The sequence below is a fragment of the Molothrus aeneus genome, chromosome 1 (genome assembly GCF_037042795.1).
Source record: "Molothrus aeneus isolate 106 chromosome 1, BPBGC_Maene_1.0, whole genome shotgun sequence".
NCBI lineage: Eukaryota > Metazoa > Chordata > Aves > Passeriformes > Icteridae > Molothrus > Molothrus aeneus.
Window position 1 is genome coordinate 16,781,237 of NC_089646.1, and position 71,171 is coordinate 16,852,407.

General features: G+C 40.1%; 4 protein-coding genes across 6 annotated transcripts in view; 2 read left to right on the forward strand and 2 right to left on the reverse strand.

Annotated features, from left to right (window-relative positions):
• The first annotated feature begins 3,076 nt into the window (after nt 1-3,076).
• Nucleotides 3,077-9,121, forward strand: LOC136563159 (patched domain-containing protein 3-like). Its single transcript, XM_066560425.1, has 4 exons — nt 3,077-3,808; nt 4,064-4,185; nt 5,160-5,305; nt 7,264-9,121. The coding sequence occupies exons 1-4, from the start codon at nt 3,077-3,079 to the stop codon at nt 8,841-8,843; spliced, it is 2,580 nt and encodes an 859-aa protein (XP_066416522.1). The 3' UTR covers nt 8,844-9,121.
• Nucleotides 9,122-12,246: 3,125 nt separating this feature from the next.
• Nucleotides 12,247-30,624, reverse strand: YME1L1 (YME1 like 1 ATPase). The gene is made up of 19 exons (XM_066551979.1): nt 30,461-30,624; nt 28,750-28,881; nt 27,757-27,922; nt 26,764-26,862; nt 25,180-25,289; nt 24,015-24,165; nt 23,816-23,923; nt 22,925-23,007; nt 21,970-22,060; nt 21,044-21,196; nt 19,610-19,742; nt 19,074-19,136; nt 18,490-18,602; nt 17,994-18,149; nt 17,066-17,217; nt 16,069-16,195; nt 15,897-15,970; nt 15,175-15,261; nt 12,247-14,044 (listed from the first exon to the last, which is right to left on the reverse strand). Exons 1-19 carry the CDS (start codon nt 30,488-30,490, stop codon nt 13,901-13,903), a joined length of 2,172 nt encoding a protein of 723 aa, XP_066408076.1. The 5' UTR covers nt 30,491-30,624; the 3' UTR covers nt 12,247-13,900.
• A 6,058-nt stretch (nt 30,625-36,682) lies between these two features.
• Nucleotides 36,683-48,393, forward strand: MASTL (microtubule associated serine/threonine kinase like). Of its 2 annotated transcripts, XM_066560624.1 has the most exons (10): nt 36,683-36,767; nt 38,061-38,167; nt 38,496-38,631; nt 39,212-39,375; nt 40,546-41,778; nt 42,564-42,702; nt 44,172-44,186; nt 45,976-46,089; nt 46,180-46,281; nt 47,745-48,393. In XM_066560624.1, exons 1-10 carry the CDS (start codon nt 36,698-36,700, stop codon nt 47,900-47,902), a joined length of 2,238 nt encoding a protein of 745 aa, XP_066416721.1. In that variant the 5' UTR covers nt 36,683-36,697; the 3' UTR covers nt 47,903-48,393. The 2 variants fall into 2 exon arrangements, with proteins under 2 accessions (XP_066416721.1, XP_066416636.1); XM_066560539.1 differs by lacking the exon at nt 44,172-44,186.
• Nucleotides 48,394-51,841: 3,448 nt separating this feature from the next.
• ACBD5 (acyl-CoA binding domain containing 5) overlaps nt 51,842-71,171 on the reverse strand; it is a 30,251-nt gene continuing 10,921 nt past the window's right edge. For both annotated transcript variants that reach the window (XM_066551996.1, XM_066551988.1), the window contains 8 exons: nt 64,576-64,713; nt 63,643-63,843; nt 62,811-62,917; nt 60,549-60,825; nt 59,064-59,263; nt 57,488-57,538; nt 57,107-57,216; nt 51,842-53,831 (listed from right to left, as the gene is read on the reverse strand). In XM_066551996.1, the coding sequence (XP_066408093.1) occupies nt 53,819-53,831; nt 57,107-57,216; nt 57,488-57,538; nt 59,064-59,263; nt 60,549-60,825; nt 62,811-62,917; nt 63,643-63,843; nt 64,576-64,713 (1,097 nt within the window). In that variant the 3' untranslated portion in view covers nt 51,842-53,818. The remainder of the gene's footprint in view (nt 53,832-57,106; nt 57,217-57,487; nt 57,539-59,063; nt 59,264-60,548; nt 60,826-62,810; nt 62,918-63,642; nt 63,844-64,575; nt 64,714-71,171) is intronic.

Consider the following 71,171-nt stretch of genomic DNA (forward strand, 5'->3'; position numbering starts at 1 on the left):
TTGTGGGTTGAGTTTGTTTATGTGTGAACCAAATTTAGTTTGTGCTGGCAATGATTGGATAACCAATCATTGCAAGGATAACCAGTCCTTTGATGATTAGCTTGATCTTCAGCGCAGATGCATGGCATCATTATCAGTACCATTCCTGGGAAGAGAAAACAATACGAGTCCTGGAGGGGTTAGTCCAGACAGTGGCTCAAGTTGTTGAACAGCTTGGGCTAGTGACAAAAGTCCTTTTTCCCACTCAGGATATCTCTGTTCTGTCTCTTTAAATGCAGCTGAGTTAAATAGTAAAGATCACTTTGGTCTGTCAGGGACAGTTTAGCCTTGACATTCCTCAGGTAGAATCTCAACTTTCAATTCATTAAGTGCTTGCCATACTACTGTTGCTGTTTCCTCCACCTTTTTTGTGGACGGCTCCTGCGATTAGAGTTGCCCTCCGTAGAGTGCGATCCTCTCTGAATTTGCCTTACCAGGTTTGCGAAATTTAGCACAGCAGCGGTTAAAGGCATGGAATATCAAAACCCAGAATGTTTTCCATATTAATTTTAATTGCAGAGTGAGAAGCTGACATCCGCTTCTCAATACCTCCTCCTCTTGCGTTTCCCCATCGCGCTCCGCAAGCATTGCCTCCGCCTGTGCTCACCGTCCCTTTCCCGACCCTGCTGAGGTGCGAGCAGCCCCTGTGCCTGCAGCCTCTTGGAGCGCTCCAAGCAACGCGTCCGCCGGCAGCCCCTCTTCCTTTTCCTGCCGGCGCTCAGCGGCGAGCAGCCTGCTGCCTACTCTCCCTTTCACTATCGCACTCACAGCAAGCAACACTTGCTACCGAAGCCTATTTCCTCTCTCATTTAACTGATCCTGCAGTCCTTTCACCAAACCCTGCTGAGATCCAATCATTTCTCCCCTGCCTGTTTGTTGGCATACCTCTCCTTTTGAGCAAAAAATAGCAGATAAAACTGCTTTACTTTTCCCCTTTCATACCTTTTACCACATTTATCCATTTAAGCCCTGCCTCAGAGCTATCTGAATTTGCACATACTGCACCTGGGGGAGTTGGACATACCTTATATTCTTCCCATCAAGTCCTGTCTGGAATTCATGGGTATGGCATCCTGCACATGACGTCAAAAAAGGGATGGCACACCCTTAAGGTGAAGGGAGCAGCCAAGATTTGTAAATGCTCATGGTTGAAAGAAACTACAAAAATTACAAAAATTAGAAGGTCCACAAAAAATCACAAAGTTTTATTATACACTTGGCAGGGAAATTAGAGTGTTGGTCTTTGAGCTACTACACAAGCGGAAGGAAGGAAGGAAGGAAGGAAGGAAGGAAGGAAGGAAGGAAGGAAGGAAGGAAGGAAGGAAGGAAGGAAGGAAGGAAGGAAGGAAGGAAGGAAGGAAGGAAGGAAGGAAGGAAGGAAGGAAGGAAGGAAGGAAGGAAGGAAGGAAGGAAGGAAGGAAGGAAGGAAGGAAGGAAGGAAGGAAGGAAGGAAGGAAGGAAGGAAGGAAGGAAGGAAGGAAGGAAGGAAGGAAGGAAGGAAGGCCAAACAGTAATTCACTGGAATGTCATTTTGAAACTTCCAGCTAATGCAACATAACAACAAAGAGAGATTGTGCCTTCATCCAAAAAATACCAGAAACCTTGACTTGCTGGAAGTCCTATGACCAGTTCCTGCCCTGCTCCAAGAAGTATATTTTATCTTATTAGAATTTAATATAAAGTGCATGAATAGGCCAGGGAACAAGGACAAGCATTCAGATTCTGGGAGAAGACTGGCATGCACTCCCTGCTTGAACACCACTCTGAACTGAGACTTGGTGGAGTCATCTTTCCATGCTGTAAGGCAGATTCCCAAGCCTCAGTTTACCTAAAGGCACTGGTCTGTGCCCAGTGGGTACCCTGACTGGGTAGCTACTGCCACCAGGCCAGTTCCTAGGTTTCAACAAGTTAGGAGCTAAAGAAAATAGCTTCTAAGTGTCTGTCTGAGAAATACCTGTCTCAGAAAACCTGTGCATGGAAAAAGGAATCACCAGGATCCAACCTGCCCTAAGTGCTGAGTGCAGCAGATATATAACCTTGCTCAGAGCCTGGCTGGCTCTTTTATACTCACAGATGCCAAGCTTGTCTTCCCTAGATGGGAGAGAAGAAATACCTACAACTTTTCTGCAAGTACTGGCAGGAGAGAAGAGAGTTGCTTCTCTCAAGGGCAAGGAGAAGTGCCTGCCTGTGACATATTGTCTGGACACCTCTCTAGTAATGTCATATCTTAGCTTAAGGTTCTCAGCCTGAGACCACTCAAATCACTGTCACCAGTGTCAAGAACACCAGGCTGCAAGACAGTTTTTGGACTTGGAAAGATTCTTCCTATTATTGCTACTGCATAAAGCTGTGGCATATCACACTAGTGATATTCTTGTGACTTGCCAACTGGAATAGCTAACCCTTGTTTCAAAGTCTTTTATTTCTTCTGCTGTCACTTTGCTGTTTTCTAAACCAGTACACTGAGAGCTACACATCACCATTGTCCGTGTTTTGCTCTCACATGGAAGAATAATGCATAGCAGTGAAGTAGCGACTGCAGCAGCTTCGGGGAAAACACTAAAAAAGCCGATGACGTCTGGAGGCTGAAGGGAAGGCGCGGGGCCGTGCCGGGAAGCGGCGGGATCCGTGCCGGGAAGCGGTCCCAAAGGCGGGATCCGGGCAGCGGTTCAGCACAGCGGGCGCTGCAAACGGGCTGGAACCCGCGGAGCCAGCGCCAGGGGGGACACGGAGGGCAGGGGGGGACACGGAGGGCAGGGGTGACACGACCCGGGGCGGGGCGCGGCGGGGGGAGCCTGGTCTGCCCGCCCGACTCCCACTGTCAGTCCCAGGGAGGCGGCGGAAACCCCGCTGAGTCACGGCAGGGGCGGTTCCGCCCGCTGAAAAATGCGGTCCGAGGTTCTGCCGGGCAGAGGGCGGCTCTGAGCTCCTCTCCCTCTTTCTCTCCCCTCTCTCTCCGCTGCTCCGCCGCCTGCACAGACCGCACCGTCGGGCCCGCGGCGAGGAGCTGCGGCCGGCAGCCCGTGCCCGCCTGGCCATGGCGGGGCCGCGGGACCCCGCGGAGCGCTGCTCCTGCCGCAACACCAACTGCGTGGAGCGGCCGCTGCGCCGGCTCTTCGAAGGGCTGGCGGGCGGCGTGGCCGCCTGCCCCTGGCCCTTCGTGCTGGTGCCGCTGCTGCTGTCGGGCGGGCTGGGCGCCGGCTTCGTCTTCCTACCGCAGCGGCAGGCGAACGACATCGAGGGGCAGTTCACGCCCACGTGGGGCCCCGCCAAGGCCGAGCGCGACTTCGTGCGGCGGCACTTCCCCACCAACGACTCGGAGCGCTTCTCCGCCGCGCGGCTGCCCACCGAGGGCGCCTACGCCGCCCTCATCGCCGTGGCGACGAACGGGACCTCGGTCCTGGACGCGGCGCCGTGGGCAGAGGTGCTGCGGCTGAACGCGACCGTGCACGACGCCGAGTACGAGCGGCTCTGCGCCCGCACCGCCGGCCGCTGTGCCAGCCCCAACGAGCTGCTGTCGCGGCGGGGCGATGCGGGTCCGCCCGAGCCGGGGAGCCTCCGCTTCCCCGTCAACGACAGCGTCTTCCTGGGGACCGCGCTGGGCGGCGTGGACACGGACGGCGGGCGGGTGCTCAGGGCGCGGGCCCTGAAGCTGCTGTATTACCTGCGGGAGGACGGCCCCGAGGCGCAGGACAGCCGGCAGTGGCTGGAGAGCTTCGTGCAGAACATCTCATCCAAAGTGGCGGAGTTGCGCCTCGGCTCCATTCAGGTAACGCAGGGGCCGGCTACGGCCGTGCGGAGCCGCCGAGCCCGAAACGTCCGGGCAGCCCCGGCGCGGAATGGAAAGGGAGAGGGAAAGGGAAAGGGAAAGGGAAAGGGAAAGGGAAAGGGAAAGGGAGAAGGCAGGTGGGCTGTGAGCGCCAGGCCAATGCTCCTCTGTCAAGCTGGTGTGTGCCTTGCTCGTGCTTGTGCAGAAAGCCCCAGAAGAGGAAAAGTGCTTCAATGTTTCTTGTTTTAACGGCAGGTGACTTACTTTACCTCACTGTCAAGACAACAGGAGTTTGAAGGAAATGCCAAGAGTGTGATTCCGCTCTTCTCTGTGACATATTTCTTGACAATAAGTTTTGCAGTCATCTCTTGCCTAAGGTAAAATATCTCTAAGCCATGGCTCAGTGAACAGTGATCTCTGCTGTTCTTTACCTCCCTCAGTTGGTTTCTGCTCTTGTCAAGTGAAGGCATTCTTGAAGCTTCAGAATTTCTGTGACATTTTATAGGCAAAATGTATTTCTTTGCCTTTTATTGTCTACATGTGTGTATCTCCCAGCTGCTTAGATGGTAGATGAAAACTTGAACAAGTGTTCAGTACTTAGTTAAGGTTCAGGTGGACGAGCAGTAGCTTCATAGATTCCTGCAAGTCTGGGTACAGCCTTAGTTGTTTTGCTTGCTAGTAGAGTCAGAGCCTTACCTGCTCTCCACAGAGAACTTAACCTGCCCTTTCTTTGTGCTGATGGAAAGTGAACTCTTGTACACTCAACAGCTGTAGAGCAGTGTCTGTGTCCTGTAGTTCCAAAAATTAGTCTTTTAGGGTGAGTGGACTGGTTTAGTGCTTGCATCAAGCACCATACCTATTGGAGCATTTCTTGTGGAATGCTTGACCCAGCCCTCCAAGGCGTCTTGGTAAAAGGCTGGTAGCCAACCTGACTGCTGAGAAAGTTTCTCTACACGGCACGTACTGCCTGAAAGGTGCTTCCACTGATATGCTACAGCAAGAACTCATGTAAAATCAAAGACCTTCTAGAAATTCACAATTTTTTTGGGTCACCTGAAGTCATGCCTCACTAGTAGAGCATATGTACCCTTATTTTGCCATCTCGTGTTATTGATGTAAAGATCAGTACACATCCTTACTCTTCTGAATATAGTTGGGCAGTGGTAATAATGTGTATAACACCTCATAGAAAAAATATTTTCTATAATGCTGACAAATGGGAACTCTCCTCACAGCTTTCATCAGGAGTTATTCTGAGAGAGGGTATCACTGGTATGTGAGTACTTTTCATGCCAAACACCTTGGTGAAATATTTGACACATAACTAAGATATTCCTTGAAATCATTTCAGACTGAGCTGTATAAGAAATAATATCTGGCTTGCAAGCTGTGGAGTGCTTTCTTCTGGCTTAGCTGTATTAAGCAGCTTTGGATTGATGCTCTTCTGTGGAGTGCCATTTGTGGTCACTGTAGCAAATGCACCATTCCTCATTCTGGGTAAGTAGAAAAAGTGAGTTGTATTCAGATACAAAGACCAGAGTGAAGTTAAAGCAACCTAATGGTGTCAGTCTTTTATGATGTGAATGTCAGAGAATACAACAGTTTCTCCTGAAGTGAGTGTAGGAGGTACCCAGAGGTGCAGCCCCCCCAGAGCATCTACAGAGGTGGGCAAGCCCCTCAGCTCAGCTGCGTGTGCCACAGTGGGACTGGAGATGGGTTCTGGTGCAAGGGCAGCTTTCCCCAGAAGACAAGGCCTGATCTAGATCCACTGCTACAGCAGGTAAACTGTAAATGGGAGAGTGGTAAGGTTAGCACTTCTGGAGTTGTTCTAGTGTCCCTGGAAGTGTAGCCAGGATGATTAATCCTCTGCAGTATAACATCTATGAACCAGTCTCAGTTGGCTGCACAACTGTAGGGATGCACCATTTGTGCAAGCAGCTCCCCCCAAAAACCCAAGGAAGTTGGTATCATTGCATCCTTGTTACACAGACTGCTTAACAGCCAGTGCTGAACTTTCCAAGTACTGAAAGTGTTGCTGCAATTAGATGTTTCCAACCACATAATGTTGCTGCAAACAAATTACTGCTTTTAAAATCTTTACTGGTCTCCTGTATCATACATTCATCTGATGTTTTTCCCTCAGCTATGTCTCATGCTGAGGGAAACACATGGGGTTCCCAGGTTGACGGAGGCTGTGCATCATCCTAAGATGTCCAATGCAAATGCTCCTTTGGGCAGGCATTGTTTCTTTGTTTCCTGTTTAATTCTAATGCATTTTTTCATCTACTTTTGCTTGCTCATCAATTGCAGTGGCTCTGATTATCAAAAAGCCCCTTTTGTATACCTGGGAAAGGGGTTAAGTCAGTCTCTTCAGATCTTCAGATATAACACACAGACTTTTGTCTTCCTTGCGTTAAAGCAAACAAATTCTCAGTACATCAGAGGATTTGCTTTGAGGGCTGCTTGCTTTCTGAAGCAGTCTGGCTCCCTGCCACCCAGTAGTACCTTTTGATGTGCTCCTTAATTCATCATTGCATGTTTACTGGCAATTGCCTGTTCAGGTAGCAGGTAATGATTTCATCTCTTCCTCTGTGCTTGGCTAAATCTCACTCTGCTATTTGCACTGTGTGATTAATTTTCAGTGAATAGAAGAGCCCTTGACAACATGGCAAAATATTGAAAGGTGTGAGATAATAATCTTGAGAGTTAGCAGAGGTGAGAGAAGCCCATTGGCTCTTCATTTTTGAACTTCAGCTCACTTACTCTGGCATCTTAGCAAAAACTCAAACCCAGGATCCAGTCTTCCTGGCAGGTTATCCCAGGGACCTGTCAGGTAATATGTGTGAGCACATCAGTATAGAGGTGAACAAAAATGAGTAATAAATTGTGAAAAAGTGCTGGAAAATAAACTGGAGAGAAGTGGAGGGCAAAGAGCATAAAAAAAGTAAGCCACTGGAAAACTGGAATCATTCTTCTCCCAGGTGGTAGCAACTGCTCTTCCTGCCTTCTGAAGGCAGAACAAGACATTATTGCTCTAAGTTGCTGCAGTGCTGAAGAAGAGATTCCAGAGATAATGGGGGATGCTTCCAGTGGTAAGAATAGTTGAGGATCAGAATATATGATGCTTTGAAATCTGACATCTGCATCATGGACATCAGCTACAAGACACTTGTCAGAGATGCAGTAGGTGTGCTCAGTCCTTCAGCAGAGTCGCTGAGGGATCAACAGCCCATCAGGTCACCAGGAGGTGCTGAAAGGTAATACATTCAGCTACACACAAAGGATCTGTTTTCCAGATTCTCTTGTAACTTGCATCAGTGCTTGAGCAGTGTTAGTCGCCCAACTTTCTTCTCCAGACTTTATGCAGAATGAAATGTGATTAATGTTGTAGTTTTGCTGGGTGTTGGTGGAAGCTGCCATTTGCAGCGCAGCATTAACAGTCTCTCCTCTTGCAGGGGTTGGCGTTGATGACATGTTCATCATGATTGCTTCCTGGGAGCAAAGTTCAAGGAAAAACGAGAAATCCAGTGTTAAATCTCTGTTGGCTGAGACTTATGCAGAGGCAGCACTTTCTGTGACCATCACCACTCTGACGGATGTTTTGGCCTTCTTCATTGGCACCTGGACTGCTTTTCCATCCGTGAGGTCTTTCTGCCTCTATACAGGGACAGCTTTTGTCTTCTGCTATGTATATACCATGACCTTCTTTGGGGCAGTTCTGGTATTAAATCACAAAAGGGAGCAAGGGAACCGACACTGGCTGACTTGTATGCGTGTGGATGTAGGTAAAGATCAGGCTGAGAACTCCTGCTTGTACAATGCTTGCTGTATCGGCAGCTGTTCTGGGCAGCCATCTCAGCCAGAAGGTGAGCATCCAATGAGCTTATTCTTTAAAAAGTATTACGGCCCTTTTGTTACAAATAAATGGATCAAGGTGCTCATGGTGTTGCTCTACGGAGCATATTTGGGTGGCAGCATTTATGGGTGTACTCAGGTCAGGGAAGGCATCGATCTCCGAAATCTGGCAAATGATGCCTCCTACGTTATTCCATACTATGATGATGATGACAAATACTTCTCCACATATGGGCCCAGGGTCATGGTTGTCATTACTGAGAGTGTAGATTATTGGAATGAGTCGGTGCGTCTTGGCATTGAGAGCTGTGCACAGAATTTAGAGAACATTTCCTATGTAGATAAGAACCTCTCAGAGTCATGGCTGAGAGTATACACAGAACTTGACAAAAGGGGTGTGATAAATATAAACAGTAAGACTGACTTCTTAAATAACTTAATTGTACTATTTGGAGTTCATCACAGTTCTGAGTGGGACATAAACAAGACTCAGGATGAAATAGAGGCTTCACGCTTCTTCATCCAGACAGTGAATGTGACATCAGCCGTGGATGAGAAGAATCTCCTCAATGAGTTAAGAGAGGCAGCCAAGCAGTGCAGCATTCCACTGAAGGTGTATCACCCAGCCTTCATCTACTACGACCAGTACCTGGTAATAGTGCAGAACACTGTTCAGAATGTTGTGGTTGCTGCCGGGGCCATGCTCGTTGTCTCCCTCCTGCTCATTCCCAACCCGTTGTGCTGCTTGTGGGTGACCTTTGCTATAGCCTCTGTTATAGTTGGTGTTGCTGGTTTCATGACGTTCTGGAACGTCAACCTCGATTCCATATCCATGATCAACCTGGTCATTTGCATTGGGTTTTCAGTAGATTTTTCTGCTCACATTTCCTATGCCTTTGTTACCAGTGGAGAGTCATCGGCCAATAAAAGGGCAATTGAAGCTCTGTCCGTGCTGGGTTACCCAGTTCTACAAGGTGCGGTTTCTACAATACTGGGCGTAGTTGTTCTGGCTGCAGCGAGCACCTACATCTTTAGGACGTTCTTCAAGATCATGTTCCTTGTTATTTTGTTTGGGGCTCTTCATGGTCTTGTTTTTATTCCAGTGTTTTTAACATTTTTTGGAAACTTTGTGAGATCACCCAATACCATATCTAAAAAACTTGAGCTTGAGAAATTATAAAGTTTGTTTGTGACTAAGTTTAATGTGTTATAAGTTATATTTATTATATGTAGATTCAATTGTAATGACTGTCAGGGAATGTAAGACATGAAGAAAATGAAAGACAAAAAAAAATAAACACAACAGGGAAGCAAAGGCTTCAGAAAAGCCAGGCAAGAAAAATAATAAATTAAAACTTAGAGATTGCATTTGCATTTTTAATTTTTGTGTCAACATGTTAATGTTGTAAAGTATTTTTTTGTGTCTACTGAATGTATTAAAGTTATTATAAACACTGACCACTGTGTCAGCTTAATGGACTACATTACACGTTTGTCAAGACATGTGCACAGTGGGGAAGAGTAACTTCCACTGGTCTGCTTTTTCCACCTGTTTGCCTTGGTGCTGTAATTCATCCCAACACTGAGCTGGAAGACAGTTTTTTGCCCAAGAGGCTCAAATTTGGATGTTTTACAGCAAAATTACAAGAGGTCAGAACTGTCTCAGGCCACAGTAACTCATAAGCCTTCAGGAGATAAAACGTTCTTATGTTCCTCATGCAGCACGAAAAACCTTGGGGAGGACTTACCCCAAGCTGACTACCATTTTCTATTCAAAGCCTTTTCTTGGTGTCCTGTTTTCTAGCTAAGGTTGAACATCTGGTACCCTTAAGAACTTTGTGTGTAGCTTCTGTTGGCTGCAGTTAGCAAAGGATGTGCTGTAGGTTATTGAACTTGCATGGACCTCCTGAGTATGACAGGGCAAGGATTCTCTAGAGAGAATCACAGCCTGATTCGAGACAAAGTGAAAAGGCAACTCAGGTTTAAGCAGATCAGTCCTAAAACTCATTCATAAATTCCATTCTGTTCATCCTGAGGAGCTTTCACTGAATAAGAGCTAAGAATAGATGAGAAGTGGCCTTCTAACTTGTAGGGGACAAGACGGAAGAGAAAAGTCAATTTATATCTTGTTGCCAATATCACGAATGACCCATTGGAAATAAAGTGAATGATGGTAACTGATGTAATTCTGGAAAAATTGGTGTAGAACTCATTAAACCATTCAGTCCAAATCTGCTTCCGTGGAGGATTTCTTCTGACTGAGCAAGTGTGACAGGGTCTGCCCCTGATTCCTGGCCCATTTCATGAGACCCAGTACACAGGGCAGGAGCCTTCTGTTTCCTTCAGAACAGTTTTTGAAAGAGTAGTGAACGACTGAAACTCATATTAATCTTAGGAGAAATCTGCTCCTGAACTCAGAGTCAAAACTCCATGCTGAATCTCAGAATTACAGCTAGCAGCATTAAGTTTCCAGGACAGGGCACTAAACACAAAGCTAGATTCAGGAAAAAAAAACAAATGCACTACAGCGCACAACCTCATGCATTAGAATGCCCACTTCTCCAATTAAATGCTTCATGGTCCATACTAGTGCTATAATGGCAAATGTTGCAGCCATTTATGCACTGATGATGCTGTGGAAGGAGCAGATGATGCTCTCATGTTGACCAACACCATAGGAAGGCCTCTTAACATGTGTGATGGGTTTGGAAAAAGGGAAATCTACTTCTCAGGGAAGTAGAGAGAGCAGCCTATTTAAAGTGTGTTCTCTCACCTCTCATCATGTTGTTTGGCCATGTTTTAGAAGCAAAAATAGCTTTCCTTGCTTCTAGCCAAAGTTTCCAAGCAGATAATTAGAGCAGAAAGTTAGGAATGGCTTGATTGCTCTATCTTCACAGCCAGTTTAAAGGATTAAGATTTAGAACCTCTTCAGACATTTCAGCTGACCAGAAACAGCGAGAAGAAGGCCACAACTTTCAGTGGAACTTTGCATTTTGTGTTAAGCTTGCTGGTAGAATTCTGTCATGCCAGCCTCAGGAATACAGAAAATTCAGAATTATGTCCAAGTTTTAATTTCTTATTTTTATGGGCCACCCTGCTTGTGACCACTTTGGAGGTATTTAAAAAGCAGTGTATCTAAGCACTTAGCTCCGCCCCATTTTCAACAGCAGGAGGCTGTTCCCACTTAAAGGAACACCTCTCTGACTGCTTTCTGGAAGCGGCTTTTATGGTTGTGATGTGTTGACCCTGGCTGGACAGCAGGAGCCCACCAAAGCCACTCTCACTCCCCTCCTTAGCTGGACAGGGAAGAGAAAACACAGCAAAAGGCCTGTGGGTTGAGATGAAGGCAGGGAGAGATCACTCACCACCTCCCATCATGGGCAAAACAGTTTTGAGTCAGTAAAATGAGTTTAGTTGCCAACCAAATCAGAAATAAAGCCAAATTTTAACACCACCTCTTCCCCTACCCCTCTTCTTTCCTGTTTTCATTTTCACTTCCATTTTTCTCTACCTCCTCCCCCTCAAGCGGTAAGAGCAGGGTGGGGGCGGGACAGGAACTGGGGTTGCGGTCAGTCCATCACAGGTCGCCTCTGCCGCTCCTCCCTCCTCAGGGTGAGGAGGACTCTCACTCTAAGCCTGCTACCTCTCCTTCACTGACCTTGGTGTCTGCAGAGCTGTTTCTCCCACCTATTCACTCCTCTCTCTCTGGCTGCAATTGCTCTTGGGCAGAGCTTCTTCCCCTTCTTTAAGTGTGTTGTCCCAGAGGCTTTACCACCAGGGCTGATGGGCTCAGCCTTGGAGAGAAGCAGGTCCTCCTAGAGCGATCTGGCAGTGCTCTACTGGACACAGGGAAGCTTCTGGCATGTTCTCCCAGATGCCAGCCATGTAGCCTCCTCACTACAAAAGCCCTGCCACACAAACCCAACCCAGTGCTCTCCAATCTCTGCCCAATAACATGAAAGGAGAAATTCGAGCTCCTAGGTGCTCCAAAGAGCACCAGCCATCAAATCCAATGCCTCAACAGACAAGTTTCTTGGAATATGTTACACACACAAAACCAACTAGGAATGACAGTAAACTCTTCAGTAATACTTGTGCTATTAAGTTGGCCAGAAAGCAAAGATACCCTTTACACTTTATGGCTAATCTTGTAATAATCTTTCATGAACCCAATGATACATCACTTTTTTTTTTCTTTTTGATACTATCCTATGAACACAGCAAGAAGCTTTTGAATAAGAAAAGTTGGACTTCAAAAACTTACCCCCATAAATAAGATCATTCAATACAGATTTTAGTAGCTTCAAAGAAGAAAAAGTTTTTTTGCTTCTCTTAAATGCAAATTCACATTATTTAGCTGGAAAAGATCCCTTCCAAGTCCCACTACTGAAGCAGCAATTGAAAAAAGGTGTGAATTTCTAGGGAGAACATTCCCTAGAAATCTCACTTAGAGAGAGTGCAATTTTGCCATAATTCTTAAATTTATTTACAATTTTAAATGTTGTATACACTTCAATTTACATACCAGGGAACTTGGTATTACATTTTATAGCAATTTACAGTAAATAAGAAGAAAACCAATGTGCATAATTAAAATTAACCTTTATTACTCCAAAACCAGATGTCAAATATGCAGTATACTTCTGTTTCTATTGGCATATTTCCAAAATACATGTACAACTGTAACTAGTCAGCCTAGACATTTCCTATACCGTTTTATAATATTTGGAAGTTCTCCCACGCTGAGCAGGATGCCACTATAGTAAGTTGACAAAAAGAGGCAAAAAAGAAAGTTGATCTTCTTTTGAAAGGGGGGAAAAAAAAAAAGCATGTGCTCTTACTAAAAAAACAAGGTTATAATCAAGCATTACACTCAGAAAATTCTAAAATACTATGTTACTTCTAGTTTTAGGTGTAGCTACCAGTTTCCATTCACATTTCTTGGCACCAGCCCAACTATTTTAATGTCCAAATATGGTAACCCTCAACATTAATATGCTAATACATGCCCTCTCTGCAACAGAAACTTGTAATCCCACAAACTACAACTGATTGTGCAGAAGGATTATGATCAAGATGTGTTATTCCTAAAATCCAGTTCCATGAGATCAGAGGAATACTGGTATATAATTGCTAGCCATCACTTCCACTTGATTGGAAACCAGTCTTGTTTTCAAAACCTTTTTTGTATTTTCTTAGAATTTCCCAAGGTTTCTGTAAGGGTTGAAAGAAAAGGTTTTATTTCCCTACTTCTACCATAGAACAGAACTAGAAATGTTATTTGAAACAACACATGCTTCAAACATTTTCTGAATTACTTTTCCGTGAGTGACGTTGTCCTCTTCGAAGAGATTATCTGTTGGATTATCAAACACCATACATAGTATTAATAGAAACTAGTTCTGTAGAATTTCCAGCAGTGTAAAAGCACTGTCATCAAAGCACTGTCATCTGTCGACTGCAGTAATAAAAATTTTAAGAAACTTGTCAGCAGCACATCAGAGGTCACAGGTATTTCTCTTATCCCTGCTATAGTTTCACCCAAAACATGGTCCAAAGAGGCTTAGACACATTTAGCCTGTTGTTTTTGCAATTTCTCTCCCAGCCATACATATGTGTATTTTAACCCCAAGAGTACTGGAAACATGACCACTAACATTTTTGTCTAGCATGGTGCTCCCAACCATCTAGCTTGTTCATTCTTTGAGATGTTTTGTTACATTTCTAAATAAGAAGTCTTTAATAGTGGTCTCTAACCTCAAACAGAGTATAAGCAATAGCTACACAACATTCTATTGCTTTACATCTCAGTCTGTCACTCACCATAACATCCCAGCGCACACATTGTGAGGTATCACTTCAAACACACATGTAGCAGCACGGCCCAGGAAGCTGTGCCAACACACACCAGTGGATCTGCATGTTTTTCTGCTCAGCTTCAACACATTTGATTGAATCAAAATGCTGAATTCAACCCTGAGATTTATCCTTCTGAATAACTTCTTGTGCGAAGAGTATAAGGAGCAGAGGATGAGGAACTTGCTTTATTTTGTGTCTTATTCTGATGAGACACAACAAATAGATGGGTAACAGAAGCTCACAAGAGACAGACTAATATTAAAGTGACACTAATGCCATACACACATCAGGAAGAGAAAAAAAGGCTATGCTGCGTAAGACTACTGCAATTGCTAGATGTACATTCTTCAAATTATCAGTTACATATCCCAGAAGTTATCATCTTACTTCTAGTTTTTTTCCCTCTAGAACCATTTGGATTTCTTTGGCATCCAAAGTCTCATATTTCAATAAAGCTTCTGCTAAATTCTTGTGTTCTTTTGCATGAGTCTTCAGGATGTTCTTCGCTCGCTCATAGGAGTCCTAATTTGAAGAACACGTAGAAGGAGATTTTAAGACTTTACAACAAAAACAACAGCAAGATCACACTTTAAAAATTGTTTCCAAGTAAATACAGCTTGAGACAAACATTTAAACTTGTGCCCTACATTTCAAAGCTAGTATGGCTCCTGATTCACAAAGCTTTAAAATACAGCCAGCATAATTAATGAAAAGCAACCAAACACTTAATGCCACCTGTGCATTTTGCACAAGTAGGGCTAAAAACAAAGTCCTGAGATAAACCCTAGTATTGTTACATATGACTTAGAAAAGACTTACTGAAAAATTTCCTGATTTTTATAACAATTTTTTTGCACTATGAGCAAAGCTACAGCATTCACAGATTTTTTCCTCAAAGACAAGCATTTTTAAATATTTATAAAACTCAAAACACTATGTAGTTTTAGAAAGCTGAAAGCTACCAGCTACACTAAGTCACCAGTTGCTGCAAGTGGATGTGCACTGCCAGCATTACCAGCTTCAACTTTTAGTTCTACCCTGGTAGTTCTCACAAGGCCAAATCAGTTCAAAAACAACTACAGGAAAAGTGTTACTCATTTAAATGTTACAAGTAATCCTCCTGCCTGTACCAAACGAAGTCAGTTTACCAGAACGGTGATCAGGAAGCCCAGTGATTATCAAATGTTACAAATTTCCCCAAGCATCTGACACTGATCAGTGTGAGGAACAGGACGCTGGAGGCAACATTCTGATCTGATATGGCCATTCCTGTGATTTTATACAAAATTACTTCTCTTGGGAGTTATGAAATGTGAAAGTAACATAAAACATCCACATCTGTTCTAAAACAATTTGTAGCCATACTTTCTCTGTGAATTGAATAGGAAAAATACAAATCCTGACCAAACAGAAGTGTTAAAGAGTATATTAAAGAGCCTAACACCACCAACTTGATTTACACTACTTGTGCATGACAATCACCAACAAGTTTTGATATGCAGAGATTCAAAGTTGCAGCTACATTAAATACTTGGGAATACTTCCATCCACTGGTGTATTTTCACCAGTATACACGACTTAAATGAAGTAATCAATCAAGCAGGTGTTCAATTGATCTCTGAATATCAGAGTGGAGGGGGAGAGGCTCTTACCCGTAGAAGTGTCCTCACTTCCTGTTCAATTGCAGACTGGGTTTCCGGGCTGACTTTCCCTGGATCAGTGTAGGTCATAACACCCAGCTAAACAACAACAAAAATATCTTTATCTTGCTACTGTTGCAGTCATACACATAAAACTCTCTAGGAGTTTCAGCACCTACTGCTTCTGCATGCAAACAAAATCATGAGTCAAATGCCTGCTGTAGCGCTCTAAGCAGAAGCAAAACAAGCCTATCCATCAACTGTGTAGTTACTGCAGAATTGTGTTTCAATAGGTCACAGTACAGATCCTAATTAGGTGCTTTCTTACTTAAAAACCAAAACAAAATGCCTAGACTACTAATACTTGATAAACAATCAACATAACTAAAGAACCTTCTAATGTCCAGAAAAGTCACTTTTGTTACCTCCTTTGCCCTCCCAGACTCAGAATTATCTTCAATTCCAAAATGTCTGGCTTTAGTATAACTATTTCCTGAAGATATTTGAGATTTTCAAGGAAATTCTGAAGTGAAAATCCTGCGAGGTAATTTTTTTAACTGTCATACACAGGATTTCTAGTTGAGCTCTCTATATCAGACCAGGTCATAAGGCTTACTCTTTTTGTGATAACTACTTACCCTAATCTCAAAGATCAGTGACAGACAAATAGGCTTTAGCTAGAGAACAGAACTTGGTTTTACTCCATATAAATATTAAAGGATTGATGATACTACCTTCTCACTCATTCCAAATCGAGTCACCATCAGTCTTGCAATTTTGGTAGCATTGTCAAAATCACTGGAAGCACCTGAGAGCAAACAGATCTAAGTTACATTACTGAAACCACATTAAACATGCCAGCCCACACCCTTGATCAAAAACTCTTTTAACTACCAATTAGCTGACCTGTTGTGATGTGATCACTTCCAAATATGAGCTCTTCTGCTACTCTTCCTCCCATACAGACATCCATCTGTGCGAGCAACTGGGATCTAGTTTCACTCCATCTGTCATTTTCTGGGAGCAAAGATACCTGTAAGGTACAGAACTGTGGTCAGCTAACAAAAACTGAAGAAGTACTGAAGTAATCTCAAAAATATTCTTGTTTATATGTGAAGCAGATAAAGATTTTATGTAACACTCTGCATGCTCTGGCATGCCTCTAGTATATGAATTCATCAGGACCCCTTGGAGGTGCTCAGTGGAACGACTGGAACAGCCTCCTCAGACCCTGAGCACCCCATCAATGTGAGCAACTACTGCCAGAAGAAACAGAACAAATCAACTTGCCCAGAGGATTCAGACCAGTGGTTTTCATTAACTGAACACATTAACTTGAAAAAGTTCAACAGGAAGAGACATAATAGAAATATTTTTCTGTTCAAATGCTTGGTAGATACAGGCAAAATAGAAAAACTTATGGATATCTATGCAAAAAACAAGGCAGGTAACCAATGAAGCTTAAAAAAGCCAAACTGGACAAAGAACAACCTGATAAAGGATTCTGTGTTATAAGTACAGTTGAGCTTCTACCTACCAGTCCTTTAGGTGTTCTTCAAAATTTTGCTGTTGGGTGCTATTTCAACTGCAGCAAAATGAAACTTACTTATATTCCTATTTCCTTGTACATGTGAACTGTTATACCAGTGCCCAATAATTTATTAAAAAATGAAGAAAGAAAGCTTTTTATCACACAGAAAGGATGACCTTGGGTTTTCCAAGAGACTGCTCATAACTGAGTATTTCAAAAGACTACAATATTCATTAACATAATCACAGCACATGGCATCATTACAAATTCTTCTATACCACCAAACCAACATAAAAATAAAACTAAATAAAGAAGTATTAATAAACTAAATAAAATTTTAAAATACTAAAAAATGGATGAAGAAACACTCACATGTCCCAGTGTTGTTCCTCGTGTCATGATTGTGGCCTTGTTGATCGGCATGGCATCCTTGGTGTAATAGGCAATGATAGCATGTCCAGACTCATGGTAAGCTGTGATGGTTTTGTTCTTCTCATCAATTTCTACACTTCTACGCTCAGGTCCTGAAACAGAGGAACATTAAATACACCTTTTTGTACAGCTGGCCACCACAATCCATACCCTACATAAACTCAAACAGGGCACAAAGCAGCCAAGGAACAGCAAGTGATCAAAGGGAACCAATACTTAAGTGCAAAATGTTTACGAGTCAGATTTCAATGTCTAAAAAATGGACCCAAACATATTCTACAGACAAGCTGCTTTTAAAGTAGTAGATTTAAAATGCAGTCTAAGTATCTGAGAAAACTCCATTTCCTCTCTCAAGCATGAATACACCAGATTTATAGTGGTTATGTCTAAGATGTTTAAGATTTGTGCTACCACATGAGAAGTTAAACAGATGCTCCAGATTTCTGGTCATCCATAAGGGAAGGATAAGAAATCAAGCCTGTGTCTCCCTCCAGGCTGAAGTATGACATGCAGCATTTTTAATTTTAAAAATGGTATGAAATTTTAAAGAATCTATTCTACACTAAATTTTACATACTACTCTCTGGTCTCAGAAGGTTCTATTCAGAAATAACTAATAAGAAAATTTATTTGTTAAAAAAAAATACAAACAAAGAAATCCCCCCCAACCCCACTATAAAAAAAAACCAAACCAACCAAACAAACAAAAAAAAACCAACAACAAAAAAAAAAGCCACAGTGCAACAATCTGAAAACAACACCATAAAAACTTCTCTATTCCCCTGTAAAAGTCCTTATCACGTAAGAAAATTGTAATATACATTAATGAATTGTAATATACATTAATGTCTTTTGTATAAAATCCTACCCATTAGAATTTTGTCCTTTGAGAATTCTAGTTCTTTCATGGTTACCATATCTTTTCCATCAACAGCTGCCTTTAAGGCAGCTTGATTTACAAGATTTTCAAGCTCTGCTCCAGAAAATCCTACTGTGCCTCGTGCAATTATTTCCGGATCAACAGCTGTAGGGGAAGAAAAAAAACCAAAGCAAAACCATTTTGTTTATTAGAGTCTATATTGCTCCTGAAATTTTAAGCAAGAATCATATTCTATTAAAAAATGATGCATTAAACATACAAAAATAATAAACAAACAAATCAGTTTTAAAAGAAATTAAGCTTAATTCTCAAGACACTATGAACTCTTAAGGACCACAGAGAAACACGACATAGGAGACAATTTTTGTGTTCTTTATTGATGCAGTAAAGCCACAATAGCTAATGGAACAAAGGACTAACCTGAGGGGGCAGATCCAGTATAAAATCTGTTACAAAAAGAGACTACAGTAAAATATTTACTTACATGGGTCATACTTGATTTTATTAAGGTACCACTTCAGAATTTCCGTGCGACCTCTTACATCAGGCTTGGGAACAGTAACTTGCATATCAAAGCGACCAGGACGTATTAGAGCACTAAGGGAAATGACAATTTAATACATTGACTCAAAAATACTGCAGGAAACTTACTAATGTATATCAAGGAACAAAAATCCATTGCTGGTTCTAAAGATATCTACACATATGAAAAGAATATGTTTTTCTTATCTGCTTGTAAAAAGACAGATTAAAGGTATTTATTGACAACTAATTTTAAAGGGTTTTTTTTGCATTTGAAAATTTTGTGTTCTGAACAAGGAATGCAGCTTATCAATTTAGCTGAAAAACTTGCAGAAATTTCAAATGTTTAGAAACATATTAATTATTTCTCCATATTTAACTCTGCAACCTATTAAATGCCAAAAACCAGTCAATACATATCCTTTTTAAGAGGGAGAACTCCAGCTATGACAGTGCAATACTTGAAGATTTTCACAAGCAACTTTGGTTTTGTTGCAGGTGTTTTTTACTATATGGTCTGTAAAAGAAGCAATGAATTATACTCACTTGTCTAATGCTTCAGGGAAGTTTGTGGCACCAATAATAACAACACCTTCATTTGGCTTAAAGCTGTGTGGAAAACAAAGTGTGATTTATTTTTTTTCTGGACACAGAATTTACAATTTTGTCAGTAACTACTGTTACTGACCTTACTGGCCAGTCAAAAACATGCTTTCACACTAAAACATGTGATCTAAGAATGACCATGTTAAACTCAACAACTGGTTAAAAACATGGTCTAATCTCTGTGTTGAGCTTCTACCTTTAGATATATAACCAGGCTAAAAAACTTAATTATTTAAAATAAACTGCAGCTGTTGTGCAAATACAACTCAAAAGCTTCTATATTCTTTACAGTAAGTCCATTAATGCTACTGTTGGTAGTACTAGAAAATAGCCATAAAAGCATATTAAATATATATCCTTAAAAGCATTACAAAAAATTACACAAAACTTCAAAGCTGACAAGAAAAAGTTCACCCACATACCAAAAATACCAGTCAGTCAAGCACCTTTTGTGCCCTCAGAATTCATATATTTACCCATCCATTTCAGCAAGGAGTTGATTAATGGTCTGTCTTGAATAGGGGTGCATTGGAGATTCAATTCTCTTCCCACCAACAGAGTCCAATTCATCAATGAAAATAACACAAGGTGCATTTGCTTTTGCTTCCCCTGACAAAAGGAAAATAGCAGAAGGAACCTTGAACCACACAAAGGAACAGACAGTCTATCAGGTACTTCAGGATTCTACTGTTTCTGTTATTCCTGGATTATAGAGTGTTCTATTAGACATGAAAAAAACTGTCTTGCTTTTAGTCTTAAAAAAAGGAAAGAGAATCTTCACTCTCTTTATCTTGCCATTTCAAAAATATATTTCCTTATCAGCTTATTCTTATCAGGCTACAAGAAATCACTAGTAAAATAAACTATGAAATTGTCCTATTTTGTATGAACTTCTTACAAGAGTTTATTTTATAGGCTTAGGTAGAGAATATTTGCCTATTAAATAAAAACAATATAAAACTTGATGGTCTCAACACTAAATTACTTTAATAGAACTTCCTGTTATTTTACAATGAAGGGCTCACACTCAAGTTTACAGGTATTAAAACACAAAATAAAAATGCTGTAATAAGCATGAAGACCATCAATTGGTACATGCATACCAGGATGCAATTAATTTTACCCCCCAGACATATCTGTAACATTAATATTACCAGTCAGGTGTCCACACTTCTGTAGTCAACAGAAGGAAATGCATTTTTAAGGTACTACATGCACTATATTTTGCACCCCATCCATGTAAATTCACATTTTTTTCTACAAATGCAAATTACTTTGTAAATTGTATGTATTTGACCCTATCAATCTTCCATTTAAGAGGGAAGCTGGATTTTCTCTTCCCCAATAATATTTTCACACTTAAAATAGGAAGTCTCTTCTGTGAAAGCTATAAATCTAAACATTAGTTTTGAAAGTTTTGTTATCCTGCCGATGGGTCTGCGAAAGGAAATGTCAGCTTATTTCCATACCATGATGCCATAAAGCTTTAATTCAGAGTAAAAAAAATCGAAATATGAGGGCAGTAATTGAGAAGGTTGACTCAATTTTTTCATCTTACATTTACAATTAAAATTTACTAGAATTTATATATGACTAAGTACATTACAATTTCAAATCTTCAATTTAGTGTATAGAACATTATATTTCTAATTAAATTACTACTTCTCTCTGGGACCATTGTAAAATCAGTTATAAGTTTAGCTATCATTTCATGTGATGGGTAGGAAGAAGTTACAGTTAACTGATGCTCAGAATTGGGACATTTACCTACACAATTAAAGCTTTATTTGTCTCATACATGACTACTTTCCAGTAACCGGAATTGTAACTAATCAAGCCATGTAAACAACACTGAATACTTATTAATCTTACATGTGAAAAGATTTCAAACCCAGGAATATTTAACTTACTAAAGAGGCTCCGGATGCGACTGGCTCCCACCCCAACAAACATCTCATCAAACTCGGAGCCGGACGCGTAATAGAATGGAACATCGGCTTCCCCCGCCACAGCCCGCGCAAGGAGCGTCTTGCCAGTACCAGGTGGTCCAACTAACAAAATGCCTAAAGACAAACAAAAAACCCAACAAAACCACCACACCCACACAGTCTTCTTATATGAGTAGTTTCTTCCATGCATTAGAGGAAATAATGTACACTTGGCTCCCAAAAGGTGCTAAGATCCCATTTCAGGTAGTGCTTATTACTGCCAGTCTGAAGGAGCTTCCTGGAACAGATCTAGATACAATTTGATCCATATTTAAACAACAACAAGGACTTGTAAGACCATCAAAACAGAAGCCTGAAATATTCTGCAGATTTAATGTTGAGTTTAGCAGCTGAATCCCTAATAGTGTTTGCTTCAGACTGATATTTTCCTGGCTGTTTCTGTGGAATTTTTTTTAATTAAATCCTTCCAAGTAACTGTCTTTAAACAGTGTAGAGCACTAACAGGAAACAGATTTCTCAGATCTATGCATTTCGGATTTATGTGGATTTCCACTATGATCTTAATCATCCTTTTACATAAAAACATTTGTTTCTGAACTATCTAAAGCAGTTAGGCACTAAAGGTGCTAAAAGCCATAAGGAAGAAATAAAGGACTTTTAAGAGTTCAGTTAATAAACCCTCCTGCTTTACAGGACAAAATACCACTGTTTATTAGTTCAATAACTGAAGAAGGCACAGTAAATTTTGTCTAACCTCAAAATTTTAGTTTGCATAATACATGAAGAAATAGTAAGAAACTAGGCTGTAAAGTAGTCACTCAGTACAGAACATGCCTCACAGCTATGGCTACATAGGTTTTTAACTTCTGCTGAGCAATTATTCTTACCTTTTGGAAGTTTACCTCCTAATACAGTAAATTTGTGGGGATTTTTCAGAAATTCCACTACTTCTTGCAATTCCTGCTTAGCTTCTTCAACCTATACATGAAAAACATGCCATAAAATAAGCATTTATAAAACACTGCATGTTTTTGTATGTAAGTTTTCTACTAGAGATTAAGTCCCTAATTGTGTATTGAAAAAAAATACAAACAGAAAAAGATTAAAGTGTACCACAGAATTTGTGTGGATACCAATATTTAATTCAACCTATCCTAAAACTGTTTGCAGGACTAAGTAAACATTAAACTCAGTAACACTGAAGGAACAACCAAAAAGTTCAAGACCAGGTATGACCAAAGAAATAAACACAAAATCAAAAATTCCAAATCAAAATATTAGTCTTTTTAATTAGAGAGAGACTAATTCTATTTGTCCAAGGGGAAGGAAAGAGGGAGGTCCTCATTTTGCCACTAATAGTCAAAGAACAATTGAACAGAAAAAACAGAGGTATCCTATCAGCAGTGACATGCCCACTTCTTTCTGGGAATCTCCCTATCTCCTGTCCCAACAACACTGCCTGAAAGAGATGGTGCTAAGACACAAACGACCAAATGGCATTATCATCTTCATATGCCAATTAACTTCTGCAAAAGGTAGATTAATATTGATATTTATGGCCTGCCATTTGCTATTATAGTCTTTAAAAATGTTATTCAACAAGTAGAGTGCACCTTTTATGAGGTATTGAATTCCACAAAAACAAAGTAGAAAAAAGAGTGGTTAAAACAAAGTTAAAAAAAAGTGGTTCCTTCACCTTGGAGTGGTCAATGCATATAAAGCTTCACTTCCTACAAAGAAATTTCTTGAACAGACTAAGACATTCATAATGATTAGCTAAACATCAGACTCACAATGATTACTTAAAACAAGAACTTGCACACATTTTACTTTTGATCTTACCCCTTTAACATGTTCGAAGGTGACATTTTTCAGCTGGATTGGATCAACTGCTGCATCAAAGATACTTGATGTTCGAAAGCGTACTAAGAGCAAACAGCAGATGACGAACAACAAATTTACACACAAAGTCATTTCATTGCAAGACTGAGTGCTGCACCTGAACACATGCCAGTAAGACACTGACCTTACACCTGCCCTTTTGACAGGGCATGTGTTCATTTACAACTGTCCAGCAGGAATAAGATTTATGTTTCAAAAAAATGTTTAAAATATTTGCAATTAATTCAGTGATATGCTTTTTAGTCACGTGTAGTACAGAAAGCTCCTCATCCAGAAGCATGTACACAAAGCCAGAACTTCTCCCTCAATGTTCCTATACATATCCTAACTTTCTTGAGACCCAGGTGATAACTAAGCATCAAGTTGAACATCTCCAGTTACGTTAGCTCAGCCTTTTGATTGTTCCACTATTTCCAAGAGATTTCTCAAGATGGCAATTTAGCAACGCAAGTTCCTGGTTGCTATAAACTAGGCTGTGATTACAGATTGAAAATTCAAACTATCTTGCTTACAGCTGATCTAGGTAACACATCATCTAAACTGAAAGTCAAATACCTAACTGGTGACCAGTCTCACTTCTCTGGTTCCATGTTACTACTTCACCAAAAGAAACACAGTAATTATACTGACACAGAACATTTCTGTTTTCATAAACGTTTTGTTGCACTGTCATCTGAAAGGCTGTAGCCAGAAGCAGTAAATAACTCTTAGGATAACTTTTCAGTGTACTAATAAAAACCAATCACAATGTCAAAACATATTTAATTTATGCTAAACCTGTTGGAAGAAACAACACAAGTGAAACAGTGTGAAAAAAAAACATTAACTAACCAGCATCAGAAAAGGAACCTTTCCCAGGTAAAAATGATGAATATATAGCAAGATAAAAACAAAGAACGAAGAGAAAGAAAGAAAGCAAACGTGATCTTCTTAAGGAATCTGTAAAAGAAAATAAAAACATATTTAACATGGGCTAAAATAAACTACTTTCTAATTGCAAAGACAAGATATGTGAATTAAAACAACTTACCAAGTGTTTTTTGCAGGAATACCTGTGCTTTCAAAAAGCCTTCTGCAAAACCAGTTTTAAAAGCATCCTGGTGTGCCTCAGGGATGTTTTTTGTTTTCATTAGTGTGTCTAAGTTTTCAACATCAATTCGTCGCTTTCTCAGGATAAAACCCTGCAATGTTTTCCAAAGCAGTGTTAGTATACACCAAGTTTTCATAAACAATTAACTTACCAGCTGGCCAACATGGGTGATAGGAAAAAAATAAAATTTCAACAGCATATAATTCACGTGCTACTGGGTTAGTTAGAGGGTACAGGCCAGTAGCTCAAGTGTGAATCCTCATGGTTTGAGCACAGGCATTCCCATTTTTGCCGAGCAGATCAGTTTTGGAGCCCTCCTGGATCCCAGCTCCAAACTGAAAACATACCCTAAGACAGATCTGTATACAGCCAGCTTTGTTCACTGCATTCAGTGGGACTTATTAGCTTAAGCTTCTTGCTTTATTTCCAATTGCAAAATATCTTTGCAAGTATCACTTTGATGGAGCTTAAGCAAATACATCTTATATGCCCTGTCAAATTTCAGAGCAGCACTGCATGGAGATAGCTCTGGTTTTATCTTTATCCACAGTACACCTAGTCCCCAGATGAAATAAACTACATATGCCTAGAAGAAGGGAAGAGTTCAAAGATAATTTACACACAGAGTTAAATGAAAAGCCTTAGTTAGCCTGACTTGCGTACAATCAGCAATTAGAAGCAAAAAGTACCCAGGTTATCTTGGTTTTGTTACTGCTTTGGATAATTATCTGCTGACTTGAAAACACACATTCTTGTATGTTAAACTAGCTGTATTTCTGCTCAAAGAAATAATTCCTTTGACTTGAAGCTATTTTTAGTTTATATTCTGTTTTAGAAACAGAAAATAAAGAATTTAATTTCTAGAGTTAAAACCACAGTTATATGCTGAAACTGATCTCCTAAAAATTCAAATAATTGGTGATATATGGAACAAATATATGCATTAATAAGAAAAAACAATACACTGCCATTAGCTCAAGTTTTAGAATTAGGAATTATTTTCATGCTAGTGAAAGAAAATACCCCTGGTAAATTTTGAAGGTTTAGTCAAGAGAAAGAGGTGGTTTGAGTAAGCCCAAAACAACTTAATGTTACTTATATTTACCTTCAAAATTGAAGAAAGTGAACTTTTTGTTTCTGTGAATTGATCAGATGTTGACTGCAGACGTCTTGATCTTGATCTCAGAGTCTTAAAGTTCCGTGTCTGTATGTAAACTTTATGTAGTAAGAATAAACAGAAGTTAAAACCTAATCATTATTACCACTACCAAAAAAAAGTCTTAAGAAATTTCTGAAACTATTATATGAAAGAATATGGAATATAATCTTCCCAACATATCCACTGTACTGTAAATGGATAGTTATGTAATCACGAACTCTATTTGTCATCTGACCTGGCCAGTAAACTTTTGTTTCACATAAATTTTCAAGTTAAAATAATCTGGGTTCATGTTGTAAATTATAGCTAATTGGCCAACTCAGGGAAGAGGAGACATTCAGACAGTTAAATCCAGGCAGGCTGACAAAAATGAAACATTCAGAAGCAAATGCAGAAGGATGGGAATAATGCTTTGTGAGCTCTGCTGGTAAAATGCCCTGAGGAGAACTGGAATGGTTTCGGCGTACTGTTAACTTCCTTAGTGACAAAAGAAAGGAGACCCTTTAATCACAGTGAGCTAATGACACTCTAAGTTCTCTCCTACCACATCAGAAACCTTGTGAGGGACATTTTACCACAAGTGAACGTTTTTCTTCCTTTACTACTATATTTTAAAATAAACAGCAACACCAGTCAATTAGACTGGTTTCACTAAGCTATTTGTTGTTCTAGAACAGCACCAGATAAAAAGAACTTCTGCAGCTGACCCTTGAGTCCTGCTCAAAAAAGGTCTAACATTTGATCAGGTAGTGCTGGACCTTGTCCAGCTCAGATTTGAAAATCTCCAAGGATTAAGATAACCAAACTTCTCCACATGATCTGTTTCAGAATTTAACCATTCTCAATGTGAAAATTTTCAAACAGGTTTTATTTCATTTGCTTTTACTTGGGATTGTTGCCTCTTCTTTGAGGTGTATATGAGAAGGGTAACTGATATGGCTCCAACAGCAATTGGATCACTCCTTGCCTTTTATTCTGCTAACTAAAACCTCAGATCCTTCAGCTTCCCCCCTGTATAAAATGCTTAAAAATCTGCCCCCTTCCTTGTGACTCATTACTGGGCTATCTCCATACTGTCAGCATTTCTCTTTGCCACAGGATACAAACACAGATATACCTACAGGTGGCATCAGAAGAACTGAATTTAGACAATACCTGAACTTCCTGAACTCTTCATTATGTTTTCACTAATGCCACCAGTCACCACACCCCTCAGAAAATTCAACTGGATGAGTACTGAATTCAACATATTTATTGATTCAAAAATAGTCAATTCATCTGTGGTCTTTTGAGATTACGATCCACAAATACTGACATCTTGGAACAACATGGTGATTACTAAATTCTGGAAATACACTACTCAAGTGCAAAAAATAACTTCATGATTTAAAGTGTTAATATTGACCTAAGTTTCTCCTGGAAGCTTACTGGTATTTCCTGAGTGATGCCTCTACAACAAATCCAAAAATACTTTTCCAGAACAGACAAATGCTGTAGAGATTAAAACCAGTGTAGTTTAATGCTTTATACCTGGCCAACACCGAACATCTGAACAGAAATTTTGGAGGGGATGAGGATGTTGTCCGTACAAACAAGATGAGCGTAAAGCACTGAAAACATCCACAAAACCTGCAAAAAGATACAACAAAGTGTAAATACACCCTGTCTTAAATGGCAACTTAACATTACTTCTTGCACAGTTTGTTTTTTTAGTTTTTAAAATATTAATTCTATTTTACTATAGTACTCCAGGCATCTTTAATTAAACAAATTACCAGAACATCTATCAAAGCTTTGAAGCATTTCCAAGTATTTATTTGCTTTCAGGCAATTGTCAGTGAGCTATTTTTTTTTTTGTATCTCACAACACAATGCAATTTAAAATCTTCTCTCTAACAGCAGCCCTGCAATATTATTCCTTACACTCCTTCTTTCTAATGCAGTACTACATAGACAGTATCTCAAATGCCAGCTACATACTTCTTTTTCTAATAGACTTTTAAGCATCTGCGATGGTATTCCTTCATTTTAGACTAATTCCAACAAAACACCTTCACCTGCAAGGAACTACTCTTGTTTATTTCAGCAATTAAATACTCTACATGGAGTATTAACAGCTTGCTACCTTGAATTCCTTTCTAATTAGTATCTTTGTGTCACATTCCTTCAAGTAAAAAATTGATAAAAATGTAATCTAGGGATGTCTATGACATAAGTAGATTAGCAAAATCTAATGTCTCGATGAAATAAACTGGTGGTATATTCACAGCTCAGGCTCATCATTAAGAGATAGAGCTGAGTTCAGAAAAGTTTAACAGCAACCAAACTCAAATCCAAACAATTAGTTGAATTTTCTAAATTTCTCAAGTTTACAGAGACAAGCTATATACAGGAAAGAATCCATTAACACTCTTTATTAAATACATTTAACTACAAATTATCTACAGCACAAGAGATTAAACTGAAGAATAACTGTATTCATCTTTGTAATTTAACTCTCACAAACACTTCACTCAAACATACCATGCTTATTTTCAAAGAAGGACTGAGCAGAGACATATGACGTGTGCCACTGCGAGGAGACTTTGCTTTCTGTACAGTAGCCAGGAAGCAGCCTGTTCACCAACTCTCTGAACTGGTTAGCTTTCAAATCAGACAATCCCAGATCTCTTAAATTTTTAAATACAGACTGAAAAATAGAAATAAATGTTAAAAATTTACAGAAGGTTACCCTAGAGAAAAAATTTCCCAGTAGCCCCAGAAGCAAATACAGACCGAAAAAAAAGAAACCAACCAAACAAAAAAACCCAACAAAGACCCAACAATGGAATCTCAACACAGTGGTGAGCAGTACAACCCATGCAGATTTCCACAGTTCTGCAGTTACTGAGAAATTCCATGGTTTTCCTCCCAAAAAAGTGCTTAGTTACAAAACTCATAAGAAATGAGTTGAAAGAGAAGTGGCAATATCTAATACTACTTGGCACTGTTTTAATTTTCAACGTCAAAAGCAAAAAATACCCAATGATAATGAAAGATGTTTTAACAGAAAAATAAAACCAAACATGAAACCATGCCACTTAATCTCTCAAAAACCTTCAACACGTCTTAAGTTACAGTCCCCATTTCCTCACAAGCAATAATGACACAGACTTTGTTACAACTCAGAATAAAAAGGTAATATAGGGTTTATTAACAGAAAACTTATTGCTACTTTACAGAAAGAACTATTAAACTGGAAATGAAAACAAATCCCTTCCTCATTTGCAAAGTATTACTGAGACAAGTACCAGCTCTTTTTTAAAATGAAATACTGTAATTTTGTAGAATCCTTACTGGCAAAACACTGACTGACTGCAGGTCTGCCAAAAGGATACATTCTACATGTTAACATCCTGTTTTGTTTAGTCATATTACATTATTTTATAGACCAGTCAAATATTACATTCAATTAAACTCATATTATTCAGATTTAATATCAGTTAAACCATCACTTTTTCAAAAGGTTTTTTGTACCTCACTCTTCTGAGGATCATGCTCTGGGGAGGTGTCCCTCTGGACAGGCTGTATGGATGCTTTGCTGGCAGAAGTTGTGGAGTTTTTTGGTGAATGAAAGGCATTGATAAGGTGACTCAGAGGAACAGTAGCCTGGAAAAAAACAGATAAGGACTTAAACTTGTTTAAACTATTTAAATATACTTCTGTTCCAAATTCTAACTTATAACAGCATATCTTGTACACTGCCTTTTAAATGAGGACCTAATTATAAACCACATTATCTTCAACACCACAGTGTTAGCTGATACCTCTTTTTAAAGAGAAAAAAAGAGAAAGTTTAAGCATGTATGACAGATTAGAAACTCGTATTTTCATCTCTAAAGCAATACTTTTATAACTTGAATTATCTGTACTTTTTCTTGCATTATTATTAGCCATTCCCAAATGTTGCCTTTATGTTTTCTTCCTTAGGATCACACTTTCAGCTTAAGGATCAAAATGAAATCCACAAAGCAGACAGTCAAATCTGCAGCTCGGCAGCATTCAGCCAACTCCACCTCAGGAATCAGTACAGAAGCCCAGGTGCACCATGTAGCAGGGCTCCTCCTCCTGACACGACTCCATCTCTTGTGAACATATGGGACAAACAACCCCAGCAATATGTTCAAACAACCCCAGCAGTTCCGAACCTCCTCAAACTCTGTACACGTCCCAGGAGCTGGGACACAACCCTGGCTACTGGAATGATCCCTAATTGCAATTCCTGACTGAAGCACAATTGGGATGTCTATGAACGTCCTCCTGCAAGGACTACCATCTCTGTGTTGACCAGACAGCAGATCAAAAGAAACAATGCTGTGAGACATGAAAACTGTTTCATAACTAATTGTACAAAATTGTAATTAGACTCCGAGTTTGTGGCAAAACCATAAAGTCTCTAGAGGTCAAAACCAACATCCCAACCACTAACCAAACTTTCCATCTGCATTTCTCACTCTGGTGAAATGACACCTCCCTAAAAACATATAAACTCTTCCATTTCACTACTCTAATGAAAGCTTTAAACACATTCTCCACGTGTGGAAAGAACAACCAAATCCTATAGTCTATCACACACTAATACAAAACTTAAAAATAAAACCAAAACCACTGTTTCAGATCAAAGTCCATAAAACTCACCAGTCCCATCAGACTCATTGCCTAATTAAAGGTGCCTTCCTGATTGTGTTTAGACTGTTCTGTGTAACAAATTACAACGGTTTTCCCTCCACTAACTCTTCTAAGTCATTTCCTCTTGGCTTTCACAAGAACCCGTTAAAATTAACAGCATAGTTTAACTGTAGTAACACGTCAGCACCCCTTGCTTCTGCTACAAAAACAGACACTAAAAAGCGCCATGTAAGGTTATTTCGTCGTTTCAGAATGCTTTTACTCTTTCCAAACTTTTACTGTACCCCTCTCTCTCTCCCGAATTTATGTATCTTTTTCCTCGATGCGGACCGCACACCGCCCTAGCCCCCACCCGCTCCTCTCCCAGCTGCGGCCGCGCTGACGCCCGAAGCCCCGGGAACGTGGCAGGCAGGAACGCGGCTCCTCCCGTCGCTGCCCGCAGCCGCCGGGCCTTCCGAGCGCCTCCGCCCGGACACGGAGCGAGCCCCCGCCGGGAGCGGGACCGGGGCAAGGCGAGCCGCGCACGGCACTGGGCCGGAGCGCCTCGCCAGCCGCTCACCTGGGGCTGTACGGTGGAGAAGGAAAACATCCTGCCGGCGGGGCCGGCGGCGGCCGCAGGCGCCTCTTCCGCCTCGCAGCCCAGCCGCAGGAACCCGCCCGCTGTGGCCGCCGGCGGCGAGGAGGCGCCGCAGCTCCGCTCCGGGAAATGTCCGCCCCGCGGCCGCGCCGACCGGGCCGAGCCGCCCCGGAAGCGGCGGCAGCAGCGCAAAGAGCTTCCGGGCCGCCGCCGCTGCCCCGCGCAGCCGCCGCCTCGGGGCGGAGGCGGAAGAAGGGAGCGGGCGCAGCCGGTGCTGGGGTGCCCGGGCAGGGGGGCGGTCGGGGAGGGCCCCGCGGGGGACCCGCTCTCGGCCGGCGGCGGTGCAACTGCCGGAGGGTCCTGCCCCTGCTCGCTGTCATCGCCCCCGGGTGCTGTCCGGAACGCGGGTCGTTAACCGGCGCGCAGCGTGATATTTCTAATTTTTATTCTAGTTTGCACAACGTAGGGACATAGGTGGTGACCCACGAAAGGCTGGCTTACCAATCATAAAACTTGACACTATACATTTTAACAACGACATCAACATTCCTTGCTTACAAATTACATAAGTCTTTTGTTTATTAGACTTTAACCCCGTATTTGTTAGCTATAGAGCTCCCTTCTCATGCTAATCAGTGTGTAGGTGCAATTCTTCCTTCCATTTAAGTCTGGGGTCCCTTTTGGTAAGGTGGTCAGGGTCTCCCACTGCCAGAATTACCCTTCCCCAGTTACTGCTCAGTCCTGACTTCAATCCTGGTGGCTCTTGTCCAGACAGCCCATTTGTCTTGGGATTATCTTTCCTTTTCCTTAAAACAAAATATTAGCCAAGTGTATGATGTTTCTAAAGCAATGGAGGATAGGGAGGTGATTCGAGACAGCCAGCACAGTTCCACCGAGGGAAAATCCTCTCTGACCAACCTAGTGGCCTTCTAGGATAGAGTAACTGTATCAGTGAATAAGGGAAGGGCTATGGATGTCATTTATCTGGACTTCCACAAAGCCGATTTTTGCGGGAGTTTATTAGCGTTTTCTTTCTTTCACCGGTCCACAGCTCTTAACTAAAAGTGCTCCCCCCACACCAACTTGCACTGCTCTGGATGAGCACAGCCGCACTGCTCCCTCCCCCTGCCTTTGTATATATACATCTCTTCTGTTTTCCACTAGCACTCTCCTGATCAAAGTCACATAACTCAGCTTGCTGATTAGGCAGAAACCTCACCTGACAGCAGTAAAAAAATCTAAAAGGCGATAAACATTTACCTAGATCCACTCCATGAAGCAGCTTTCCACTTAGCTATACAATGGCTCACGCTGCCTCGAGGGAAGAGAGAGGTGTTGCCCTCTCTCCATGAGCTCAGGCTGTAGTGGAGTACACACTCCTGATGCACTACCATTGCTGGCATACCCTGATGTCTGCCTAGGGTGCCAGCACAAGAACCAACCCTTCTCTCAGCTGGATTTTTCCACTGGCATTGCAGCCTGTGAGACACACCTAAACTAATGTTGCAGAGTTAAATGACACACAGATAAGGAAAAATTGTATTTTAATACCAATACAAAAAGCTAATTTAAAACATGTTTTCTGCATTTGCTTATTAAATTGCAGGCATTGCTGGGATCTGTGGGATAGCATTTTGCCTTCACAAGTCACAAGCAAGGTCTCTCTGACTAGGTGTAAGTGATGTATCTTGGAGCAAAACAAGGGCCTGATAACTAATCTGCTGTCTGAAAGGAGACCTGCTGTTGTGCACTGACCTCTGCAGTGACAGCTCTTTGCTGATGCACAGACTGCAACAGAACAATTATGATCAGTGTGAATGAAACGTGAACAGCCATGTACATGTGAGACCAACATAAAATCAGTAAGGCAAGGGTTAAAAAAGTGACCTAGAACACAGCTGAGAGCAGTAAAACTGGTAAACACTGAGAGCTGTGCAGTGCAAACTGAGCAGAAGGCCTGTGCTCTGGGAACAGGAGGATGACAGCCAGGTCAGAGTACACTGTAAATGGCATCCCTGCCCCTGCTGTCTCAAGAGGGAGGCAGAATGTAGCCATGGAGATACCCAAAATAAGGAAACAAATTGTGGAACAACCGTCTGAGATAAATAGCAGATGAAGCAACTGACTACATCAATCTAACTCCTCATCAGCACAGACACGCCCAGGGAGCGGTTTGCCATCGCTGGCCCAGAAAATGCAAAGAGACAGCGAGGGATGAATGGCAGTTGTGAGAACTGGACAGGGCACGTTCTCTGGCAGACAAGCCCTCCTGGCTGTGCCATTTTGGACACAGGTCTTGGAGCTATCAAGTATGCAAGTGGGAGAAAATGATACAAAAATAGAATAACCTTGAGTTGGAAAGGGACCCATCAAGACCATCGAGTCCAACTCCTGTCCCTGCAAAGGACACCTTCAAGCCTCCCATAGGAATAGGAGGATAGAACCTACTCACAGCAAGTTACAACCTAGAGCCAAGCAGGAAAAACCTAGATTCCCACCCTGGCGATCAGCCAGCCCAGACGGGCGGTGGTTTGTCACGGGCGCGTTCTGAGGGCACCTCCCGCGGCCGCCCCGCGGGCTCTCGCGAGAGCTCGCGTTGCCGTTGGTGAGGGCGCGGGCGGGACGGGGCGGGGCCGCTTTGAATCGCGGCGGGCCCGGGGCCGGGCGCGCCATGGCACCCGAGCGGCCCGGGGGGGAGCGGGGCGATGCTGCCAGCCCCAGCGCCGCCACAGCCGCCGGCTCGACGCGCGTTGAGGTCCCCCGGCCGCCCTCCATTGAGGAATTCACCATCGTGAAGCCCATCAGCCGCGGCGCCTTCGGGAAGGTGTACCTGGGCCGTAAGGCAGGCCGGCTCTATGCCGTGAAGGTGAGGCGAGGCCGGGGTCCAGCGCTGCTGCCGAGCAGCCCTGTGCGGGAGAGGGGCGAACTGAGGGACGGGGAGGGCTGGCCCCGGTATGAGCCCCGGGCCCTCCCCGGGGAGCGGCCGCTGCTCGGGCACAGCCTGTGCTCCGGGACGCGCTGTCCGCACGGCCGTGCCCCGTTCTCACCTCCCTGAGGCCTGGAGGGTTTGGTCAGGGGACCTCTGATAACGACAGCTGCTTTTAGAAGTATTTTAAGTAAGGGGAAAAAACGGCAAAAACCTTGCCAAGTGCCCCGGCGCTGTTGGCGTCTCGCCTTGTATACAGCTGCTGTAGCTGAGCCCCCTCAGCTCCTGTGCCTGCCGGGGGGTAAAGCACCGCCTCCGAGAGACTATACGAGAATAAATTATAAAAGGCGTTCTTGCTGAGTATTTTAAGAAAGCTCAACAAAAACCTGTTGTGTTTTCTATGTCGTTGCACAAAGAGCTAAAACCTAGGCTGGTTGTTAGTAAGAAGCTTACCAATTATTCGTGTAAACTTGACTTTGTGATTAAAAGGATCGTAACAATCTACACAGTACACAATAGGAAACGTAAAAGCAGTCGTACAAAATAGGCAATGCTGTGCAGAGCTGTACATCTCTATGCAGTTTTATTATGAGCATTTTGAGGTTAAATCATTTGTGTGCTCTGTTTTGTTTTTCAGGTGATGAAAAAAGCAGACATGATCAACAAAAATATGGTTCACCAGGTGCAGGCAGAGAGGGATGCACTGGCTCTCAGTAAAAGTCCTTTCATTGTGCACTTATACTACTCACTTCAGTCAGCAAACAACATCTATTTAGTGAGTAAAAAAATGGCTGTGGCATTTTATGGTAGTCTTGAAAATTGAGCGTCAACTATAATGATATCTCTAAACATTTTTATAATGGTACTCCTTAGTCACTTTAACATCTTTCTCACAATGGTTGAAGAAGTAAAATATTTCTCTTCCTCTGATGTCTTTGGGCTCTTTCTGCTCATGTTCCCCTCTCTTACAGGAGAAACTTAGAAATTCTAACAACTGTTCTATCTTAGAAATATGTAGAAATCTTGGGGAAAACAAGAAATCATTCTGTTCAAGCAGAAGCCAAGTGACTGGAAGGTACTCCATGACTCACTTAAAGGAAATTTATTTTACTTATTGCTAGTGCTCAAATTTTGTTACAGTTGTTGGCCTACATGACAAGATGATATCTGAGTGGCAAAACTAAATGCTGGTCCACACAGAGCACTGTGGAGCACAGCAGGACTTGTGCATGGGTTTATGTGCTGCTTCCATGTAAGGATTCAGATTGTCTGCAAAGGGTCTGGCACAATTCGTGTGGGTTGCTGTAAGCACACACAGGGAACAGCTTGATGAAATTCTGAGACAAGGTTGCTATGCACTCCTACAATGCATTTTGAGTGTAAGCAAAGGCTTCTTTTTCTGGAGTCTCAGAACTGCTGCATGAAGTAGAGGACTTCAGGGTGAAGGATTTGTGAAGGAGATGCTAAAATCATGTCTGGACATGTGTGTATTTGTATTTATATATATATATATATGTGTGTGTGTTTTTATATGTTTATATATATGTATGTTTATATATATGTGTGGAAGAATATTGTGTATTGGACTGTAAGTACAGATGAGATTTCCTGACCAAAACCCCATAAATGCCTTCTTGACATCAAAGAGTGAGTTTCAGACTTCTATTTTATTTTGACTGACTTCTGTTTTATTGCTGACTTCTATTTTATTTTGAGTATGACATGGGCAATCATAATGTGTCTGCATAATGGTCTACTGGGTGTATGTTTTTCCCACTCTTTTTCATGTGTCTTAATTGCACACTAACTCTCACTGCATTTTTGATAGTTTGTACTTATTTCACAAAGCTCAGGTCTTAATTTAATATTGTGTATAAATGATGGCAAGATAAAGTATTGAGATACTTTGATTTGCATAAAATAGGTGGTCTTTGGATTCAGGCCTTGAGTTGCACAGGAATGCTTTGTATTTCATTTTCTATACTATGGAAATATAGAATATTAAACTAAATATAGATTAATATATGAATATAAATATAGGTTAAAATACATAATATTCAATATAGAAATATATAACATTTATAATATAGAAAATTTTCTGTAGTTGACTCTCAAAAACTGTAGTCAGCTTTTTAATCAGCTTCTAAAAGTAATCTAGGCAAATAAAATAAGCAAATAGTCTACAGAAAGAAAATATTTAATGCCTGCTGTTACATGACACTTTAATTATTTTATCCAAGTGAAAAGTAATGTGTGGGAAATGAGGTTTGAACAAAGGTACTTCTCTCTGCTTCTGGTCCTTGAAATCATATTTTTCTAGGGGTGAAAGTTATTTTGTATTTTACTTCCAATTTTGACATGTGTTTTAAATTTAAAATGCTTGAATGACAGGTGATGGAGTACCTTATTGGTGGAGATGTCAAATCTCTTCTCCATATATATGGATATTTTGATGAAGAAATGGCTGTTAAGTATATTTCTGAAGCAGCATTGGCTCTTGACTATCTTCATAGGCATGGAATAATCCACAGGTGAATTTTTTTTTTTTCTTACAAATAAGAATTTGGTAGTTTGGGTTTTTTATTTTTTCACTCTAACACATAACCATCACTGTTTCATTGTGGCAGCTTCCACAGGCACCTCATTTGCTGGAGCTCCTGGAAGCTGTTTTTGCACGTGTGCACTGCAACAATGCTGTGAAACAATGGCTAAAATCAAATATGTGCCTGTGTGCTGAGCACACAAACCCACAGAGCTTTCCCCTGCCAGCTCTTTGCCAGTCCAGTGCTGGATTAGCTGTGATGGTTCAGGAACCCTCTGGGTACTGCACTCCTGGGCCTGTGGGACAAAGGGACACTGGTGACCCTGATGCTCCCCCAGAGTGAGGGTTCTTTTGCATTCAGCAATGCTGCAGAGAGCACACATGAAAACTCCTGCTGGAGGTTTGCTTGTCACCTGCAGGAGATGCACATGAGTGAATGTTATGATGGTGCTACTTGTGAAGGACGCTTGTCAAGCCTGCTGAAGCACAAGATATGCAACTCTTGACATGCATGCTGATTTTTACAAAGCCTGAGATGTTTGTGCCATATTTAATGCTAAATATATTTGATTCATTTGATATGTTCCTTAAACTGGAATCTTCTGCTGGCTAGGAGATGTTACTATTAAGCAGCTCTAACCAATGTTTTGTAATGAGTGTTTCTGGCCAGTGAACTTTCTTCATGTTGCTCAGTGCTCTTTTTGCTGACTTCAGCTGTATTCATATTTTCAGGGATTTGAAGCCAGACAATATGCTCATTTCTAATCAGGGACATATAAAGTTGACAGACTTTGGGCTTTCCAGAGTTACTCTGAACAGAGGTAAGAGTTGTTTCTATCCTTTTGGTTGTATTAAAATGTATTTCTGCATCACATTTCCATATTCTTGAATACTTCACATCCCTATCAAGGGCACCTTTCAATTAAATAAGTGCAAATGTTGCAGTAATACCTGATTTCTAATAGGTAAGTATTGATTAGCTACATGCTCTTAGCATTCCACTTCAGAAGGTAAAATATTTATTCTTTGAGACAAGGATGTATGAAATATGATCTAGAGCCCTTTCTTTGGAGGGATATGGATTTCAAAGTTTTCTGAGGTCTGCTAGGAGATTTCAATGGGTGAATAAATAATTCTGGCTTGTTCCTGTTTCTCTGACTACTTCTGGCCTTCAGTTCATGTCTCTTGGTCCTGTATAAATGAATTTCCAATAAATTAACTGGGACATTCCAGACATTAGTTTGAGGGAGAAGGGGAAGATCAGCTCAGTGCTTTGGCATGTGAATGTTCTCTTTTCAAGCAGAGAATTTAGCTGAATAGTCATGACTGTCTGGCACAGGCTGCAGATGCTAAGGTGAATAGCCAATTTCTGAGCTGGTTGGTACCTCCTTAGCCAGATCATCCAAACTTATGCTGCACAGCACCAGTTCACGTTTTTTCAGACAGCTGCTGGAGGGTACATCCTTTTTATATGGTTAAAGGAATGTTGAAATTCAGAGTTGTCTATGGAGTTTGATTCATGATTTTAAGAATATAAAGGAAAAGCCTAGATGTTCTTTATTTTTTATGATCTACTGCTTTAACTGATGTTCTAATGGAACAGGTTATTGTTTCTAGTTGAACATTCTATGAAAGCTTTAAAGCTACTTACTGCTAGTGAGCAAAAAAAAAGGTATCCAAGGTTGAATTTTCACCTGTGAAAAATTCTTGTGTAGCTTTTTTGAGATGTCTTTTGGAAAAGGAGTCAAATTTAGTATCCTATTCCACAAGCCATAAGCTGGAACTGCTGTCTAAAAACCAAAGCTGATATCAAATTAGAAAATGTAGTGCTTTTTGCATAGTGTGTTGGAGAAGAAATATGGCTTCTACAACTTCTGTATGTATAAATGTATGGATGTATAAGAAAAAACATCTTTTTTTGTTAAGTAAGAATGTACAGGTAAGTCTTCAGTTGGTCTTGGTGGCTTCATTTGTATGTATATTTTTTGAGTATGTGACTCAATTTTTTCTTTGGCTTCATGAAACTTAAATAAATGTCTGCAACTATTTGCCTTTGTTTAATATCAAAATGAAAACCTGATCTATTTGATTTTGGGTTTTCTTTTTTTCTGTAGAGATAAATATGATAGATATCCTTACTACCCCATCAATGGCAAAGCCAAAACAGGACTATTCACGTACTCCAGGACAATTGTTGTCTCTTATCAGTTCTCTGGGCTTTGTAAGTAATTTGCACTGTCTTTGTAAGTAATTTTCACTGTCTTTTAAGTAATTAATTTTAGTTTATTTACTATCTTAAATTCAACAGTTGGCATGATAAGGCTATTCTTGTATTTCTTCTGCCAGCTGGTAGAATGACTTGTGATATGTTTAGAGTACTTTGAAATTCTGATGTGATTATCTTGGACTTTTGAATTGCTGACTTTTTTATGAGTATGGCCAAGCTCCAATGCAAACATAAAGAAAGAGTGAAGTTACACTCTCAATCCTGGACTGAGAATTTGTTCAGACTCCATTAACTTTTAACTGTGCTTCTTTCTGCCTGTTAGTATACTCCTCCTGTAGGAATGAAAGTGCCAGGGCACAGATCGAGTCCAACATCTGGCAGTCCGCATGGAGCAGTTTCTCCTGTCCCTATGGCCCAAAAGGAAAATACCCCTCTTTCAACTAAATTGTTCAAAACGCGTGAGTATACCAGGCCTTGTGCTGAGGAATACTCTGGCTGTAAGGTTGTGGTCTTTTAATTTTATGTGAGTAGTTTGGACCCACTTCATAAAAGGTGTGATTCTGTTGGTGTCTTGCTCTCCACCATTCCTTCAGTGCTTTACATATGACATGTTTTCACCTACTACTTATGTCAGCTTCTAAAGTGGTTTTGTTTGATTGGGTTTTTTCAAGTCATGACCCCTGAATTCAAAATCACGCTTTAACATTTTATGGAAATAGTGTCAGTTCTTGACATACTTTCAGAGGAAATTGTTAAGTATAGCAATCTATGTTTTCTTTTAAATTGTCTTCTCTTGCTGCTTTCTCATTTCTAACCTGAAATGAGAAAGAAGGCAGCTATGCTGCTAATGTTTGTACTGCTTTTACATTCTTGGCAAGTTCGTAATTCAAAAAATATATGAATTGACTATGCAAGAAAGATGACAAGAGAAATTGTTGTCAACATGGCTTTCCTTAGCTTCCTTTGATGTGAAAGCTTAACATACTGTGAAGTCAGTTGCCTGTTTGTATCAACATTTGAATTTCTTTTTCTCTTAAGATCTGGATAATTCTCAATTAACACCTGTGATGCCAGCGAGGAGTTTAACTCCTACTCTGCTTCAGTCAAGAAACAGGTTCGGTACCTCCAGTCAGTCTCACACACACCTGTCCAGTGTGGAATCAGAAAACTGGAGCAGCCCTAGGTGCGGGAAAGGTGTAGAGGTCAGGACTGTTTCATCCTCCCCTTCTAAATTAAAATTAGTTTGTACTTGTGTATGCAGATGTCTTCTATTTACTCTACTTGCCTCAGTTATTTCAAGTGTTGAGAAACTTTCCTACAGTAGAAGGAGCAGGCATTCTAATTGGTATAGAGTAGGATTTTGGGTCAAACCGATATAATCTTTTCTTTCAAACAAATATTAGTCCTTTGCAATATAACAGGGGAAGCAAATGCTATTGAGCCTGCAGCAAAGGAGCGAAAGAGAAGGCTTCACTGACCATCACTGGTTTAGCCCTATCCTGCACAAGGTGGGCACTGCTGGGAGCAGTGGCTTTTTGGAACCTGACCTTGTCCCTAAAGCTCATTTGCTCAGCATCGTGGGTGAAAGAATTTGTTTAAAAGACAGAACTTGGGAAAACAATAAAATCCACTTCAAACTTCTAGTAGCTGTTAAACTGAAAAGTTTAAGGCTTTTATTACTGAAGTGTTTTGAATCAACTAACCTAACACCAATAATTATAGCTGATAAAATATTATCCTAAAATATTTTATCCTATTTTAATGTGTTCATGAAATTCTGCACAAACACAAACCTAAAAGAAAATGCTGCTATGCTATGTAGTTCCTTGCCATGATTCTTGTTTAGAGCATACAGAACAACTTACATTTAAAACAATTTATTATTCTGTATTTATCTGGTTTTTAAGCCTTGGTTTTAGTATTGTGTTATCAAAACATTAGGGACATCAGATTTTCCTTCTGTCATCTCTGAAGTGTAATATACCACGGGGTACTATAATGGGGTTCTTTCCTTGAACTTTCTTGGAAACTGAAAACTTCTGTAGCTTAACTGCTTAAAATAAAGTCACAAATACAACATCAATTGCTCTATTTTTTCATCCTTTGGCATTTAAAAATATGTAATTTTCTATTGTATTATAGTAAGCTTATTTTATATTCTTAACTTGATAATTTGACTTCTTTTGTGCCTTATTTGGTTTTGGGTTTTTTTTTTATATTTTGAAGTATGGTTTTTCACTAGTAGTAGTTAGAATAAGTAGCACTTGCAAATCTGCATTTCATTATGGAGGCTGTAATAAAGTATTTCAAATTAAACATTTCTATAATGCTGTAATCATATTTTTCTTGATACTTAATATGCTTTTTTGCAGCAAAGTGAAGATGAACCTCGTTCTACAACATCCAAAACCAGTAGCAGTGGGTCAGCTCTCCTTTCAAATGCTATGTTGCCAAATAGCAAAGAAGTTTTAAAGAGGAAAGAGCTCGAGTCTGCCATTTCTCCCATTGCCAGCAATGAGTCTGGCAGCAGGCAGAAGCTGGGAAGTGAACGTTTGGATATAACAGATACTCCTGTGAGCACTCTGGATGTGAAAGTAGTAAGAAAGTGTATTTCTGAAAATAAGATTTGGAAAGAAAAAGTCTTTGTAAATAAAAGAGACATGACTTATGAAACAGTGGAGACTTCCAGATTACAACAGTCACTTTCAAGGCAGAATGAGCCTGTCAAAGAGGAAGTAATGTTTGAAAAGCCAGGTGTAAAAAGAAGCTTTGAATCAGTTGACACTAGTCCTTGTCAGGAGCTTAACTATGTTAAAAAAAGCAATGCAGAATATAAACGTGGCTGTCAGATCTCAGAATTTCCTGCAAACAAAGGGACAGGTTTGACAACAGAAATTCAATCCTTAATGCTTTGTAATGATGGATGCCTATGTGACACCTGTGAAAGCAAGGAAGAAGTTAAGAGTTTTATTAGTAACCAGGAAACAGTAGAAAGATCGCTTACTCCAACTGTAGCTAAAAATCTTATGTGTGATCTGGATGCAGACTGCGGAAAGGATGATGAAAAGGAGTACATGAACTCAAGTTTTTTGGTCACTGATGAAAAACCTTTAGATGTCTTCAGTGCAGATTCTGACTTACTTCCTGAAGTGTCTGTTACAGAAAGCCATCTAGAAAAACAGCTTTTAGATTTGGACAGAAGTGTTAAAGACCTCTCCTTTGAGGAACCAAAACCTGAAGATGTGCTAATAACATCACCAGAGTCCCAAAATAATCTCCATCTCTCACAGGATGGAGAGGAGGCACATACAGTCCAGGACTGCAAGCCAGTACATCAGAAAAAGGATCATGACCAGAAACACATGGAAGAAACTTACCTTGACACAGTATCTTCTCCTTCAGAAAAGATGAAGGAAGCGCTGAGTCTCTTCAAAAAAAATGCTGTTGTTTTTCGGAGTTATAATAGTCCAATCAATCTATCCAATATATCTGAGCCATGCAGCTTGGCTTCCTTAGATATAATGGATCTTTCACCTGCCTGCAGTGGCTCTTACCCAACAGCTATCACTCCATTACAGAAAGGAAGATCATATCAGGTCTATCAGGTAGGTAAGGATGCAGATGGAAACTTTGTACATGAATTGGACATTAGGGACCTGAAATTATTTCAGTGGTAAATTTAGGGAAGACTCAAGTAGTTTGAGGCAGTCTGTTAAAATGACCTCTGTTGTCAGGGTTTCACTTGCTGCACTTGTGTGGCCAAAATTATAATATCTGTAAGAATTTAGCAGTAGCTTTATGTTCACTGGTTTGCCTTTGGCTCAACATGCATTGACTGTCCATCTCTGAGAAATCTTTGCTGTTACAGTGAACTGATTTTAAAAAGCCTGTGCTATTTTGTCTTGCAGTGTTATAGGTTTCCTAATGTAATGGGAAGTCTTTGTTGTGGGTGGGGGTTTTTTGGGGGGGGGTTTTTTGTTATCCTGCACTCTTCCCAAGACAGTGTGAATGCTGTTCAGCTGCTGGTAACTGCCATTGTACCTGCTACTTTTTTCTTTTTTAATCCCATTAAAAGTGATGGTGTAGTGTATTCTGTCAAGTGGCAGTTACAAGCCTATTACAAAGATTGATGTGAACAGTGATAGCTGCTGATGTGATAATAGAGGAAGAACTTAAGGAGAAGTTTCTCAAAAGGTAGGCATCTTTATGCTTCAAGACTGTTGAGATAAAGCAATGGAAGCACATTTCACACATGCTTTTCAGGGAATGTTTTGTAACTTGCTCTTGGCTTGAACTTAAGTATCAATTATTACATCTGTGACATCCCTGGAGCTGGGAGTTTCTGAGCTGGTTTTGTTTGACATCTGAAGTCCTTGTGCCATCTTTTCAGACCCCTTACCGGGGCGATGCTGGCACACCGTACAGGACTCCAAAGAGTGTCCGAAGAGGAGCTGCCCCCGTAGAAGGTGAACGAATCCTGGGCACCCCAGACTACCTGGCACCTGAGCTGCTTTTGACACAGCCTCATGGTAAGGCAAAGCAGCATCTGTCAGTACTTGAAAGGTGGCACTTGACATTTCTAAATGTCTGTAGAACTGTAAACCCTTCAAGCAATAAGATTGGGAATTCTTCAAAAATAACTAGTGCTAAGCTTTTGCCATCATGGGTGGCTGTGTTTGCTTCAGCTGCTCCTTCCATTCCTTTACTGGTTTCTCATAACCAAAGATTTTAGTTGTTCACCAGCAGGCTCGCTGCCAATCAGTATTGGAAGCTGCTTTGGCAGCCTGAGACTTGTATGTGGCTTGGGAGTAACAACTTGGTTATCCTGAGTGCCCTTAAAGATTCTTTGGGATGGGAAAGGGGAAATTTTAGAGTGAAAGGCTTAAGCCTTCAATTATTTTTAGAATGTCTTCTGTTTATTGATATTAAAGTGTTATGTGAAGCCAGACAATTGTGTGAAGTTGCCTTAAAATCAGTTATTGAGTTCAGTGGCCTCATGAAACCCTCATGAAACCCTCCAGACATCTGACAGGATCTTCTGTATAAAGGTGCAGTAATAGCCATGCCAACCTCAAATTTTTGGAGGTTGGTTTTTTGGGTTTGTTTGTTTGTTTTCAAAATACTATACTAAAATAGCACAACTTTGAAGGGCATAAACTTCTTTGTCTCAGATTCTGAGATCCACTGAGGTTAACAAAAAGTCTGAAACAGTTTTCCACTAAATTGCAAGAAGCATTAACAAAAATTAAATGCAATGCATCTATCTCTAATACAGTTGTTGATGTATAATTCCATTTTATTTCCACCCCAAAAGTATACTACTATTTTGTAGAGCTGCAAATCTTGGGACAATTACATCACAGAGAGACCTTAATTGAGAGGTAGTTATTACTATCCTGTGGAGCAATAAAATTCTGCTAATATAAATTAACTAAAACTCTCTGAAGAGATTTAACAGTAAAAATTGAAAATGCTCAACATATGTAGTTGTTGTTTTGCACTTCCCATTTAGGACTCCTGGATATCTGGCAGATGTTAAAACTGGATAATATTTTGGAAATGTAATCAGTGCTACTTAGAAAATGTGAAACCTGTTCACAGGCTGATTTCTCTGTGGTTACTGGGTTTTCAGGACTTCAGTGAAAACTTGCAGAGTCTGGGGTTTGTGTCAGGAAATTACAAGTCTCCCATTACCTTCAGTGAAGCCAGGGTTTTTGGAACTCCAAGTTTTCCCTCACTAAATATTCCACATGTTGAGCTGCTTGTAAATGTAGTTTTAATCCTAAATTAATCATGTTACAAAACTATTTTATTTTTGTTTCTAACTTAGATTTAACATTGCCATCTTTCCTTATTGTGGAATACTACCTTAGGGGAAAAAAATCTTCATTCCTATCTGTTTGGAGAATCATACTTGATATTCAATGTTTGTATTTGTTATGGGGTTTTTTTGGGCAATAATTGTGATATTTTTACTTTATTGTCTTTTCATATGCAGGGACTCTGGTATCTGGTGAGTTTTCTATATTCTGTGCAGAGCTGAAGTGTTCAGCATAACTGAACAGTCAAAGTATAACCAGATCACAGTTTCTGAGAACATTGTTTGGGTGAACAATGGTTCTGTATAGAAAGACATGTCCAATATACTTCCACATGAAAATGTGTGATGCTCACAGAATCAGTAAACATCCTATCAGTGTGACTAAACTATCAGAAATCACACATGTAAACATGTACTTCAGAAGGAAAGTCAGCATTCTTAAATTGTTTAACACGAGGTAAACCCAGAGCCACTTTTTCTCATTGCTGCCTTTTACTTTATTGCAGTCAGTCTCATTTACTTTGCCTATGGGTGAAGAAGGTTCAGGTGCTCAAGACCTGGTGTTATTGCTTCTTGCTTTAAACCACAGAATCATAGAAAATCCCAAGTTGGAAGAGACCCACAAGGATCATTGAGTCCAACTCATGTCCCTGCCCAGGACAGCCCCAGAGTCACAGCATGTCCCTGCAAACACTTCTTGAGCCCTTGCCAGGCTTCGTGCTGTGGCCACTTCCCTGGGGAGCCTGTTCCAGTGCCCAGCCACCCTCTGGGTGGAAAAACTTTTCTCAATATCCCACCTTAACCTCCCCAGCACAGCTTTATGCTGTCCTTTGGTCCTGTATTGCAGGTTTGTGGTAGGAGTTAATCTAATTTTAGTTAGAGTTTGTGTGGGAAAAATTGCTGCTGAAACCTGGTCATTACACTGTTCAGGTTGTGATCTTATTAGACTTTGACTGGAGCTGGGAGTATTTTACTGAACATCCAGGTACTCTTAACAACAGTGGATGTGAACTCACTGCTTTGATGTGCTTAGCTTGGTGGGCACTCTTACTGCTGTTAGGACATGCTAAAAGTGTATTAAATTTCTGGTTAACACTCTGGTTTTCAGCATTTCTAAACTTCACAGCAGTCTTTGTGAAATGGCTCAAAACATTCATTTGCTTGGAGGTGTCTTAGTTTTTTTTCTATGCCAAAAAAGCCAAGAACAATTAGATTTGTTATCTTTCCAAGTTTTGGGGGTTTTTTTAACAGCAATTGTGGCATCTATTCTTTATATGGTGGAGTGGGCATGGCTTGAAGATGCAGGAAGCTTAGGATGCATGCAGTGGTGTTTTGGGATTGCTTTGCCTGCTGGTTTCAATGTACATTAATAGGAGAGATTTGCAAGAAGACAAAGCCCTGGAATGTGGAAAACCAGAACTATCTAATAACAAAGCAGAGATACCTAGTAACTACACATTGCCCCAGTCGGTTCAGTGTAATGGAAAGTAATGCCAGCTTCGTGTGTGCTGGCTCGTTTCTGCAAGCTGTCTTCATGATGTTCATCATAATTTGGACAAACAAAAATGAAGTTCAATAGTCTGAAGTTTTGGAGACTTTTTAAAGAACTGAGAGAAGGGATGGCAACATGGAGCACTTATCCAGGCTCTAGTCATGAGGCATCTATTTCTTATCACAAAACAATCTCCTGGAGGAGTTAGCTCCTGGATTCTCTGTGTTGGGAGTTGATAATTAGATTGTTACTAAGAGCCCCCTTGGTTTTATCAGTAAACCCCAGTATTATCTATAATAAATTAAGGAGCAGAGTGGCTATAAAAAACCTTTTAATATATTTTTAATCTGCATGTATATTAAACACAATTTGTCTCTTCATAATCTTCAAGAAATTTGCAGAATTTAAACATTCTTCAGCTTTTGCTAATGTCAAAGTCTTTGCAAGTATCGTTTTAGTAAGTGTAATTATGTGGATTTATTTTACCAGGTTCTGCTGTAGACTGGTGGGCCCTTGGAGTTTGTCTGTTTGAGTTTCTAACTGGAATTCCACCTTTTAACGATGAAACACCAACACAGGTCTTCCAAAATATTTTGAAAAGAGGTAATCTGTCTCAGTAATCAGGGCAAGTATGTATTTCCAATATTTGTCTTAGAGTTTGAGTTACCAACTCAACTCTGTTTTTGTCTGTAGATATTCCCTGGCCTGAGGGTGAAGAAAAGCTGTCTGATAATGCCCAGAATGCAATAGATCTTCTTCTAACAATTGACACTACTAAGAGAGCTGGACTGAAGGGTTGGTATTAAAATTGTTCTTTGTAACTTATTGCAGATTTTTAAGTGGTGATCTCCTCCTCCTGAAACTTAAGCTGGTAAACTTCAGTGCCTCCCTAGGTTCCATGTATAGTACCACAGCACTTAACAAGTTGTGGTATTTTCTGTATTTCTTGTGGGGTTTTTCCTTTCTGAACAAGGTAATTCTGGGGCTGGATTGTTTTGTTGGTTTTTAATTTTTTTAATTGAACTTCTGTTTTGCTTTACTGCTGTTCTGCTATGCATTTTTAGTGTTGGATATCTGATGTACCAAAGTTCTCTTTTATCTAATGGGTATTTGGAATTTTTAACCTAAATGACATTGGGAACCTTGATTAAAAGATGATATTTTGGGAGAGAAGCCTCCTACAACAAACAGTTAATTCAGAGAGAGCAGTTTTTTCTTAGGAATCAGCCTGTCTCCTGCTGAATGCATAGGAGAATACAAAGTTGGAAAATATATGCTGTACAAAGTCTACTTTTTTTCCCCCTTGTAGAAGGGCTTAAACATTTTCTATTGTTAACAGTGACTATGTTATGGTTTTTTTTTTTTAATGTTGATAATGGAAAGAAATTTAGAGTGAGATATTTTGGAAATAGGGATAGAAATCTTATGAGAACTGTTCAGGAAATCACTAGAGAAGGAAATTACTATGGAAAGGCTTACACATAAAGAGACTAAATGCTAGAAGCTGAAATCAAGCCAAATTAAAATAGAGAAGGCACAAGATTATGAATGAAGATTATTATGTCAACAGAAAATTCTGTGGCTTTGATAGTTCCCAAAAAGCAATTTGAAGGTGTTTTAGTTAAACACAAGTTACTGTCTTTATTTCTGGATTTTAGAGTGAAATCTAAATTGCCTGTCAAGGACAGAATTTTAAAACAGATGACATAATGGTTTCTTCCTATCTGAGCTTCTTTGAAATTCATTCTTTGTCAAGATTTACAACTGTATCTGGCTTCTTTGTCCAATTTATAGTCCACTGAAGGGAAGTTGGATGAGTAGTTTTCAGGACAGCCATTAAGTTTTTCTTGTTGTACCTAAGTTTCCATCACTGTCATCTTCTCTCCCCTCTCCCAAATTTGTGCTCTCCCTTTTTTCACTATAGCATGAAGCCTTTAGTACTGGGAAATCCCAGTTATGTTGTGCTGTTCTCTAAATTCAATCTTTCTGGGTAAGAGCAGCTTTCAAGCTGCTTTTGGCTCAGTGGAACTGTATGGAACAGATTTCCTGGATGGGGGTGGCATCTGCACTTGTCCAGCCAACAGTTTGATCTTACTGAAATAGGGGGTAATCAAAGCCCAATTGCAATTTGCATGTCTATGAACTTCTGGAGAAGGAATATAGAGCAAATCTACTGACAGTTACAGATGAGGGAACACAGTGACTGTGGGGCTTGGACATAAGGAAGTTTCTCATGCTGATGTGAACTTCTGTTTCAGAACTGAAGCATCACCCCCTCTTTCACGGGGTGGACTGGGATAATCTCCAGAACCAGACGATGCCATTTATACCTCAGCCCGATGATGAGACTGACACCTCTTACTTTGATGCTAGAAACAATGCTCAGCACCTGACTGTGTCTGGATTTAGCTTATAGCATCGAGAGAAGTGGACATTCTCCATGGTTTTGCACACTTACAGGTTGTCTTGTAACCCTAGTTTGGTGTTGACTAAGTTTCCTTGCTGAATTTAGTGTGTTTCAAGTTACCAGCCTATTTTTATTCTTTAGTGAAACTACTGTATGAAACTGGTATCAAGTGCCTTCGTGCTACTTGTTATCTCCTGCACCTTACTGAGAGGCCAGAGCATTGTGTTTCTTGGACCTAATAACTTTTGGCAATAATGGGGCTTTTTAATAGTAATTAATTATTCCAGTTAGGAAGTGTGGTGTTATTTCCCAGCTAAACATAATAGGGAAAGGATATAAAGGAATTGCAATTGTATTTAATTAATAACTTAGCTATTGGTCGTTCATTGTGGTGGCAAGCTGGTTTGGGAGCAGTCCTGTCTGAGCAGTGTGAATATATATCCACTGGGCTATATAAAACTGATCATTTCTATTCAAGGTGGAAAACTGAAATCTCAATGCAGCATTGCAATGTCTTGTCTTCTGTTTGTCCTATTCCCAAGAAGGGCTGGGAAGGTACAACAGTTAATTCCAAGTTAATTTGGCTAGAAGTGGCATGTGAGACTGGCAGGAGACTATCCTGTCCTAGAGAAATGGGGCAGGGAGAGGATACTTGGGGCAAGTCTGTTAAACAAATGCTTTGCTTAAGTTGTTGTGTTGTAACCCCTTGGGCTGTAGGAAGCTGGACTGAACACGCATTTTAGCAGTTACTGGTTTTATATAGAAAATGCCCAGTGTGTGTGTGTGCTCCTTTGTGTCAGATGACAAGTGACAGGTGATTTTTTGTTTTCTAGCAAGCAGTATTCATACTGAAGCTGCCAAGTATTAAAGACTATAATATATTGTAGGCTAATAGACTCTTTTGTAAACTCACAGCCAGAGCTTGGATTTTGACTAGAATATAAAATAGAAGTGTATGTTCTATATAAACCTAAATTAGGGGGAAGCATATCTAAATTTATCTTTAAATGCAATACAAATCTTGTGTCTGCTAGGTTTTAGAGGTTTATTTGTAGATAATTCTGTTTAAATAGCCTTCAGTATTTTTCTTGCATATGTATCTCTAACTTAAAGAAGATTTTAATTTTTCAGGTTAGTACATGTTAGCTAAAGATCATTTGTGCTAGATGGTGTTTCCAGCCAGGGGCCATGTGCCAGAAGCCAAGCATTTTGCCAGTGATTTTTGCCAAGTGCCTTTTGGTTTCATGAACTGACTCTTTTTGTAGCAGTAGTGAGTTGTCCCTTCATTACCCTGCTTCCTGGAAAACAAGATTTATTGATGGAATTCTGAGCAAACAGAGTCTGCCAGGCTTTCTGCTGTCCCCTCAGGTTGCTGGGAAAGGAATGGGAATGGTGAAGAAAAAGGAAGTTTCCTAGAAAGACCTAAAGAGAGCTGATTTTTAATAGCTCAGAATGACCAATCCAGTTCTTGTGAAAATTCAATTTTGTGAAAAGAGTCTTGGCAAGTTGCAAAACATACAGTGAATTTCACTCCCTTTCCTAAGGACTGGAGTTTCAGAGAACTTCTAAATTGTTCAGTCACGCTGCAATTGTTACATGATGGAAAAGGTGCAAACAAATGAACTACTGAAGGAGTATTCATAGACAACATTCTCTGAAAGTGATGAGACGTTCTTTAGTGGTTTTCCTGTGTACTGTTAGAATATATAAACTGGGGTAGGAGGGTACCTTAATCACTGGTACTTTATGCAATTTATTCTTCCATTTCTAGTAATCTAGTTTAAGAAAGCAAATCTTAAAAGAATGAACTATGATTACATGTCAAAGAAAGAAAAAACTGAACACCACAACAGCTCTTTGTCTTCAGTGCTTTACAAATGCTTACACCTGTTCCCATTTGGCAGTATAACACTTTCCCATCAAGGTGGAAGAAACTTGTTGCACTGGTATTATCTTCTTTAACCCTTTGAAATAGTTCTTAATCATCTACAATGGTCAAGTAAGCTTCTATAAAAATCTTATCCTAAAAGAAAATTGTGGTATTCCTACCAGTTGATTAATGCAAAAACATAGAGTTAATACAAAACCAGTTGATTAATACAAAAACATAGAATTTGTAGAACAGTAAATTGGCCAATTGACAAATCTGAATGTTTAATATAAAGTTATCACTGCACTGCTGTCCAAAATTTAAATTTCACAGAATTAGCCCTGAAAATATTGCAATATCCTGTTCTCTTAATTATCTTGCATTTATCCAGGTTATAGCAAACATGGAGTTAAATGTCAGACGTTGATTGTTGAGATTTGTGATGTTGTGGGGCGTTTTGATTGGTGGGGCTTTTATCTTTTGTAAAAAGGTGAATCCTAGCTTTATTGTTCAACATGGAATTCCTTGTCAACTCAGGTAAAAGTTTAAAAGGTATAATGTAGTAGCTGGAAGAGATCTAGTGTTTCTTATTAGTAAAGATCTACAAATAACAGTGTAGGCTGGCAAAAGTTTCTGATCCTTTGAAGCTGTAGAGTACCACTTGGCAGGTCCTGCAGCTGTTACATGGTGCTCCCTGAAGGCCTAAACTTCATGTTCACAACCTACACATAAACTCTGCAGCTTCCAGGTTATCTTGGGAGACAGTTTATCAGCCATTACATCTGAAAACTACTGGAGAGATCAGTGTTGTACTTGGTTACACAGAAGCAGCAGTTTTGGATGGTTGTTCCCAGCCCTTATGTGCTGTTGGGCACACCTACACATAGGGCAGTGTCTGGGGAGCAAGGTGCTGAAGTGCTGCCATGTGTTGTTGAGCTCAGAGATTCCAGTTTCAGCATGACTGGGTTTACCACATGCTTACTCTGGCAATAAAATGCATTATTTTCCTCTCTACTTCATTCTCCAAGAGTTCACTTTGCACTTACTTCAAAATTCATGCTTTGAAAATTCACTTTACTTTTGTGTAAATATATAAAATAAAATAGTGCAGTTGTGCTGCTGCTTGTGTATCTTGTTTTTCTTGCCTCTACTGAGAGTGTGGCAGATGGATTTTTACACAAAGAAACCCTGACTGCTTCCCACTACCTCAGCAAAGGCAGTGATTTTAAGTAAGGAAATACCTATTACTTTCAGCACAGGTCTGTATGCCCTTCAGTTAGCTCATAACTTGCTAGGCCCTGCCTGGAAGCTTTAATACCAGCTACACTTGTGTACTGAAATGGCAGGAGAGCAGTGTCCTGAGTGGCAACTCCTGCAGGGTGTGAGTCTCCTCCTCTGCATAACTGACATGAGTCAAGAAAGGATGGTGGCTCCATCTCCTCAGCACCTGCTGTGCTGCCGCAGCCCCAGCACAGAAGCAGCAGAGCCCTGAGGATGGAACAGCTGCACCAGGCACACACTTAGGCCTGGCTCTGCTTCTGTGCTCTCAGCTGAGCAGCTCTGAGGGATGAAGTCTAATCTGCTTTGATACAGAGCAAGCTTCTGCCTCTCAGGTGAAGCCCGATTTGCTGCAGGAAACCAGACTGATGTTTGCTTCACAGGTGCAGTTTGGGGCTGGGTCTGGCCCTTCCAGTGCTGTGCAGAATTGTTTAGGCTCCCAGCCCTCCTGCAGAGAGCACAGGCTGGAGCTGTGTGAGTATCCCAGCTCTGAGCTCCAGCCATCTGCTTATGCTACTGCCTCCACATCAAAGCTGTGTCTCTTTGCACCTGGGCAAATGATAAAAAAACAAAACAACCAGTTTTCCTTACCTTTAAGCTGAAATACCTGCCAACTAGGAACCTGTTCAAATTATGGTGAGTTTAAGATGGGCCCAGTTGTGAGTTATAAGTGAATTGTTACTCAAGTGATGTTTTGTATTACAACTTTCAGGTTGTGACTGATTCTCCATGATACAGCCAGCAGGCTTTTGCATACACAGCATCTGGTGTACAGCATTTAGGAAATATTAAGTCCAAGATAAAATACAAAATATTAAGGGATTGATTTATTGAAATATGAATAAATAACAAGGTTAGTACAAGCCTACATTTATTTCAGGGAGAGGTTAACAATTAAGTACCTTTGGGAATGTCTGTCCAATCTCTAAGAGCTCGACCCCTACAGGTGACAGGAGCTGTGGGAGGCACTCCAGGGTGGCTTGTCCTGGCAGAAGACATGCTGCTGCAGGAGGCTGGGCTCTCATGTGATCTTCAAGCTCGAGTGTCCTTCCTGTATCATTTCTATCCCTTACGATAAGAAATCAGTCACTTTAGGAACTTTAAGCTCAGGCACAATGGCTTCAGGTCCCAGCAGAACTTCCAGGATAAGCTTTGTTCAAACCTGAGTTTTCAGTACATCTCATGCCAAAACTCATCTCTGGCACATGAAACCATCTGCTTGTTACAGCAGTCTTCAAAGAGGTTACAGCTATTTTATTTTTTTAATTCAGCTTTACAATAAGAAAATCAGAAGAGGGGAAAAGTAACTAAAAAAATTTTTCACATAACTAAAAAACAAGATTAAAATTTCTCTGGTAAAACCAACATTAGATTCTGTGATTTTATTTTTATACAGTATAGCTTATATGAAAAATGTTTTCCAAACTATAAAATATTTTCAGGAAGGACCAAAAAAAACGTTCCCTAAAAATTATTTGTAGGATGTAGTCCTGGTGGAAAATGAAAGCACATCAATAATGGTGAAATTTTTGAATATTTAGAGCTTAACCATGGATTATGTTGTGATATAATTCTTCATAGCAAACTGTAAGTTTTCTGTCAAATCTAATTTTAGTGCATTTGCATTTTCCAGAGATTTATACAACTTATATATTAATTTATTTTAAAATTAAGTGTAAAGCATGCTTTTGTCAAGCAAACTTCACAAGGTTGTACCTTTATCTGTATATGGGTTAATAAATATTCTGTGGGGAAAAGAAAACGATCAGCTCCAAAATCAGCTGAAAAGGTTTTTTCTGAGAGGAAGTAGAAGGATAAGAAAGACATACCAGAAGTGATATGTTTCATGATGTAACTTGGGGAAAATCCACAATACATTAAATCTTACTTTAATTTATCTGCCAACAGAAAACTTACAGTGCACTGAGCTTTTTAAAAGCTTAAAGCTAGACTTACTGAGCTAGTTTTCATCTCATTTTAAAGCACCTTGTGCCTAAACTATGCATTTCAGTTAAAATAAGCTGTTGTCAACAAGAATACAGTTAGGAAAGTTAAAAAGATAAGGTGCAGCCTCTTTACATGGATCCCTTGTACCACATGCTGTTTCCAAACTCGTATTTGACAGTCCCCCTGTTATTAATGGCTCTAACTTTCAGAATATATACAAATTCCAAAATCTTCTTTACAATTTTACAGAATAAGTGAAGGATTCAACTTCATTTCTGATCAATTTATATGGAAATTGCCCCACACTAATTTAGCAGCAAAAATAATAAGTTGAATTCCTCAGAGCTATAATGTCTTTTTTCCAACAGCTTACAATGTATTGAATTTATACTTTTTTAGAGCTTTCACCTGGTCATACCTAATGCTGTGGAAAAACAGGCAGGGATCTTGAGATTGTAAAATTATTTCAATGTTAAAGTGGCAGTTTTACATATTTTTCATTTATTCTTTTACAGAGATGTTACTGTCTTCATCAACTGACATCAGCAGGCCAGTAATTACTGAAGGCCCATCCACAAGCACATTCCAAAATAATTATTGTTCATATGGTGTTGAGGATGGAATTATTCAATTTATTTGTTACCTAGGAGCTGTGAATCATTCAAGTTTCAATAATATTAGTCCTTAAACATTTAGCTCAAAGGTAGTACAAAATATTACTGTAACATAAGGAAGATCATTCCAAATTCTGAGATTCTATGAGAATTCAGACTTCCTTTGCTTTCCAGGGCCATCTTCTCCTAGAAGTCCTTAAACATAGTCATGAATTCTCAGTTCAGTTTTCTAGAAGAGGAAACAAATAAATTAGTTTAATGTACCTTCATATATGAGATGATTTTTCATTTGTCTGAACAAACAAATCAATTAAGGTTACACGTGAAAAGTTTCCATTCCAATAAAACACAACAGGGCTTCAAGATACCCGAAAATTTGTTCTCTTACACCAAGGAGTAGAAAATTCACTAAGAATTTGGATCTGCAGATGGAATTCCACAGAAAAATCTCTGACCCTGGGTCAGTGGTGTGCTGGCTCAGCAGAGCAACACTTAAGAGCTGTTTTCCCCATGACTCCATAAAACTTAAAATTAGAGGGTTCTAAAATCATGAGCCAAACCTAGACAACTTTTACTATTAGGAAAATATATTTCTATCTTAGGATAGAAACCTTAGGATTCAGGTTTTCAAGCCTTCTTGGTGAAGGCTCCAGTACAAGTACCCAGATTTTCAGCATTGAGTTCCTCATAAAGGAACAAGGGACAGGTTAAGAGGTGCTGGGATGGAGCTGAGCTACCCCTGCCCAGGGACAAGAGCTAAACACAAAGCTCTTGCTTACAGAAGGCTGTCCCTCCACCAGGTACAGGGAATTTGCTGCACTGTGCACAGGAGTTTAGAAGTCAAGGCTCCACAGCTGCAGCACAAGAGAACTTGCATGGTAGCAGAGACTTGTGGTTTCTGCTGCAGGGACCCTTCACATAATTTAAAACTAAAAGTACACAGACAGGGTCAATGCAGGCACTGAGAACAGCTATTGCCTAAGAGCTCACACACCTTGCCTAAGAGCACAAGCTGAAACTGGCCACGGGACAGGAGAAAAGGACTCATTTTGTAACTCTGTTTTCTCACTGAGTGTACTTGATCAGCTTCCTACACATTGTTAAAGGAGATAGAAGTTATTGAAGTTCATCTCAACACATGAAGGAGTAAACAAAACATGGGGCTATGCAATCTCTGTGTTTCACACTGACTGGCATTACCACTGGTACAAATCCTGGTGTCCAAAACTCAAAAAGAATGTTGAAAAACCGAAGCATTTGGCAATGAACCACAAGAATCATTCTAAGACTGGAAAACAATTTTAAAATGAGATTCCAGTTGCTCCATTTGTTTTGTTTAAGCAAGAGATTATGAGATGACCTGGTGATAGCAAAACGTAACCATGGAAAACACATTACAGGCTCTTTGTCAACTGCATAAAGATACAGGAAAATCCAATGGATGCAAACTGAAGCTGCTCAAATCCAAACTAAAAGCAATGTACCATGTGTTTATTCATCAAAGCACTGAATTACTAGAACAATATAATAGAAAAATTGCTGGGAAGGGTGCTTTTCTAAAAACTGATTTCTGTCTGAATCTGTGGTTGGATTGAGGATGCTACAGAGGTCAGAATAAATGATCAAAAAAGATTTTCAAGAACAGCACACTGTTCAGAGTGAGGGAAAAAACGCAGCCATGCAAGAGCAATTAGCAGAACACTGAAGTTCATAGAAGCTTCAAGTAAAATAATTACAAGAAATAGATATAAAACACCTCAACTTTGTCCTTGCTGACAAGGGGAAATTTTCATTTGCTGGTGCAAAGAATGAGCAAAATGTGCATAACTGCCTGAAAGCCTCAGTACTGCAATCTCTGGTTTCATCAGACAGTGCAGCAACACCAATGCTGCTGCTGACAGCTCTGAGCTAGGGGAGCTCCCTGGCAGATTTGCAGCCTTTGTGGTGCTGTACTGTTTACAAAGCCATGGGCTGGGCCCAAAGAGCAATGATCAATGATAGGAGTGTACTTGGAGGCCAGTAATTAGTGGTGAATGCCAGGGGTCAATACAGGGGCCAATCCTGTTTAACACCTTTAGCAATGGCCTGGATGACAGGCAGAGTGCAGAGTGCACCCTCAGCAAACCTGCAAATTACACAAAACTGGGAGTGACTGATATGCCAGAGGGTGGTGCTGCCATCCAGAGGGACTACAGCTGGCTGGAAAAATGGGCTGACAGGAACCTTATGAAATACAACAGGGGGAAGTGCTTAGTCCAGCACTGGAGAAACTACTCCAGGCAGCGGTATGCTCCAGCTGGGAGGCAGCTTGGCAGAAAAGGATCTGGGCATCCTGGTGGACACCACGCTGAACATAAGCCAGCAACGTGACCTTGCAACAAAGGCCAGCGGTGTTACAGGCTTCCCTTGCAACACCATCCCTTCCTGCATTATCCCTTAGAGTGAGTGAGGTGATCCTTGCTCTCTGTTCAGCACTGGAGAGGCCACACCAGGAGTGCTCTGTCTGCTTCGGGCTACATGAGAGACATGGACAAACTGGAGAGAGTCCAACAAAGGGCCACGAAGATGATCAAAGGCCTAGAGCATTTCTGAGGAAACACTGGCACAGGTTGCCCAGGGAGGTGGTGGAGCTTCCCTCCTTGGAGACAATCAGAAGCTGCCTGTACACAGTCCTGGGCAGCCGGCTTTGAAGTGTTCAAGGCTGAGCAAGGATGTTGGACCAGATGACCTGTAGAGCCCTCCTTCAACCTCAGCCACCCTGTGTTTCTGTGACTTACCACAGGAGAGAAAACTGTACCATGAAAACTAGCAAACATTAAAAAGCTAGAGCAAATTCAGCTAATTCTCCTAAGATCCACACACGTGCAAACTCTCTGCAGTCTGACAGAGGAAAAAGATGTAAAAGCCAAGCGCATACTAAGCTAACAGAACCAGGCATGAGGCTGAAGTAAGCAGACAGTAACTAGAGAACACTCACTCGATCTGATGCTTAGAGAGTTGGGAAAAGGCAAAATCAGAGTACAACTGCCCTTCAGCTGAAGGAAGTCAAGGTAGATGTTACAAAAATATCATAGTAAGGTGCTAGTAAATGTTAAATATAGGTGACAGATGGCACTCTATGAAGGAAATGATAGGCACAGCTATAAAGGATGTGAGGAAAAAAAGTTCTCATGGCAGAACGGGACTAGGAAGTCTAAAAGCAGTGAAAATGGCTCAAGTAAATATGAGGAGTGGGAGGATCAAAGAATGTTATGGAGATGCTTCCAAGCTCTCCAGCCTCACCAACTTGTGTATGCTCAAAATTATTTATCCTGCATCACATTTCATAGATTTAACAAAAATAGCCACATAGAAAGCATACTACATATAAAGTCAAATTAACCAATACTTTCTCATACTGACAAACACGCAAGGCAAAGAATTTTCTGTCCTGTCTAAATAACATGACAATATTACTTATTGGTTTAACACAGTATATGTGTTCAATTGAATGCACATCTTTACCTTCGCTTTCTTTGGTGATACACATGTACCAACCACTGGGCAATAAATGGCCAAACAATAGCAAAAGCTAGAACACCAGGAGAAATTTCAAAGGGCCACCATGATGGTTTCTAAGGAAAACAGAGAAAAATTCCAGTGAGCAATATGTGTGCACATATTGAATACCACCTGTATACTTCTCATCACTTCAAAAGAAAATAATAGTAAGAACGTAAGAAAAGATTAATCTATAAAGTAATTTCCTCAGACTGATTATTTTTTATCTCCTAGTCAAGGAAGAGACAGTACAAAAAGCACATACCGAGAGCTAGAGATAAAATATTCAAATTAATCTTTTTTCACAGTTCACACTTTTTACACATCATAAAAACAGTATTTTACCTTGACAGAGGAGGCAGGCTGGTAATTTGACTGTAGTGTTGCAGATTTTGCCTTTAAATACAAACAAAGACTTTTAAGTATAAAATGAAACTGCAATTAAAATTTTTCTTCTTCACAAAACAAGAATATGAGGTTTTTCATCTTGTGATGGCTTTGCAATCTGTATATATCACAGTTTAATGCACAGAACCACCCCCATGTCATCCCACATAGCTGCTAACTTGCCTCTCATGTTTCCACTACTCTTTATAGTAATTTTATCACTTCTCTGTGTCTTAGAAAATGAAGCAGTGTCACTGGACCTCTTTACAGTTTTTGAAGGCTCCCCTGCTCAACTTGTCATTGCAACTTTCTCAGCTCTGGTCTAGTCCCAGTTCCAGCCCAGAGCAGAAATTGCAGCAGCTTAATTTGCCTGCTTGCATGTCTCAACACCAGTCTCTACTAAGGTCAAAAATACTGCTTTAGTTTGCCTGGGCTACAGCTACAGGCATGTCTAACACCATAAAGGAAAGAGAATACTCTGTTCCATGTCTTCCAGGCAATCCTGAAATGGAAGTATCAGAATCTTTTCAAGACTATTCCCATACACTATTGTGGTGCTTCCACAAAAGCCAGGCAGCTGGTTTTTTAATTCTTCCTTAATTTACATAAACATGAAACAGAAGCTTCTGTTTCTCCTTAGGTAAGGACAGCAAGCACACCATGAACTGCTGGGGAAGAATCTTTTACTACTTATATTGCTCAGGCAAAGATAGAAAGCCAATCTGTATTTAACCAAATATTAGATTTTTGAATATCTGTGATGCAGCAAAATTATAGTTTTAATAAATCCTTTGCTGTAGCTGCCTTAGATTTGGAGTATGTGCATCCCATAGGATATTGCTTGTACAGCTTGCTCATTCTCATGCAGATCAAAATATATCAGCAAGTCAAACAAAACCAAACATTTTCAGGTTGCTGGTTCAACTATATTCACAACATGTTATATTGAAACAGAAAGAAAAAAGAAACATTGTACCAATAACATCTACACTTGCTTAAGAGTTCTGTTGGCTGGATGAGGACGTGATGTTCAATTCCAATAAAGCTGCATTACTTCATGAGAAAAGAAAACTGTGAACAATCAAGTCTTTTGCTATCTGAAAAATGGAATCTAAAGTTCTGCCTGTGAACATTTACCATCTGAAAGACTAAGATAATTTCTCACTTTCTTTGAAAATGCTTTGAATTCTGTGGGATCATGCACTAACAACATTAACTGTGGAGTGTCCATATAGAGCCCGTGTAATGTGTATCAATAACTATGGCTAAGATCAGTCTGATCAGAAATCAGTGAAATAACATATGGTTAATTTCTAGGTAAAAAATGCATGGTTTTGCTTACATGTACCAGAGTTACGAATTGTGCTCCTAAGAGTAGGTACTAATAGGAAATTCTAAGCAGGACTCAACTACAAAATGTGACTGAAATGTCTTTACAGTTTAAGAAAACATTGTCAAAAATTTTAATGAAAAAGCACAAAACTATCCAAGGACATTTAATAAAAGGTGATCAAATAACTCCAAAGAATAGGACCTGTGATGCTGCAACAGCCTCCAGCATATGCAGCCTCTGCAGGACATTCTGCATGTCCTCCTGCAGCCGCATCAGCACCACTGCAATCTGCTCGTTGAGGCTGCCCTGGGGGCCTCTGTCGGAGCCCCAGCGCTCGCCGTCCCCTCCATTGCCCATCTGCCCGCCCTGGGAACCGTCTCCTAAAGGCTGAAGTCTGTGCCCTGTTGGGAGGGAGGAAAAACAGAAACACAAAACACAGAATGGGCTACAGCTCTACTGAAAATGTTTAACATAAGTTTTCTCCCTCAGTTTTCACCCAGGAGCGTGGCACTCCTCGTCACAGGCTATATTCAGATGGTTCAGCAGCACTGCAAGGTCACTGAAATGCCATCTGAGATGTTTCCCTACAGCCTTAGTGTGACAGTATCATTCAAATTCCTAGACCTGCAAGAACATTTGCAAAAAGCTACTAACACACAACCAGACAAGTTCAGCAGGAAATTCTGCCCTAGTAAAAAGTAAGATCTGTCTTAGTATGTGTTTTAAGTTTGGCAAAGTCTCCAGCTGGAAAACAAATATCACTGGAATAGAGTGAGGAGAGAAAAGATAGTTATTTGAAATCAGCAATACTCCCTTAAACTAGATACAACTACCACTAAACTAGCCTGTCATGTTTCTGCCTGTAAGTAGCAAACTTCAATAAAACAACAACACAGAGAAGAGGAAATAGTTAACTATAGTATGTTTTTTATAATAGTTTTCAACATAAATGTTTCATTTGGATTTTCTTTTTAACTTTTCAATCTGATTACTTAGAGGTGCTATACAAAAAGACATGCTATATACAAATAAAGTATTTTTTGCATTTTTTTGGTTTTACAAGAAAAATTGATTTTATCCTTGACTTTACAGATCATATCACTGGAATATGGTGCTTCTTGTAGGTGACACTATCAGAAGTGTTCTGGAAGTAAAAAGCACAGAGGTCCAACATAAACTGAACATCTGGGCTATTATGTGATTAAGAACCATTAAGTTCTAAGAATCATAATGGATAGTATCAGAATCACTCAAAGGTGTGGCTAACATTCCAATTATGTACAAAACAATATGTCACTGGTATCCATGGCATTCCATGGTTTCAAATAAACCACCACAGAGATATAAATGCATATGTAGATATGAATGCATATGTATTTTAACAATAAGTATATAACTTCTAAAGAAACTCCTCTCAGGCACAGACTGGTTTTGAGGATTACATTTCCAAAAACCCAAGTGCCAGAAGCAGCAGCTGGAGTATAAGTTATCCACCCCATTATATAGGGTGTGTGTATATATATATATATATAAAACAAAATAGGCATTTTGTTATCTATCTATCTATCTATTAGAAGCACTATACACATGACTGTCCCACTGGACAGTGCTGACAGGTGCTTCTCAGACACCAGTAATTTATGGCAGTGAGGAGAGTGGGGAACACAAAATGCAGGGTCACAGTACCTCTCCCTCTTCTGACACTGTAGAAATCTGCTTTTTCTCCACCTTTTTTCTCCTTGTGAGGACCCCCATTACTGGCTTTGCCATCTTCTCCTCCACATTTGACTTCACCTTGTTCTTCAGCTACTCCCTCTCCAGTATTTCCAGGTTGGAGATTCCCATAAGTCATGCAAGTGCGCCTTGGAAAATCCGTATTTTCTAACAGAGGACTGTGATCTACATCCAAGAAATGGGATGAATGCTTTAAAGATCCTTTAGCTGATGTGATGATCTCCAAGGGCTACAAATTAACATTAGCAAGTAATTAAATTCTGTAAAATATGACAGTTAAACATTAAAGAGGAAAAAATAACATCTTTACTTTCACATCAAGAAAACACTTTGCCCAGAATTAAGACTTCTTTTAAGGGGAGCAGTTGTTTTCCTGTAGAATATACTTACTATTGTCTAAATGTTATTTCCAGATTGAGAAGGCATTTCAGGGAAATCTCACAACAGTGATACCACAGGAATTTCTTTAGACATTTCCAACATACACTAATACTCAATAATTACTAAAAGAGAACATTAATGTCTAAAACCATTCAATTTTCCCCTGTAAAAGTGGCTTTGCTTCCTAGACAGTGAAATGGCCTCTTCCCTTGAATTTGGGAGGCACGGTCAGAAGGCCCATGCTGTCAGCAGCCCCGAGCAGGCAGTGTTTGCACTCACAGCAAAGAGAGCACACAGCTTATTGTCAGCCTGCTCCAAACAGCTTGGCTGCACCTGCACCTCACAGCAAACAAAGGAAAGGCAGAGTATTCTATCAACTTCTCACTCAAAACTGGTGCTACTGCAGGAAGATAATAGAAAAGGATGACACAGGTGCTGTTCAGGTTCTGCACTGGGGCTGTCTTGGTGGGTGGTTCAAGCAGCCCTTGGCACAGGGCAAGGACAGGCCCTTGCACAAGGATATGCTGAAGCAGCTTTGGGACCTCAGTTAGCCAAAAAAGAACTTCATGGAGAAGTCAAAATAACCAAAAGGAGGCGCAGTGAAATGGAAACTACTGCCCAAATTTGTAAAGTAGCAGTTCTGGATCATCAGAACTGAAGGGCAGAGTGCTGGCTACATATTTTCCAAGAAACAGCTGTATTTATTTCTCTAAGTGAACCTCTTCTAGTTTGAACTGATTGACCTGTAGTTCCACCTGTGTATTTCTTCACATATGCCTGAACATTAGTTACTTTGTGCAAAACTAGAACTTTCCTTGTGCAGGTTGGGAAACTCTGACAAATACCCACACGCTTCAATTAAAGAATCTCAAACAAGCTTGAACAATACACAAGGTTGGGAAATCAGCTCGATAAGACAGCTTGCAGCACTCCTATCAAATTACATTTCCCAACATGCTTTATTACTGGGCAGAATTTTGATTTGTTAAAATGAATTCCCTACATACTCAGGAAAGAGCCATACAAGAGAATGATGCAATATTTGAGTGCCTCTGGCCTTTATGATCCCAGGCACCATTCACACATTTCTCTCCAGAATCAGGAAATGAGGTTTCTGAGTACAACCTACAAAGCCCACAGTTAATCTGGGCCTCTGAAGAAGGTCTAGGCCAGAAAGCCAACAAAGATTACAATTATGAGTAGTAATCAGCAGGAGCACAAATCCAGTCAAAGCTATGGCAGCACAGGTGGTGCTCACATTTTATAGGGAAGTCAGAGGTGTACGTTATGACTGAAGAGAACACAGAAATCCTTGTAATCCCCCACTTCTTTAGACCTAGGTCACTTGCAGTCATTGGCCTACAGGACACCTGCTAACACTTATTTCTTTATTTATTCTAAGAAACAAGTGCAGAAGTCATCAGGCCAGGAAAAAGGCAAGCAAAAAGTGAATTGTTACAAAGATACTTCCCATTTGTTATAAATAGCTGAATTCTGGCCCCTACATATTATGAGACCCTACATTAATTTGTGGACACAGACCTTAGTTTCTTTATACTGATTTTCCTTTTTTTACAATTTTTTCTTTGTACTGTTGTTCTTGAAGCCTTCTCCTCACGTAAATTCTCTGAAGGCTTCAAGGCTTTAAGATTAGCAGTAACCAAGATGTAAAATGCTAGCAATGAAAGGAACAAACAGTTCAAACAGAAGGACAGCATGCATGAGCCACGTCATTCACCTCTGCATGTCCATGTTCACTTGATTGAGAGGAACCTATTAAAAAATAAGCAGCATAGCAGCTTCAAAATACACCCAGGAATACGAAACCCCTACCTCTTCTAGTCCAAGCTGCTCCATAGAGTCACAATAAACTTCACTGTCTGAATCACTGGTTAAGTGCTGAGCTGCTGAGATCTCTTCAGTATTCTCTTCACTTGCACCTGCAGGGAAAGAGGGACAGCACACATGGTTTGTAAATGTGAGCCAGTTGAGCCACCCTGGCAAAGACTAGAGCAATGAGTTACAATGTGTAGGTGAGCATCAATTCATGACCCTTCTATCTACAACTGTCATCCTAAACATGGATTCTGAATAAAGATGTTACATTAATTTAGGAATTATAGAAAACTTCTGCTAGTGGGAAAACTAAACTTCATATTGACATTTCTCTATTATAAATTTTAATTCTGCCTTTTTCATTACCCTCTCCTTCCTAAGCTCAGTATAAAGCAGTTTTGTCTAAAGTTACGTTAGTATTAAAAATATATATTCAGATCCCAGTTTCCACAAACTGGCATTTATAAAATGTTCAGCTTTTCAGAATGATAAACCAGATATAGGTGACTTTTGTTTTACTACAAATTCACTTTCAAAGACAAATAGTGCTTGCATAGGTAGCATAATGGTATTACAAGAAAACACTTCTATTTCTGTGGGTTTAGGCCTCCCTGTCTCTGAATTCCCCTCTCTTTCTGTAAGAGACACTAAAAGAAAGCCTTATTTTTAACTGGAATTAATTAATTTGTTTTAGTATTCTGTCTTCAGATTTTTGCAACTGAAATACACCATTGCTAGTCTCTGAATCCCAGGATTAAGCTTCCATAAAAAGAGTATTTTTTATGAAAAAACATGTGCAAATGAAAACACGGTCTTGGAAGGACAATACCTTGGTGAGCAGCGTTCTGAGCTATTTCTAGGCTTGGCTCCATTTTATTTGTTTCTTCCTCTGGGCTCAAGCCATTCAAGGCAGATTTGGTCTGGATGCCATTCTGCATATCTGGGATAAAGCTGTCCTTGTAACGGCCATTACTAACAATGCCTTCCAAATCCTTAGCAGCTGCTGATTCGGGTTTCACATTCTTATAATCTGTAAAAGAAAAGAGAAGAAAACTTTGCAAAGAGAAAGCTCTATACCTAATAGCTCCAACCATATCTCTTCAAGCAGCTACCTTACTAATGGACTGTATGTGTAACATATCTGCAGAACAAAACATGTAAATGCCCCTATATTCCCATTTGTGTGGATTGTTCTGTTCTTGTAAAAAGCATAAAGAGCAGATACTTAAAACATAAGTAAATCTGAAGTAGGTATTTCTTTTAAACTAAATAATAATCAAAATGTCCTTGGAGGACATCTGTATAGAATTCTAAATATATCATTGCATTTGGTTTTTACTAGATGCTGTTATTTCAGCATCCAGTTCTTTATGGACCCTCTAAATTAATCTCACTAAAGTTCAGTTTTATTGTCTCTGAAGAAAAAATAGTAATTTTCAATTCTACTCTTACAGGCCATGTCACCATTCATAGCTCTTACAAAAAAGCACTGGCAACAAAACCCAAAACAATGCAGGGTACAGATATTTAGATAACCTTTTAACAGAACTTGCTAGGCAAGTCAAAAATCATATGGCATAGCTTGCAAATTTGTACTAGTTTTAATTCTTACAGCCTAGGTTGAAACACAGATACCTTTCACATATGTATTCATATATTTCCATCTAATTCCCTTGAAAAAGCATTCATGATACTTTGGTATTTTCTGCCACTTAGGTGGCTAAGAACAACTCTGGGACACACAGTGGTCCAGAAAACTTACCTTTTCCATTTATCTGCACTTCTTTTTCTTCCTCTTCACGAAGCCCTTCTTCTTCTGATTCTGCTCCACTATCGCTGCTTTCAGCTTTTCCATTTACAGCTTTTATAGTTGGAGTGGAATTCATAACATTACTAAGGTCTAAGAAAAAAAGCAAACAAAAAAAGATGTATTTTAAAGGAAATCAACACAGACCACCACTACCACCCCCAAAACTATCAGTCACAGTTCTACAAAAGTATGTCCATATTAGAAGATCTACCAAATAATGGCAACCTATTTCTGTAAGCTCTTTATTAATTGGTTTCATGTTTTTCTTTTGTGGCCCATCACTGAGTGCCTGACTGCTGGTGCAGATCTTCTCAATGACTCTGGGCAGCCTCCAGGGAAGTGACAGCAGCCCCTTTCAGAAGCAGTCTCAGACCAAGCCTGTTACTGTATTTAGGTTACAGCTGCAGCTGGGACTGATGTAGCCAATGTTTTTTTAAACCCAAAAATCACTCTTTTAGCAGAATTTCCCTTTTGGGCTGAAATGCTTCAAACCTGCCATAGTTCAGAGCAAATCTTGAAACATTATATTCAATTATGTGAACAACAGAATTCTGAATAAGGTAAATACAATATTTCACACATCTTCTGCTGTAATTTAGGCAGATGGTAAGATAACTTATGTTCATACAGATCTTTACCTAACAAATGACACATGGAAATAAATTCCCTGATTTCACAGAAAAAGTTGATGAAATTAATATATACACTGAGCATTTTTTTCACAAATATTTAAAGAAAAAATATTGAAATAGACAAAGTAACTACCAAATCCCTGTTTTCCACATCTTTGATCACTCCAAGGATTACAATTTACTGTAACTGTACAAAAAAATGAAAAGTAAAGATTCATTAAAAAGATGAAGTATATAAAGGACAATTCTACCATCTCCTGTAAAAAAGGTTATGGTCAAATACATCCTGATGATCATTTAAGCCTCCTATGTTAGGACAGAGTACAAAGGTACAAAGAGGGGACACTTTCTGCGAGACACTTGCACAGATTACATGTTGGCTCCAAGGCTGAAATCTGACTGTTTTAATTGTCACCACAGCATTCCATTTGCATAATTTCTACATTCCCTTGTCAGAACCTTGAAAGAGTTATTCTCACATTTAGGATTAACATTAAACTGCAAAATAATATCAAATTACACTGGAGTTGCCAAACCAGCTTCACTACTTTCTCCGCTGCATGGTAATTTAAAGCTAAGGCTTTTTTCTACTTTAACCTTCCAATGAAGAGCCTTCCCACATTTCTCTAGTTTCCAAACTTATCCAAAGCACTTTAAAAAGAGAAAAAAAGGTAAAATAACTTATTGTATAGTAACAATGAATACGTTAAATATTAAGTTCACCGTAGTTTTATTGCAAGGTAATGTTTCTGTTGGCACCCTGCATCACTGCTTTGGATTGATTTAATCCATCTCTTTATCTGAAGATTAAAAAACCTCTACTTTATTGTAAAATGAGAATTGGAAAAGCAATTGTCTATCTTGTACACTACAAGAATATAAGCACCTGCTCATTTTCTCCTCACAGGTGGTCACTACTTATTTGCACAGAAATCTGCTACACAAAAGAGAAATCCCAACATATTCCCATTTTTTTTCTCACGAGTGTGTTTCATGAATTGCAAATCCCAGTTCTCAAGATTTTCTGAGAAGCAGCAGCATAAGGAGGATAAGGCAGCAGTTATGTCCTCACAGCATGAGCATTAGGCACGGACACAGCCCCCTTGGCACTGTAAGGCACACGTCACCCTTCCCTTTAACAACATGGGGGTGGGGACACAAGCATCCATGTGTCCTACCCAGCCGTGGGAGTAAACAGGAAAGACAAGACCAGGAGGAACATTGAGCTGCAAAGGGGAATTAGAACTGTAAAGCTCCTCACCCTACCAAAGATACTGCAAAAAGCCCCAGCTGCACCATAAGGCTTTTCCTAAGATTTACTTATTTTCTTTTTGAAAGGAATGCTTTTGAACATTCAAGCATGTTCTTTCTTCATTTACTTGAAGTAAGGAGATTATTCATTTGGGGAAACTTCTAAGTGATCTATTACATACATTTAAAATAAGAGGAGGAACTGAGAGAATGTATCAACAGTTACAGATTTATGGTAGCACATCACAGGACACCTGAGTAACTGAAATCCGTCAGGATCCTATTTCTTCCACTAAGTCATTCTTAGCAACAGTGCTCCCAAAGACCATACAGAGGCATTGCTTTGATGCAGACTCTAAGAACACAACCCTGTGCAGAGTTTGGCCACTGAAATGCCAGGCCTAACTGTGTGCTTTTCCTCAGAACCCTTACACTGCCATCCTCATCAGGTCCATCCCCAATTGCTTTTATACACAGTAAACCCACAGTTGGCTGCCATTCTCATTGCTCTATCTGCTAAGGAAGCAGACACAATGGTCAATCATCAGTGTAATCCTGGGGGTGACAGGTTTAAAGACTAAGCAGAGCCAACTAGCAGTGACTTCTACATCTCCTGCCAGTAGGTTAATGGCTGGTTCCCTGAGGAATGTATATTCACAAGTTAAGCAAGCTTTTAAACCTTACTTGGTTTGTGCTAATCCCACCCAGCCACCCTTCAACCCTTTATTTCATCTGCTCACTTCAACTGGATGCAAAATGTTAGAAGCTTTTTCTGTTGCCCTACTTTAGATACTGTAGAATTCCTCTTGGTTTATTATTTTCATCTCACTACATACAACATCAAACTGTGAGATTTGTGACAATTTTTTAAATCAAAGCTGTACTGTTTTTCAGCCATAGAAGGAATTCTATTCTGTAAAAGCCTGGGGTGTGGGTTTGGGGTTTTTAATGCTAAATAGTAGGAGCAGTATAACAGCAACAACTTGAAATAGAAAGAAAGATTTGACAAAAAAAAAAAGGCAAGATGGAAAGGATGTGAAGAACAAACATGCAGCTTCTCTACAAGCTTTCACCAGATGTTTATTTTCTAGTATCAGCTCTATTAAGGGATTTCCTAGAAGCCATTACTAAATATATTTCTTTAAAGGCATTCTCCTCAATGATCTGTATAATGGGGCTAAGTTTCTCAAAAGTAAGTATGTGATTTTTAACTCTTCACATATTTTGAGGCTGTTTTTGTTACCCAGATGGGAGTTCAGAATTTAAATGCCTCTCTACATCTGCCCCAGCTTGAAGGTCATTTGACAAAGAGAACCTTGCCTAGCAGGTTTTTCTCAAATGCCTTGTACTTTTGTTTTATGAACAGGCATGTAATTCTTACACAAAATTAACATGCACTGCTGGAGCTGTACTGACGGTTAGCCCATAGCCCAGTACACCACAGTATCATCCTTACACAAGTTCCTGAGCCTCTCACATGCTTTGAAAATACCAGTGATCAGGAGCCAGCCTGCAACAGCACATGAATGACATGATAAAACATTTAGCTATCTGTGTACACCCTCACTGCTTAATAAAAATTACGTTTTCATGAAATACCATAACATCTGCTCAATCACAGCAAAATCTTAACCACTAGAAGATTATTTCCATGACCTACACTTGTATCACTCTGTGTAGGGATCTCCTTGCACACCTGTGTTTATGTTAATTCTCAAGGAGTCTACATGCTGTACAAAGTTGTTTTCATCACCAGGTAACTGTAATTATTTTCTAGCCATCACCCCTTGATGTTTCATGCTTGTTACTGATCCAAGTAGGCTCCCTACTTCAATTCCAAGTTTGTGCAACCACGTTCTGCCGTTTCCAATACACTTGGTTACACAAATCCCCACCTCATTTTGAAACTGATGTATCAAGTACTGCAAGGAGCGGGGTCTGCAGGAGATACAAGTGGTACATGCAAACATCTGGGAGCAATAAGCTCTTCAACTAGACCAAGAGTTTCTATTCCCTCATCTCCTTGCATTCTTTTAATATAGGACACTATATTAAAAGATATCTATATCACTATATTAAAAAGATATTTTCTTCTTTACAAAGAAAATTTCCAAGGGCCCAGCCTACTCTGCAACATCTGTTCTGCACTACTCAAACAAGCAGCCAACACAAATAAGAAGAGATTTTAGAAGAATTTGTCAGAAATACAGACTGAAAAATCTAAAAATCATTATTTTAACTACCATGGTTTTGTTTCTTTTAAATTTAAGTGCATTAGGTGCAAGTTCTCTGACAATGTACACCCTAAGCACACATACTGGGACATCCACATCTTCCTCTATATAGTTTTCCTTTTTTTTGGTGGTGATTTAGTCTTCCTAAACTTTACTATAACAGAAAAAGCCTCTCCTCATTTTTATTTTTCTTTTAATATACTCCAAAAGACTACAGCCTTGTTTTGTCAGCATTTCTCTCTGCTTATGTGCCTTTCAAGCTGTTACACTCCAAAAGATGACTCTGTATTTAATAAAAAAAATTTAATCAACAATACTCACATCTTTATTTACCATTAATAAACATTAAAACAATAGTCTGTGGATAAGAACAAACACAGAAAACATCAACTTCTCAACATTCATACTGACTTGCAAGTACAGTATTTAGGATTGCTGACTAGTCATCCCAGACTTTTACACTTTTCAGTATCTAAGGAGTTTCTCATCTCCACCCATATTGCCAATACCTTTTCCCACGGATTTTCAGAATACGTGCCATATAAATAAGGATACCAAATTTTGGGGTTGACTCGGATACATTTCCCTCCTCCCTGATGCTCCTCAGCCTTCTGCAGTAGAGACAACGTGCCTGGGATTTGCTGGCAGAGAGAAGCCCAGCAGAAGAGCAGCTGCTGCACAGGCATTCTCAGCACTGGCAGGAAGCTCCACAAAGGCCCTGGGTGTCCAGAGCCAGCAGGCACACCCAGCTTGGTTACACGGCGCGTGTGCAGCAGGACCAACGATCCAGGCTTTGCCAGCTCTGTCAGCACCTCAGCCAACGTGTGAGAACGAGCATGAAGAACAGCTGCTTCTTAGATGTTGGAACTTGAAAGCACAATAACATCATTCCAGGATCCAGGATGTCCCCAAGCCTGGTACTACTTCCCCCCGGGAGGAGCAAAACTTGCAAAGCTCTTTTCTGTGCAGAAGAGATAAAGTCATCATTTGGAATTTTCCCTTTGCATGGCAACTAGGAAGGAGCATTATTCACTCTTGAGTTTTGTCCCAGAAAATACAAAATGTGAGCACAGTGAACTCAGAACCCTATAAAGAAAACTGAATTATGCTTGAAAACAACACAAGGCCACATAGCTGAGTCACACACTGTAGCCTTGAATTGTAGCAATCAAAAATTGTTTTGCCCTGTACCAGAAAAAAACAAAAATGAAATAACATTAAGGTCATAGTCTCCTGCCATCTGCACCAAGCCTACCATCTGAACTGCCTTTTACAAAGCCTATATCAAACACAGCCTCCGAGGTAAAACAAATGGCTTTTCCATGCATCTTAAAGGCTGTAATTAATTAGTTTTGCTACACAAAGTTTATATGAAACACCAGACTGTGCCCACTGGGTATTTTCTGACAGTAATCAAGATGTGACTACCTATATCTGACCTTCCCCTGCCTCCCACACCCCTACCCACTGCTTCTTTGTAGCTTGTCTTTGTAGAACAGAGCTCTGAGAAATACAGATTCCCGTTCTTTTGTCTCAAGATCTTTACAATAAGACAGCTAAAATATAAGACACCAGAATTATCTGACAAGTGGGTACATCTCCTAAATTATGAAACGAAGATCTTTTGACATTTACTTTCCCTTTTGTAGGGAAATCTTGTCTGGCTGGAAGGAAAAAATCCAAGCTCAACAACCAACTATGCACCAAAACTGTTACTGTTGACTCAACCCAGCATGAATCACAATACAGATAGGCTTTTCTTTCCATGGAAGAAAACATCTCATAGCTCCCTCCACTTGAAGAAACAATTTTTAATCTTACATTTTACCATTTGGACACTTTGCTGCTCACCCTGTGGCAATATATTTTCTGATCACTCTGTATGAGAGAGGAGCTGTTGAAATACTCAGGCTTAGAGCTACACTGATGCTCTGCCCTCATTTCCAGCACCGTTAGACAGCACTGACATAAAGCCATCAGCTTGACATTGAGTTCACAAAGGAGGCTGAGATTTGGTGTGCAAAGCATGAAGCAGGTATAGATTGCCACAGGACAAGCCATGGCTTGTTGAGTCACTGATTCCACATCTCACTGAGACTCTCCACTGACTGGCACTTGCTGGCCCAGCCCTTAATCTTCTATAATAATCCCATCCTGCAGCAAATGCTCGAGACAATGTTCTAGACACTTCTGAAGGCTAAACTACTGAGATTTTAACCAAAAGTATTTGTATGGTAAGTTTCACAGTAGCCTTTCTGAATATCATTTGTAACCTTGATTATACCTGTTAATTTATAATTGGAAACTAGAAGGTGAAAAGAGTTTAAAGGATGGGATTTTAAAAACCTCACTCACCCATACACCCAGCAGCTCCTCCTGCCTCAATGCAACTCCTCATTGTGGTGCAGACACTACAGAACCTAATAAAGCC

Coding starts and splice junctions, on each gene's coding strand:
- MASTL (XM_066560624.1), top strand. CDS start 36,698: ATGCTCATTTCTAATCAGGGACATATAAAGTTGACAGACTTTGGGCTT. Junction 38,168..38,495: donor TTATCAGTTCTCTGGGCTTT/GTAAGTAATTTG, acceptor TCTGCCTGTTAG/TATACTCCTCCTGTAGGAAT. Junction 38,632..39,211: donor AACTAAATTGTTCAAAACGC/GTGAGTATACCA, acceptor TTTTCTCTTAAG/ATCTGGATAATTCTCAATTA.
- YME1L1 (XM_066551979.1), bottom strand. CDS start 30,490: ATGTTTTCCTTCTCCACCGTACAGCCCCAG. Junction 18,150..18,489: donor TAAAATCAAGTATGACCCAT/GTAAGTAAATAT, acceptor CTTCCCCTACAG/CTGTTGATCCGGAAATAATT. Junction 16,196..17,065: donor GAGGAACAACACTGGGACAT/GTGAGTGTTTCT, acceptor TGTACCTTACAG/GTATCTTTGCTCCCAGAAAA.
- LOC136563159 (XM_066560425.1), top strand. CDS start 3,077: ATGGCGGGGCCGCGGGACCCCGCGGAGCGCTGCTCCTGCCGCAACACC. Junction 4,186..5,159: donor GCAGTCATCTCTTGCCTAAG/GTAAAATATCTC, acceptor AAATCATTTCAG/ACTGAGCTGTATAAGAAATA. Junction 5,306..7,263: donor TGCACCATTCCTCATTCTGG/GTAAGTAGAAAA, acceptor CTCCTCTTGCAG/GGGTTGGCGTTGATGACATG.